Raw genomic sequence first — 60,948 nt, forward strand, 5'->3', positions numbered from 1 at the left:
TGTATGTAAAATAAAACATTATTTATATGTAAAATAATAAATGTTTTTTATAATTCTTAATTTTTTGTATGTAAAATAAAAAAAATATTTTTATATTTATACTTTTTATTTAAAAAAAAAAAACTTGGCTTACAGTCAAGTTTGAAGTTGCAAGCTTTGAACTGAGTCGAGCTCGAGCTTAAATCTTTAGCTCGAATCGAACTTGAGCCTAATATAGTTTTAGTAAGTTGAGGTCAAATAGCCAAGTATTCGGCTCGGCTCGAATCCACCCCCTACAGATAGTTAATTAGTTAGTTATTGAGAGAGAGAGAGAGAGAGAGAGAGAGAGAGAGAACTAATGTTGGGTTTTGCCTCTTTATTAACAGAACATGTTTAGGCTTGAGCCTGAGTCCAACCCAACTATCAGGCCTAAATCTTGAACCCAAGCATGGCCTTCATATAAAACCCGAATTTTAGCTCTAAGCCATAAGCTCAACTTAAAAATTGATCAAGATGAAAATTTTATTTTTTACTTGAAAAATTGAATTATTTATATTAAACTGCCTTAAAACCTAAAAAAAAAAATCTCACTATGGCGTAAGAAAAAAGAAAAAAGTATAAAATACTATCGGACCTGCCTTTTTTAAGACCGTGTGCCTTAAAATCCGTTGGACCACCCAGGCAATGAACAAGTCTACTCGTCAATAATATTCCAAAGTCTGACTCATTCAGCGTGTGACCAGGTTAATCAAGATATATCAATCAATAGAAAAAAAATTCTTGGGATTCCAAAAAAATAGAATCTCGAGGATTCTCCTAATAGAGAAAAACCCTGAAAAATGGATATACGGGGTTGTATGGTTCAAATTCAAATAAATTAAAATGCACAGATATTGTCCGATCTCTGGATCCATGGTCGGTATATAAAAATATCAAAACATAGAAAAAAGGAAAGAAACAGTAGCATTGGTAATCCATGGAAAAATCCAAACACCTGCTGACCTGCAGCTGGAGTCTTCGAATGAATGACATTTGCTTTTCTTTTCAAGACCGTGATGACCTATTTATTTGAATCAAATTACTTAATTAAGATGAAATATAAAATTAAGATGCATTGTTTGATCAATCACGAATTAGATTTTATAATTTAGTAGTGCTTTATTATTATTTTGTTAAGCAAACTTTGTTGCATATACTATTTGAATGGTGGGGTTTTATATAAAATGGATGGATATAATATATATAGCTAGAATTGGTATAAAGATATGCACAAGACAAGCATAATGTGCGTGTACACAATTTTATAGTGGCCTTGCCCGCCATTAATAAAAGGTGAATGTGACCAACTCATCTCCATCGGTCATCACAGTTGGCTTGTTTCTATTTGATTGATAGAAATGCATGCATACACATTAAATGAAAATAATTGGAACCATATTTTAGTTTTTAGGGGCCAAAATATTGTGTAAACATGCAACGAGGAGACCAAAAAGCCATAAAAGGAAAATGAGAAGACCATGTTTCGTCGTCCTTTTCCGATCAAAAAATACATTTATTTTTAATATAAGAAATGGGGATAGCTACGTTCGGTTTTGTGAGAATTATTTTAGGTGGGCTAGCTACATATTCTTTTTTGAAAGATCCATTTATGACCTTCTCCATTATTTCAGCCACTCAGAGATCTAGGGTGGCTATGACTATGACTCAATTTTTACAAATGTCAAATTATTAATTATTTGGGATTCTCTACATGTTTTTTTTTTTTTTTTCTTTTTCTTCCAGCTGTTTTCTGGAATACGTAAGAACTAAGAATGATGCTACTTGCGACAGTGTTAGCAACTCGGAAGGAATCCTTGGATGATCCTCACAACCTGATGGATTATGATATCGACAATTAATTCATAGCATTAATTTACAGTCTCATAGTCCTAGTCCTAGACCTAACAAAAAAAAAAAACCCTTGAATATGGATCTGATCTAAAACGACCGACCGATGCATCGAAAATAATATATACCAGATTTTGAAGTCGCATTTCTTGGTAATTAACTAAAAATGGTTTCAATTCCTTGGAGTTGGAGGCTTGGACTGAGTTTAATTTGATGAAGTGAGTTTATCTTCTTCGTTCGATCTTTCCAGGAAGGACCTCCCCGTGCGTATGCAATTTAGAGAAAACAAGAAATTACACGCATGCCCATTTAATTCGGGTTGTCTAGCTTGCGTGAAATTTTGTTATGTGACTAAGGGGAATTCACCCCTAAAAGCTAATTGCATATATACCCCACAATAATAATATCTCATACTATTTCTTCTTGTTATATTCAGATATCTGAGAAAATAGCTAGCATTTCTCGTTTTTGCTGTCAACTCTTGAAACTCTAACTGTTATTGACTATGTTAATGGTACTCTTTCTGGTTTTTCCTCTCAAACCTTTGGTTGGTTCTGCTTTCTTACTTCATTTTCATTGTTTGTTTCTTTCCTTTCCGTTCCTCCTTCGATCTAATGGGGATCAGTTAAAAAAAAAGACAAAGCAGACAAGAAGCTAACAGGAGGGAGAATAATACATGAAGACGCCTAATAGAACAAATATAACGAAACAAAAGTGGAGATATCAGTGGACGCTTGACAGCATCGGGTATTACCATTTTCAGTTGGACATGGAAAGCCTAGCTGCGAAGAAGAAGGCGGATTACGAGGGACGGGACCGGGAGGGAGAAGATCAAGCTGAATAGGCGGATCGGCAGAATCCTTTTTCTCCTCCTCCATTTCATCTGCATCCCTTAAAGCAGAATCCCGTTCGTCAGCTTCTATTTCTCGCCCTCTCTACTGTTAACAATCCCAACACCTAAGCCCATCAAAACCCTAGACTTTTGGCGCTAACCTAATGACTCTTGTCCGCAAAAGCGAAGGTGTTGGAGGTGTCTCCCAATCTCAAACCCAACTCCATCTCTCTCGTACAGACCAAGAAGAAACCCTCCGCCACCATTCTTCATCTATTAGTTATTTCAGTACTCATTTTATAATAGGGTAAAATGGGTATTTGGAAAAAAAAATTATGCATTGGTAAATGTTTTCCGTTTAAGTCAGTAACGAAAGGGAGATTTTTGTCAATTTTTTTAAGAATTCAGGGGAGATTTTTGCTGAAGTAAATGTAGAGAAGAGGTTTTTATGATTGTCACAAACTTCAAAGTACATTTTTATATTTTACCCTATTACTTATTAAACGATCCATTGAGACCCATTACCCACGTTTAGTATAACGTGTAAAGATTCCTGCTCCTGGGGTTTTAACTAGTTTACGGAACAGAGAAGTTACGTGTCAATTGTCATGCAGAGAAGAGAATTGTTTAGGTATGCGGACCACCGACCACGTATCGTCTCGCTGTTGCCTAAGAGACTGACTTTGAATTTGAATTTGAACGTAGGCTGCATTAGCAAGTAACATGCATTTGAATTTTAGTGTGTAGAAGAATTATCGAAGTAAAGCTAGGGACGGTTTTCACCCTTGGGAAATGAAATGACCACTCCCATTCATCCATCTGAGGCCGAGCTTCCAGCCCATGCATGCATGAAGCGACTGGTCTCTTCCGATCCCATCTTCACCAGCGGTAAGCCATTGATCGAGTTCGAGCCAATAAGTAGTACAACAACGTATGACTCAGACTCAAAAAGAAGCTAGCTAGCTAGCTAGCTAGGGAACGAGCACTAGGATCGTCTTTGTCAACCCCCACCCACCGGTCACGAACACATCACACATGCGGAGACGTGGAAGCCCAGGCCCAGCCATATATGATGAATATGGTCGGACGGACTTAGGAACCAGATGTTCAATCAAGTTCAAGTTCCACTCAAAAACCAACAAAGCCAAGCTAACCCGGAAAAAACAAAAAGCTTGCGATGGAAACAGCCATTTTAGATTTTACTACGGGAGACCAGTCACACAAGGTGCTATGCTACCGCCATCTGATCGAATTAAAGCTACTGGAGTGGATTTCTTATTTCTACCCCACCATCACCAGCACCAAAGCCCAAAGCTTAATTTGCTGGTTAAAGGAGTTGGTTCAAGACAGACAGCTGGTTATCCCCTGGGGGCACCTGATCAAATAGCTATTTGATGTTCTATCTCCTCCACCCAGCTGGCCGCCTTTCTTCTCATAGCGGAAAACAAAATTTTGACTGTAAGAAGAAAAAAGACATAACTGACTCATAATACGTATAATGATCGGATTGAAAAACAAAAACTTTTCCGCCTGCTAGTGCTACAAACACCAAAAGGGTGTGAACAGTAAGTAACAGTAGGACGTAGTGGAAAGTGACATCCATAAATCACAAACTCCTTTTGATTTGTGGGATGGGGATGAGAAAAAGAGAAGTAGAGGGATTGAGATGAGAAAAATGTGGGATACAAGGTCTCAAAATCGTGGAATCGGGATCACACCAAAACAGTGCAATCCCAATAGAAAAACTCGAGAAATCACTATTACCATCAACAACGAACAATAGAGGGATGGGCTTAGAAAAACGAACCAGTGACAACGAACAGAGGAGGGAGATAACCAGTGTCTTCCCCATTACCATGGAATTGGCAAGGAACTACTGTTACTGGCCTTCTTCACCAAATACTTGTGATCTGCTTTCTCAGCAGATCTGCTTTCCGTCTTCCTCCCTTTCTCAGTGATCTCTCTTCTCCCTCACCTTCTTCTTCCTATTCTTTCCGTCTTCCTCCCTTTCTAGTGATCTACTTTCTCAGCACTCCTATCTCATTCTTATTCCCTCATTTTCCCTCTCTCTCTCTCTCTCTCTTTCTCTCAGATCGCCACTGCAGTTATGGAACTCTTTTCTTCATCTTACATGAATCCAGTGGAGAACCAGCTCATGACAGTGTTTTTCCTATTATTTTTTCATATATAAAACAAAACAATGGAAAGGTAAATTTTTGCGCTTCCCCATCCCATCCAATCTTCCCACAAACCAAATGAAGCCTAATGGAGATAGTAGTAGCGGGAACAACAAAAGTTAATTGACGGGAACCATCCCACTCCATGTTTTGTAGGTTTACCAAATCTCAACGTAGAGGTAGAGGCTTAGAGCCGAATTGAAAACTGGACCAGGCAATTCATCAGTTCTAGCATGGTTGAACCTGTAAAGATTCCGGTTTTCATTGACAACTCAATAAAGAATGTGCCCAATTTTGACTGAAAGCAGTTCAACCGATCAAGGCAAGTTTGGTCCATTTTTCAAAACTTTGATAACATATGTATATATCGAAAGAAAAATAACTGGATCCAATAAACAATACTGGAGACATTTGTAATGCCAATCAGTTGAGAAGATAAGCCTAAAGCTAAGGCTAGGCTCCCCTTAATTTCTCCATTCCACTGATCATAGAGAAAGAGCGTTGCTTTAATTTAGGGAAAATTCCACTTTATTACCATGAACTTTGGGGTAGTGTCAAGTTAGTATCTGAATTTTACGTGTTACTGCAGTACCCAAATTTTCAAAAAGTTTCAAGTTGGTCCAAAATCGTTAAGTATCATGTGAAAGGACGAAAATGCCCTTTAACTATCATCTAATTTTCTTAAGATTGGTATTGATATCTGATCTCTAACCAATAACCACCTCCAATATCAAGCTGCTTTTGGATTCCGTTGCTTTGTACCACAACAGTGTCAAGTTAGTATGCCAAAGCAAGGAAGTGTTCCCGCCATTCTCTACATTGTATGCCAAATTGCTTCTCAAGGGACTCGTGTGGCTCCAAGAATTACTCGGTGGGGAAACTGTGAAACAGTGCTTTGATGGGAGCAAAGCCTGAGATCGAATCGAAACTCCTCCAAACAGGAAAATAGTCATCACTAATGACCATGAGCTACTTCTACCATTTTCATTTCATAGTCCTCTGTCACACCCTTCACTTGTGTTCCACTGACCACTGAACCTTCTCACACAAACTTGGGGACTCCCAAGTCTAATACACTATGATTCAACCCTAAACCCCGTAGCCCCAAAATGTCTACCACCACCATCACCATCACCACCCTCCTCTTCATCCTCCTCCTAACCATAACTATCTACCCTATTACAACCACTGCCCTGTCCTTCATTCCAGGACTTGAATCATTTCTCTCCCAACAGTCATGTGTCGACCCACATGCATCCGATGATTCTTCTCTTTCCCTCTCCTCGTCCCTCCAAAAATCCCTCTCCCTTCACACCTTCAGCATCTCCTCCCTCCTCTCCCTCAAAATCTCAATCCCCGTCCACGTGAAACTCGTTGGTTCTTTCTCTAACCACTCCCAATATCTCCTCTCTTCTTTCCTCCACACCAACATCTTCTCTAATCGATTCCATGTCATTGGATCCATTCCTCAACACTTTGCCGTAGAACCCCAAACCCCAAAACACAGTTTCCTTTGTGCGGCCAGAACAAATATGCTCATCGTTCTAGCCTCCATTATCCAATTCTTATTTCTTTCAAATTTGTTATCATCAATAGGAAAAATAGCTTCTCCTCGAACAAGAGAATCCATCTCTTTACTTTGGCCCTCCCTGCAATGATAACGTAGAAGCTCATGGGCCCATGCATGGGCAATACACGAGTTCTAAACAAATGGACTATAGGCCCAGTTCTCTCAAGAGACCAAATCCTGTGGACTCTTCTAGATAGCTTCCTTATCTAGGATAACTCTAATCCTCATCTAAGATAGACTCTATCATAGACAACTCTCATCTAACTTGGATAATGTACAACTTCTCCATTCTTATCTCTTGTAAATCCTATTGTAAACTGGACTTTGCCAATATAAATAGAGTGGCAGTCGGCCATAACCTTCAAGGTTAGCCGATTTATCTTTGACTACTTGTCTCTATTACTTTCGTATTCACTGTTATTATTTTATTTTGGTTGTTGTTCTAACTTGGTATCAGAGCCAATGTCGATCAGAACTGGAACACACGGTAGCAGTCTTGCTCTCTCCAACAATGGTTCGTCATCAATGAGTAGCTCGCTCCCTTCAATCCAAAACGTCACTCTCTACTTACCTATCAAACTCGGTAATGACAACTATTTGTTGTGGCACGCCCAGTTCCTTCCTATTTTGCGACATCACCATCTCATGGATTTTGTAGAAGGGAAGAAGAAGCCCCCGCCTGAAGTTATTCCAAATCCAAACGGTACGAGAACAATCATCAACCCAGAATTTGAAAAGTGGACAGATATAAACCAACTTGTGTTAGCTGGTTGATCTCCTATCTTACAGAAGGAATTATAGCACAAGTGGTAGGCTTATCAACAGCAGCCAAGATATGGACTTCACTTGCTCATAGTTATTCTACTCACTCTCGTTCCAGAATACTGCAGTTGCGACAACAACTACAAAGCCTCAAAAAGGGGTCCCTTTCTATTTCTGCTTATATCAGACATGCTAAGTCCATTACTGATAGTCAATCCATAGTTGTTGAACTTATTTTCAAATTAGAACTTGTTCTTTACATTCTTGCCGGCCTAGGGAGTGAATATGAATCTGTAGTTACTGCACTCACCAACCGATCGGACGCAGTTGATCTTGACATTGCAGACATTATGGAAGCTCTCCTTAATCACGAGAGTTGGCTTGAAGAACTGTCACACGTCTCTGATCCTCGAAATGTAAACCTGGTCGGTGTTACTCCCAAGAAAGATAACTCTCAAAAGCCTCCACAACAATTTTCATCGCTATTCAATAATAATAGAGGCAGGGGACGTGGTTGTGGATCTCCACAGTACAATTATCAATCCTTCCCGAATCAGTCTCAATAGTTTTTTGGAGGTCGGGGAGGTAAGAGTAATATAATCTGCCAAATCTGCCAAAGCGAAATATGCCTTTGTGTTTAACCAACATGCTTTTTTTTTGAAAGATATCTGCCATGTTTTTTCTATCTACAAAAATTTATTATCAGTCAACCAATTTACAAAGGACAATGATTTATTTTTTGAGTTTCATAGTGACTATTGTTATGTGAAAGATTATTCGGGGAGAATCCTGCTTCGATGGGTCAGTAGAAACAACATATACAACTTCCCTTCATCAGTCACCGTAGATCTAGAGGCTCTCAATGGGGAACAAATGTCTATTCATGGATGGCATCTTTGGCTTGGTCATGCAACTCTATGCGTCGTACGACAAGTTATCTCAAAATTTGGTCTTCCTTTTGATAAGTCTAATACTAGTTAGTCGATTTGCGAGTCGTGTCAATTGAGTAAGAATCATAGGTTATCTTTTCATTCTTCTAGCTCTTAGTCCAAGGGTCCTTTAGATTTAGTCTTTTCTGATGTATGGGGACCTACTCCCGTTAATTCAAATAGTGGATTTTCTCATTTTGTTATTTTTATGGATGATTTTTCAAAATTATCTTGGATATACCCTATGGCTCGAAAATCAAATGTATTGATTTATTTCTTAAGTTCAAGAGACATGTTGAAGTTCTCTTTAATACTAAGATAAAAGTTTTTCAATCTAACTGGGGTGGTGAATATCATAATCTATCCAAGTATCTTAACTCTCAAGGAATCACTCTTCAACTAGCCTGTCCTCACACACATGAACAGAACGGTTCTGTTGAACAGAAGCACCGTCATAAATTGAATCTGCCTTGTCTCTATTGGCCACCTACAATCTCCCCTTATCCTTCTAGGCGGATGTGGCTAAAACTGCTATTTTTCTTTATCAATCGGCTACCTATTGCGGTTCTCAATGGTATGTCTCCTTATGAGAAGCTCTTTAACACTACCCTTGATTATTCCTTGCTTCACTATTTTGGATGTGTTTGCTATCCCTTCTTGCGGCCATACAACAGGAAGAAGTTCCAGTTTCACTCTCTCATATGTATATTTATCGGCTATAGTAGCTCACACAAAGGGTACAGATGTCTTCATGTTCCTACAGGGCACAAAGGGTATAGATGTTGTCATGTTCCTATAGGGCGTCTATTTATTGGTCACCATGTTGTATTCAATTAAAGTACTTTTCTGGGGATTGACGAGGCAGCTTCTAGCACCTCCATCACTCTCTCTAGTGTATACATCTTTGTGCCCATCCTACAGCATCTAGAACCGACACCACCATTACAGCAACAATCCTCTACTCCTCCTGTGCTGAGCTCCAGTTCGACTCCAGCCTCTTTGAAACAGACTTCGTCTAATTCACCTCTCAATAACTCCCCCACGCCTCATCGACCATCGCAATATCGCAGCATTTAGGAACTGTTGGATGACACAGACCCAATCTCTCCATCTATACGCTCTCACTCCATGCGTACCAGATCTGTGGATGGTACCCTTCCTCGATCTCACTTTGCCACATGGTATCCTATTCCTTCGGCTCTTCTGACTCTTCTCTCTAACGGAGAATGGGAACCCAAGAATTTTTGTCAAGCAATTAAATCAAAACATTGGTGTCTGGCTATGCAAGACAAATATCAGGCTCTAGTAAATAATGATACCTGGCAATTAGTTCCATATCACCCGTCCATGAACATCGTCGACATTAAGTGGATCTGCAGGATCAAAAAGAAAGTTGATGGCACCATTAACTGATACAAAGCCTGGCTCGTTGCCCAAGGATTTCATCAGGTTCTGGGACTTGATTGTTTTGACACCTTTAGCCCGTTGCCAAACTGGTTATCATTCGTGCAATTCTCTCTATTGCACTCTCTCAGAACTGGCCGGTACACCAATTGGACATAAATAATGTGTTTTTACATAGTTTACTTGATAAAAATATTTATGTTCGTCAACCCAAAGGGTTTGTTGATCCAACACATCCCACTCATGTCTGCAAACTGTGAAAGGCACTTTATGGATTTAAATAGGCTCCTCGAGCATGGTACTCTCGCTTAAGTTCAACCCTCAACCATATGGGTTTTCATAACTCCAAAATTAATCCATCTCTCTTTGTCTTCACCTCCGGTGACACCATGCTGGTGCTTCTTGTGTATGTTGATGATATCATCCTAACCGAAGATTCCTCCCCACAGCTATTAGCGACTTCCTCCAATCTCTATCTTCGGTATTCCCATTGAAGGACTTAGGCCCCATACACTATTTCCTGGGCATTGAAGTAAACCGCTCTCCTAGCGGCCTGTATCTCTCCCAATAGAGATACATCTTGGGTTTGTTACACCGCACCAATTTAGAAGGAGCCAAACCAGCTAGTTCACCCATGACTACCTCTAGCCTTCTTTCTAAGGATTCCGTGACACCCTTACCTAATCCCATGGAGTATTGCAGCATAGTCGGAGCTCTCCAGTATGTCACAATCACTCGGCCAGATATTTCTTTTGCTGCTAATAAGATCTGCCAATTCCTCCACTTTCCAACTAATGAACGCTGGGCAGCAATAAAGAGGATCCTCTAGTACCTCAAAGCTACTTTCTCTCATGGGCTCTCCTTTCGATCTTCTTCATCTTGCCAACTAGTTTCTTACACTGATGCTGACTAGGCTAGTTGTCTGGATGACCGGTGGACGACTAGAAGCTATGCTATATATCTTGGCTCAAATCTCATTGCTTGGAGTTCCAAGAAACAACAAACGATAGCCCGTTCTAGCACCGAATATGAATTTCAAGCCCTTGCAAATGCAGTCATCGAACTCTTATGGATTCAGTCTCTTCTTAAAGATGTTGGTTGCTCAACTCCCCCATCGATCCTTTGGTGTGACAATATAGGAGACAGACACCTGGCTGCCAACCCTATTTTTCATGCCCGCACCAAACATGTGGATGTTGATTTCCATTTTCTTCGGGATCTCACCACTCAAAAGAAGCTTCACATTCGGTACATACCTACTGCAGATCAGATAGCTAATGTCTTCACCAAGCCACTCTTGTCCTCAAGATTTGCTCATCTTCGGTCCAAGCTTCACGTAGGCCCATTCAGCTTGCGGGGGGATGATAACTTAGAAACTCATGGGCCATACACGAGTTCTAAACAAATGGACTCTAGGCCCAGTTCTCTCAAGAGACCAAATCCTGTGGACTCTTCTAGATAGCTTCCTTATCTAAGATAACTCTAATCTTCATCTAAGATAGACTCTATCCTAGATAACTCTCATCTAACCTGGATAATGTACAACTTCTCCATTCTTATCTCTTGTAAATCCTACAGTAAACTGGATTTTGTCAATATAAATAGAGTGGCAATCGGCCATAACCATCAAGGTTAGCCGATTTATCTTTTACTACTTGTCTCTATTATTTTCGTATTCACTGTTATTATTTTATTTTGGTTGTTGTTCTAACTTGCAACAATACCCACTAATGAATCTTCAACTTCAACCACCACCTCGCTTTCCAACAAATCACGAAAGGAAGCCCATTGAGAGTCTGCTGAACGCTTGCTTTGGTTCAGCCTGGATATGAGCTCGAGCAAAGCACAGTGACCCTGTTGAAGCCCTTTGCCCTTACGATGACGCTCCTAAGAAGGGGTTTTGAGATTTTTCAACAAATGGGTATTGATGGAGTTGCTCCAAATGATGCCACATTAGATTGGATGCTACAGTGGAAGACCCAGAGATGGCGTTTGATTTGATTAAGAAGATGGTGAGTTATGACATCTTGCCGAAGTTGAAGTCATACAGGCTGGAGCTATTTGGGTTCTGTAAAAAGGGGGAAACGGATAAGTATTATGAGGTTGATGCCCGCATGGTAGAGTCTGGGGTTTGGGTGGGGGAGACCGAGTTTGTTTCATTGCTACAATTTAGTTCAAGGTAGAAAATAATGAATAGTATCTTCTTTTAAAGGATAGTTTTAATATTTGCAAAAAATTTAAATTGCACATTTCATCACATATTCATTTGATCAGAGTACTAAGTTGATACTTTGTAAAAATTTGACATGTCATCTCAACAGGGACCAAATTGACACTTTTTTAAACTTAGGTAATGCAATTTCACATTTAAAAGTTGGGATAGTAAAATAGAAATTTCCCTTTAATTTATGTACACCTTTATTTAGCACTGGCCAATGAAATGCAGGAAACCAATTTCAGCTACTAGCTAGTCAACTGGAAAATAGACTAAATAATAAGAATAATAATAGGTGATATCATGCCCTTTTCTTTGGAGAATGCATGCACCTATATATGACACATGCATTTGTACTGAAGAGTGATGGTGTTCACTGTTGACTTGTTGAGACTCGAGACAATGCATGCACCTATATATGTACGTACTAACAAACAAGTATTAATTTATTCTTTAATTTAATTTGATATGCATGTTCATGTAGTGATAGAGAAATTAAAGTGCCAAGTGGTCTATTTTCCACCATTGACCGGCCGGTTCAAATATATATATATATTGGCCTAATGGGTAAACCGAAGCCATAAATGTTGAAATTGGGCCATTTTAATTTGTTTAGGAGGGCAGGCACTAAGACACGAATTTTAGAGGGAAAAAATGGTTTGTCACGGCACTCCCACTCATGCATGCTGCCTTTTGCTGTGGTTTATACTTTCCTAATATATGGAATCAATGGCGATGTCGCTGATCAATTGGGTTTTTGTCTTTATCAAAAAAGAATTTGGGTGTTTGTCCATTTAGACCTCACAATTAATTAATGTCGTTAAATACATGAAATGCATATTCTAGGCGATGGGGCCTCATTTTTTTTTTTTATATGAATTTATTTTATTGTTGCCAATGAACCGGTTGAACCAGACAATTGTTGGTCAACCACCGAGCCGGCTGGTTAAACCATAAGAAAAATATACATATGAAATGATAATCAACACAGAAAGAATTAGTAGTGAAACAATGTTAATGTTGAAGTATCGTTGAAATTAACAAGGATCAAATTGAAGGGCCAACCCTGAGCTTACATTGATAAGTTTCCTCTTCCTCTTAGCGATTAATAATCATTGAACCGATCGACCATGCTTGCTTCATTAAGCCTATATATGCTGCTGTGGAGGCGGAGAAGCACACTTGAGAGAGTTGAGAGTCTTGAGACCGACCGACCTACAGGTTTATCTGTACCATTTATAAAAATGAGGATGTTAACAATTGTTTAGTCAAAAATCATGATTTTAGTTTACCTTTTTTAATTTTTACAATTTTTGTTTTTTCAGTATTTAATTATCATGAGGCCGTATGCTGTTTATTAGAGTTTTTTCAAAGATAAAAAATAATAATAATGTAAACTGTTAATATGGTTGTATTTTGATTTTACTTTCCATTTTTACTCACAACAATTTTTTATTTCCAATGTTCTTCTTTGATCGTTCAAGTATTTGATCTATCATAAATGGCCACGTACACTTTCCGACGGTGACCTTATTACTACCTACTATTTTTATTTAACTCATTGCGATTGTCTATAAATTCTCATATTTTTTTTTCTCATCAATTACACAAATGACACATAAGGACTGTTAAATGGTGGTTGGAGATCCCATAACCAATAATTTATCATTATTTATGTTTACACTGAAATCATATATCAATCAATTGTTTAATTATAAATTCACCCTGATATTTAGAATAAAAATTAAAAATTCATGAATCTCACTTAGGATTAACATAGTGCATGTGAAATCATCTAAACACAAAAACTTGAAAAAGAATACAAAAGACACCTCTTTTTGAATTAATATCAATTTTAGTTAGATAATAACAGTCCTATTATGAGCATAATATTAATTTAGGGTTTGTTTGGATGCTTTTTTTAGCTATGGGTGAAAGATAACATTAGACTCAATAAGAAGGATTCAATTATATTGATGTAATCGTTTCTGGTCACGTATCATTTTTTGTGATGTATCAATTTTTTTGGCTAAGTGCCTCGTCATTTGACCTACTCCCATGAGAGGATGGTGGAGCTCCCTGGTGGTGAGCTACTTGGTGACGAACTCCCTACTGGTGAGCTACTTGGTAACGAACTCCCTACTGGTGAGCTACTTGGTGACGAGCTACCTGGTGACGAGCTACTTGGTGGCGAGCTCCCTAGTGGTGAGCTGCCTGGTGACGAGCTCCCTGATGGCTAACTGCTTGGGGGAGAGCTATGCTGAGCCGGGGAGAGCTATGCCGAGCTCCCAGATGGTGAATTGCCCAGGGGAGAGCTATGCTGAGCTCCTTGGTGGTGAGCTACCTTGGTGGACTCGTCATTTGACCTACTCCTAGGCAACCTGTAACTCAGAGGATGGTGAAGTTCCCTGGTGTAGCGCAACCCAACTGCCCTCTGCATGAGGTGATCTCCTCTCTTTTGTAGGCGGCGGGAGCTAAGGGACCTGCGAGAACTGAACCAGGGGGCCCGAAGGTATTTACCTGGCGGGGACTCTCCGATGCCTAAGTTAGCACCCTGATTGTCGAGAGCTTGAAGATGATATTAGAGGAATGAGAGAGCTAGAGAGTAGGGATTACCTCCATTTTTTCCTTCTCTCCCCTGCCTTTGGGGGTTGGAGTCCTTATATAGCGGTGTCCTATCAAATCAGGCGTGACCGCCTCTATCAAGTCAAGCATAACCGCCTCTGTCTCTTTGCCACAGTCGTCGCTATCAGAGCTGAGGTGGCGGGTGCAGGCAACTGTTGCAGAGTACGGCTCTGCCAGGCAAAGCGTCATCTGGCGAGAGACATGGGCGCAGGTCTCCAGATCTATCAGGTACGGTTGTTAGGTAGGAAATCTTCCTGAGATACACCAAACTGCTCTTCTGTACTGAGCTACCCTACAACTGGCGAGCTGCCCGGGGGAGATATGCCAAACTCCTTGGGCTATGCCAAGCTGCTTGTGGCGAGCTCTGCCGAGTTGCCTGGCTCCTTGGTGGTGAGCTCCTTGGAGAGTTGCCTAGCTCCTTGGCGAGCTCCTTGATATCGGTGGGCATGTCTTATGGGTTGCCAGGTCGGCCAGGTTGGGTCGTGTGCCAGACTGATCCAAGCCAGCTAGGTCGGCCAAGTCGGATCATGTGCCAGGCTGATCCAGGTCACGCAGGCCACGCCAAGCCGCGCGCAGGCCGCGCGTCAGGCAGTGCGCAGGCCGGCCAGGCCGGTGCCTATGTGGAACACCAACTTGGTAAGTTGTTGCCTGGGTGTCACCTAGTTGTCACGAGGTGCCACATGTCACAATTTCAATGGAGGGCCAAATCTACCCTCATCATATATATTATAGCCATGTTACGGTTGTCTAGAAAGGGGATTCACATTCAATGGACCATAAGAAATATATCTTCTCCAAAGAAGGAATCATAATTAAAACTATATGAATGTTTAATTTTGATAAAAAGTGAAATATAGAAAAGAAAAGTAGGAAAATGTTTACGAGAAGAAACTTTCATATGCCTTTGAAAGAAAATAAAATAACTTTTTAATCATTTTATTAAACTGATGATATCCTAGAAGATGAATACTATGCCTAATCAGTGGCATAAATTGGAAAGACATACCTCATTTCATCACCTAAACCCAAAAGGTCTAAGTTATAATATGTTAAGAACATTCACCATTAACATGTTGGTCTTGAAGATAGAAACAAACTAATTAAAGGCATTTTCGCTTGAGTGAGGGAAAGAGATAAATAGAGAAGTGAATTTGAAAGTGAAGTTCATAACTAATCTTTGGAAGGAGAAAAACGGTGATGAGGGTTTTGACAAAGATATTCCGAAGATCATAGCTAGTACACTTCAATAGCTTAGACATTATATTAACTATTAAAGTTGGATTTTTTTCAAATTGACATATAAATTTATTACATATTTATAAGTCGAATACTAAAAAGGGAACTCCCATAACAATATTATAAGGTAAAAAGTTCAATAGTGCCCAATCAAATGTGAAAATATTGTATTCACCAAAAAAGTCAAAATATTATTATACTATAGTGTCTTGATCTTGTTACCAACACTATTGTTAAAAAGTTTTCATTCATTTTTTATTTTGGTTTCTTTTTTTTTTTTTGTTAACTTTCTTGAAGAGGCAAAGACTTAAGACTATTCATTTTTTGTCAAGTTATGCATATATATTCACAACTGGACTTAAATCTGTCCCGGGTTTGAAGGAACAAAACACCACGCATCAACTTATAGTTTTTGGTAAGTTGGTATGCAGTCTTTATTTGAAGATGCTGCCAAGTATTAAGTGCCAACCCCAATTAATAATTTAATAATAAAAATAAATATAAAAAGTACGTACAACATGACACTGAAGGAATGAGAGATCCATCGTATGGACGCCCAAATCTTGTGGAATAAAGGGGCGAATTTTAAAAATTTTTCTCTCCCTTCGACTAGGAATCGCATTCCCTATTTAGAAAGTCACATTTTCAATGATCATTCTTGAACCATAAACTAAATCAGATCTGAACCAAAAGGAGTAGGAGAGGATTATACCTGATACGTAGAAGTAGTATCCCCCAACGAAAGTGTTCACGCCCAAGGAAGGATCCAAAGACTACTCCCACTGAAGATGGCGCAGTGCAAGATGGAGCAGAATCAGCAGTATTATTCTCCAAGAACGCAAGAAACAACAAAATAGCACATGAGCACAACTTCCTATCAATTCTTTCTCAAAAAACTGATGTCAAAATCAAATCTTGACTTCTCCCACAATTGGAGATCGAAATGGATGTATGGCGGTTGTAGGAAGGAGGCGGCAAGAAAGATCTTTGCAAGGATTGCAGAAATCTTTCTTCTCTAATTTCAACTCTGAAAATGATCTGATTATGTGTCTTCTAAAGGATGTTGCCCCTTTATTCTTTTGTAAACCTAAGAGATCAGCTCCTAATCCCATTAGGAGTTGCTGATCCAAATCATATTTGGATCAGACATTTCTTTAGGTGATAAGGATAAACCCTTATCTTATCTGCAGATTAGATACGCCTTCTCCTAATCTCATTAGGAGGTTTCTAGATCTGAATCATATTCAAATCTGGACTCTTTGAGTGGATAGGGTTATGACCTTATCTCATCTGCTGATCCATCTCAAAATTCGTCTATATTTAACTTATTAAATAAGTCCAATTCGAAATGGGTTTTAGGCCCATTAAGCTTATGTGCTCACTTAACCTTCCTAACTGCTGCCCTGTTGGGCTTCCTTGTATGGCATGGGACCCAAGCATTGATCTACACATCAGCCACATGGGTTCGGCCCAGCCTTTGTTACAAGGCCTGGCCGAATACACTGTTATAGACAGTGCACCCCCTAAAACCCATCAAATGGGCTCTATGGGCCCAACACTTACCCTAAGTGGTCCCTGGGACAAACCACCTTGTAACACCTAGGGACTGTGGGCAGATGCAAGATTAGCCCATCAGGTATTATCCTCAATGGTCTTACACTTAACCTCTCAGCCCATAATGATCATACACTGCCCGACAAGAGAGGACATCTCCCTCGGCTGCAAGGAACAATGCTGCACTCTCTACTTATATGGATCCCGGGAATTAAAATCTTCTTGCAAACATTTTAGAAATCATAATATATACACTTTTATATCTCATATAAAATATACTTTGCAAAACAAATCTCAACGATTGAAATCGGTTGCCGGCAGTCTTGGTTTCCATCAGTGAGAGCGCATCTCTGATCATTACCTTTGTCCGACAAAGGGGCTGATCCTGTCACTATGATCACCCACTCAGATGAATTCTCAGACTGTCCCAACATACCCAGGTTTTGACCCTCGCTAAGGATCTCACTGATTGGTACATCAAAGACAACCCAATCCAACACCTAGTGTAGTATCATAATCGAGTTTAGGGGTCGAGTGTAACTTTCCAGTTTTGCCCATCAATCTCCAAGGTCTAGGGCAATACTGGAAATCTAGTCCAGTTCATAGATTCAATTGATCCTACACTGTATGTGCCTACGGTCTCATCCTGGCAACTGAGACAGACCACCCCAACCGACTTGGTGGCACCACAGTGTGAGCCTTATCAGGATAGGTCTCCCCAGACCGACCCACTGGCTGTGAACATTATAAACTAACACGAGTCTCATTAAGTGTCCAGTTTAAGGGTATTACACAGAAACATACCAAGAGAACATGAATCAAATATGCACTTTTTTTTGTTTTTTTTTGTTTTTTTTTTCTTAGAAAATTGTTATTACAGTGTTTTGATTGATTGTAAAACATAATACTTAATTGCACACAAGTAATGTGATATTCACCTTAAGGGCCTTTTAACTCATAATAGTTAGTTTAAAATATTTTAATAACATTATATAATATCAATATTTGTCAAGTAATTATACAAATAATTCAATTTATGAATTCATTCACTCAATTGTGGCAGCTAACCAAGTACAAAAAATTCCTTAACATTTGAATGTCTTTTTCATCTTTTTATTCTTTTATTTTTAATTGCACAGTACATGACACGTGTTTTTTTATCCTTTTAAAATTTTGCGTTTTTTTATTTTAAAATAAAACTTAAAAATAGAGCTATTTAAGTTCACCCACGATCATTTCAATTGAAATAAAAATAATGTAATATGGACACGTTTCTAACTCCAGGCTGCACGCGTCTCATTTAGTTTTTATCATAAAATTAAGACTAATGGAGTTTAATTTGCATCTGGACTGGCTCATGAGTCGTGAACAAATCATCACTAGAGAGGGTCAAGAAGCCAACAACGTTGATAACTTTCAAAACCGTTGCCTTGTGCTAGATTTGAGGTCGTCTTAAATTTCACTCTTTTCAGGCAATTCTTTGCTAATATTTGGTCTTTGACCACCGTAATAAATTATAAATGCTGGGATCAAATAAATCTTTCAAGCGAAAATAAGAGAGAAAAAAAAAATCAACAGATCACAGTTTCATTCTGCTTGGTTCCAAACCTGAAATCAAAAGTTCAATCGTCAATATCTCTTACTTAATAACGACGAACGGCCTTAATGATGTATTGATAATTGCGGCAGAAAATCTACCACGCTCTACTCCCCATAATTGCGGCAGAAAATCTCCCTCCGGCCTTAATGATGCATTGAGTTCAAATCAGCCCCCCCCCCCCCCCAACTTTCCGCGTGTATTGTGAATCCCTATAATAACATCATCATTTCTGATGTCATCATAGGGATATGTTTTCAATACACGGTTTAAATGTACTGTGTAAAGTTGTGGGGGACAATCTTGTGGAATTGTCTTATTACGGTGTTAGTAACGATTGATTATTCCATTTATCATTTAATTGATGCTTAGAATAGGGTGGCTTCATTTGATTAAAAAAAAAGGTAGAACGATAATAGCGGCACATTCAGCTCGAACGACAATAGCGAGTAGCCGACTGCCGAGTAGATAGGTGTCATCGTTTGGGAAGCGTTGGAAAATATGGTGGTGGTGGTGGTGGGATTAGGTTGAAGGAGACTGCAGTGGAGAGTTATTTGGGAAATGGGGAAGGCAATATTTTATTCATAGGAACAGGAACTCATGGAGGGTTTTTTCTTATTTTTTACTTCAAACTCATAGTAGGTTTTTGACGCTCATTATTTACTTCAGCACATTTGGTGTCTCACATTACTGTAGACCGTACACGGTAGAGCCATTTTAAAAGGGTGTCTACTCTTTCCTCACATTACAAAGTGTAGACCATAACGCCTGAGAAATGCTGCTGCTATTGTGTTCATGTGTGGTGATTTTAATGTCTACTTTTTCTATTTCTTGCGGTTGCAGGTACACTTCTGATTGAGTAGGCAAAATCATGTAAGATGGAAGCACCTTTATCCATTTTAAAATCACAACGCTTGGCACTGAAGTTGAACTAATACAGAACCCAACATTACCGGACCAAGATCATTCTCGTTCACTCTATTTTACTCATCCAGTAATGATAACATCAAATAAAAATCCACTTTCCCTCCTCCCATATCAAATACATTAATCTCTTGCTCTTCCGTGAGTTCAACTCTCTTTTTTTTATTTGATTGATTGATTAAGTTCACCTGTTGTTAAAAGCGCCATAATCATTCTAGGTCACCAAACTAGAGTAATAGGCAGCATCTAATCTAGCATTCGTGTTTTGCATTAGCAATCAATTTGAAGGACTAATTAATAATCTTTTCAAGGGATACCATTTGACATTCCTGTTAATGTAACGTCAAGAAATATTATAACATCATTGGCAAAAATGACGATTTGTACAATAAGTTCATCTCCCCAGGAGATCATGGTAAAAATAAAATAAAATAACAATCCCTTGCATATACTATGTAGGCACAACCTCTGGTTCAAGTGGTGATGACCCATCATCCCCCATAGTCCCAACATCTGTGGCCTCTCTACTCTTCTCATCTACCTCTCGGAATCCTTCTTTAAACCTATCATAGTTTGTGGGCTCAGCTGACTTGAAAGGGCGCTCCCCCAATATTCGAACCAAGTCTTCTTGATGTAGGACCTCCTTCTCAAGCAAAACCTCAGCAATCTGAGCAACTTGCTCCTTGTGCTCCTCTATCAGGTTTACTGTACGTTCATAGGCCTTGGCAACCCATTCTCTCACCTCATTGTCAATAATTGCCCCCGTCTTGCTACTGAAAGGTTTTGCCATCTCAAACGTATCATCCCTCTGCGGGAAAGAAAGGAGACCTACCTTGTCACTGAAACCATAGACTGCTACTTGGGCATAAGTCATTTTGGTTACTTTCTCTAAGTCATTCTGGGCACCTGTTGAGATCTTTCCCAACAAAACCTGTACAAAAAGAAAGTGGTCACCATAACAAATAAATGTTTTGGAGCACATCTCGCATCAACAACAACAGCTTTCTGCAATACACCAGATAGAAGCGAAGAAACTGCAGTCATGGTCCCATTACAACAAGTTTAGATTCTCTTGGGCATTTTACCCTATTCATGAACCTTGAAAAGCATGAAAGTAGCAAAATTTTGAAATTCTTTATTGCTGCTAAAAGATTGCAATTCATGGATCAAAAGCTATAGAAATAGAAACATTTCAAGTACCTGCTCTGAAGCTCGGCCACCTAGTGTCATACATGTCATATCAAATAGCTGCTCTTTGGTCATTAGAAGGTTTTCATTTGGAACATATTGAGCAAACCCAAGTGCTGCAGTACCACGAGGAACAATTGTCACTTTAAGCAAGGGCTCTGCATGCTCCAGGAACCACCCAGCGACAGCATGACCTGATTCATGGTAAGCAACAGTCCGGCGTTCCTGCTTGCTTATTACCTGCTTAACCAAGCAGGATCAGACTCTTTTAGGAGCAAATAAAAAACTGATTCATTTCTATTTGATTTATGATACCAATAGGAGTTATGTGGTTTAAGAGGAACAAAGAAAGGTACAAGGGAAAGTCTAACAGACACGATGAAATTTAGTATTAAAAATTCCTATCATCCCTTAGGGTGGGGTGGGGGAATATCTTTCTCCTCTCATAAGTAATGTATATCATAGGGAACATCTTCAAAGCATTAACCAGTCGAAAGTATTTCTTGTAGTATTGTCATCCAGCAAGAGGATTCTTTTTTTTATTTGAAAAAAAAATTTAAATCTATATTAAGAGGAACAAAAAAAACATTATCTTGTCTCTGCTATCATCCCTTGAGTATCCATTGAAACATATAAAAAAGAAAAGAAAAAGAAACTCTTCGTATTCCTCTGGCAAGGCCATCTGCAAAATTCACCTATCTGGGCATCCATTAGAACATGTTCACTCAGAAATACCTCAAAACATTAAACAGAAGAAAATTCCTCGAAGTTCATATATGCCTTGAATCACAATGTCTCCTCTAAGAGAATGTTTTGGTTTGAAGCAAAAGGTAGGGAAACCTATACAAGGTTTGTAAAAGAAACCATCCAATCCAGAAAAACCTGATACAAGAATCAGCAAATTCCAACTTTTACAAGGATTACCAGTGAGAAGTTACTGGGAACAATGTTATGAAAGAAACACAGGATAATAGTAAGGCCACAAACGAATGGAATGGCCACAAATGGATGGGAAGGATTTGGAGAATACTTTTTCAAACAGATGTTGTCATGAACAAATGGAATGGCTACACAGAAATATTGTACCAACCCTGATGCACATCAGAAAATGAAGAAGAAACTCTGCAGAGGGAAAACCAATTTAGGAAACTTGCTTTTGTGGAGCCCACAACCCCAGCTGCCACTTTGGCACATTTCTATAGTAATCTATGGTTGAATTAGCTCAGCTGGAATCTCAAATCTTAAATAGAAGACTCAAATCAAAACTACAGGAGTACTTTTTAGGTCATAGTTAAACTATCTAGTTTGGGATACTAGTGTTGATGTTATTATGATTAATACTGTAATATTTATACCAAATTTTATTAAACATTATTTCACCATGCAGAAATCTCTGAGGTGACAAGCAGGTGATGAGGCATAATATCAGCTGGTTACAAATGGAGGTGATCAACAAGTGATGAGGTGTCAAATGTCAAAGTCTATATATGTTGATGTCTTGTACGTTTTTATCATTAAATAAAAGAAACTTTGCTAATAAAAGAAACAAATAAGAAACCCTTATGCTGGAAGGTAACTAAAGAGAAGGAACACACACACAGCATGCAGCTGACTCAAACTCACAATATAAGAAATCAAATGAAGAACAAATGCACCTATCATATTGGGTTAAACTCCAGTTCCCGGTGCCTCCCTCATACTAAAGAAGTCCTACCCACCTCTTTTCCTGCAACAGAATCAACAAGGTCATTAGCTGACCTAGGGACCCACCTTCATGATTCATTGAACCTAAAACCCAATGCCTTGGCTTTTTGAATCTGATGCCTTAGGATCCATGGACCTTCAGTGTTTGTTTTCACCCACTCAATAGTCCTCTTCAACAATTTGTCCATTTCAGGCTGAAGAAAAGGCTAATTTAGGTTGTACATGTAAAAGCCAACAAACAAATCCAGATGGTCCAGGTTCCCAACAGAACCATCAAATGTCAGCTTAAAACTTCATATGAATGGAATGGAAGTTCAGTTGGAAGGCGGTATACCAGGTTGGGAGCTCTCCTCTTCTATTCTTCATGCTTTTGTTTTGACTATTCACACACTCTGACATGAGTCGGAAGCTCAATTAAGACATTTGAGGCCTGAAAATAGGCTAGAAAGTGGAAACTCAAGCATTTAAATTTCAAGTTCTTCCTCAAATCAATCCTAGTTTTACTGTAGTTTTACATCAAAATCCACACCTCTAACATCTGAACAGCTCCATAACCCCCACTATTCTTTTTCTTTTCATTTGTAACAGTCAAAATCTTATCAATCAATATAAAGAATAACCAATGTTCAAGAGAAACATGCCCTTCTTCCCAAGGAAGGCCAAAACGCCTCCACTTAGCTTTATTTTTAGTCTTACAGCTAGTCTCCCAATGGATTTTCCCCGAAAAACAGACTAGCCCTATTGGCTCCATGCCTGACCAATACATCAGCCATACTCTTGGAATCCCTAGCTGTAACTCCTATTCTGCCCACCACATATCTAAACTTCAGAGGATCTCCACTCATCCTATATCACAACCACAGGTAGTGAGAACAAGGCTTAGACAATGATAAATGACAACAGTCCTTGATGTAAAGAAGTACTCAAAAGATTTCATGTTGTTGGCAAGTTGAAGCTGAGATATACAATTAAGGACATTAGAACAGAATCAGTAGTAGGACAACAAGTCTTCCAAACCAAGGAATAAATTCATTGATGAAAACCCATAAGACTATATACAAGTTTCAATAGAGAAACATGAAAAACTTAATTGAAGACTTGAACATTTATCTGGAACAAATAGCAACAAGTCCTGACACAAGGACTAATGAATGAATGAATATAAAAAAGTGTGGTCCAGATAAAAACCAATATTCTTTCTTGAGATAATCTCTTTTCTACCTTATTTTACAGTCACAAAGAGTATTAATATCTAAATTGTTTAAACCAACAAAGAGCTTCACAAACAATCTAGACATGGATTGTGTGAGTTCTGGTCAAAATGTAGGGTGAAGACTTATTACAAAGCCCTTTGTTTTCACAAAATAGTCCATGTGAAAAGCATGGGATTTATAGATTTGTCTCTTGTTATTTTCATAAGTCTGATCAGACTAAAAACTATGATTTTGGAAGAACCTAGCTACACGTGAAGGGTGTTGCTATTAAAGCCTTTTCAAAATCCAGAAATACTAGAAGTCTTTCAGTAGCTGTCAGTTGGTTTAAGGTTGCAATATGTGTATTACTTTGAGCACTAGTTTAATTAGGATTGCTTTTGGATTATTATTAAGATGCAATATTTACTATTTTTAAGTTATATTGTAACTTGGAGTCTTAAAGAAGTCTAACTTGTTGTTCATATTTCACTTGGATTAGGATTATAAAAGAATATGGGTCTATTACTATAAAAAGTAGGACTAGAAGTCTAAAAATAGTCTTAACTAGATCTTATGTGCTTGTTCCTCTGTTCTGGTTCTTAGTAAATCTAACTTGTACCCACTTTTCTGAACCTCAGAAGATTTGCTCCTATACTTGATTTGTTTCAGGATTGATTTGCTTCCATACCTGAGTCACAGCAGTTCATACATTCAGTTTGGTCCATGTAGCTTAGATTTAGAAAATCCTCCCGGTTCAAATTAAGTTTAGTATTTTAATCAAGATAAACAAATAGATTCCACACGCCTAAATCCTTTCTAAAGCTTACTCTGCAACTCTCCAGAAATTTATGTTCTATTAAATATTAATACAAGTAAAAGTAATTTTCTGGTAAACAATCAACAAAAATAGCTGGTTTTAGTATGTAGCATTGTAGCTTACATCAGCAAGCCACTGCACCGTTCTGAGTATTTTTTAATTGACAGTCCAGGAACAAAAGATGCTGCATAATAATCCTATGGAAAGGAAACATATATATTATCTTTGAACAATTAATTGTCAACTGTGGTACAAATATGCTCCTTGCCGTTGTAAGACAAATGCTAAATTATGACAGTGGAAAAAGAATCTAGAATATCAAATCATGCAACAAAAGGAGAAGACTATGCAGTAAGTTATAAAAAGCTACCTTGTTTTTCTTCTCCAGACCACCTATTATCCTATCTATAGCTGCCTCGAAGTGTTCCATAGCAATCTGTGATACCTCATTTCTTGCAGCAATTAAAGCAGCTTCATTACAAACATTTGCAATATCAGCTCCAGCAAATCCAGGAGTGAGAGCTGCAAGTCTCTGAGAATAATATGATGGTTCTTGGTCAAGCTTGAGTTTTTTCAGATAAACCTGAAATATTTGTTCACGGCCTTTAATGTCAGGTTTATCAATGGTAATTTGGCGATCAAACCGACCAGGCCTCAGCAAAGCTTTATCTAAAATGTCAGGTCTGTTAGTTCCAGCAAGTACTACAACTCCAGATGTTGTTCCAAATCCATCCATTTCTACAAGCAATTGGTTGAGAGTACTTTCACGTTCATCATTGGCTCCTGTGAAGCCTCCACGACCCCTTGCTCTACCAATTGCATCAATTTCATCAATGAAAATTATACTAGGTGCACACTGCCTGGCTTCCGCAAACAAGTTCCTTACCCTGGATGGTCCAACCCCAACAAACATCTCCATAAAATCGGAACCAGATATTGATAGAAAGGGCACACCAGATTCACCAGCAGTTGCTTTTGCAAGAAGTGTCTTTCCTGTACCAGGAGGGCCCACAAGAAGAGCACCTTTTGGAATCTTAGCTCCTAACTCCTCATATTTCTTGGGGTTATTGAGGAAGTGCACAAACTCCATGATTTCTTGCTTTGCTTCATCACAGCCAGCAACATCCTTGAAAAAAACCTAGACCACCAAGAAGAAAAATAAAACAAAATACATGGAAAAATATGAGGCTAAAGGATTTCTTCTGAATTCTGATTAGTTTGCCATTATTAGTTAAGGGAGAAGGAATGGGAATGAACCAATGGGTAATGTATATATTATGAAAAAATAAAGAGTAGCTCTCAAGAAAATATAAAGAGTAGCTCTCATATATTAGAAGCAAGGGGAATAAAGAGATAAGCATTCTCATTCAGATCGTTTAGAAAAATTAGCAAATCCAAAAAGTAGGAAAAAAAAGAAATTCCTAACCTTGTTTTTGGCATTCTTATCCAGTTTTGTGACATGGGCTTTTCCAATATTAAATATTCCACGGCTACCCCTTCCACCACTACCACCAATGCCAAATCCACCCTGCATTCTTCGCCCCATGTACAACAGAGACCCCAGAACCAAGGCTGTTGGTAAAAACCTCATCAACTCTTGATACCAAACCATTTCGGAAACATATGTTACAGGAACATAATCATGAGGATCTATTCCTAATGCATCCTGGGCTTCCTCCAATTTCTCCTCAAACGATTCAACACTGCCAATGTTGAAATAGTATTTATACTGGCTCCCATTTCCTCTAGCAGGAGTATCATCAATGGGTCCCTGGACAACATCATCATTGGTTTGATCAGTAATGCGAGGCGACCTCCTGACATAAACCTTTGCAACTGATTTATTTGAAACTATAATGTGATCCACCAGACCAGGTTCCAGAAGTTTGTTCTTGAATTCTTGGAAACTTATCTGTACAAAATAAATTCCAAAGTAGATTAGATCGCATCAGAAGTGAAAGTACCAACTTCTCCATGCACATTTGAAAAGTAAGACAAGATAAAGCAGTTACACAACTGCACATGGCCATCATATGATCATGACTTGATTCACAAATAAAGTTTCTGAACAGAAGCACAAAAAAAATAAAATAAAAACCTCACACTCTGATAACAAAAACAAGTAAACATTCTGTGCATGTGACAAGGTGAAGCTGAAAATAACAATGATATAAGTAGATTTAAGAGTAAGGTAATTTCTTTAAGTATAATATACCAAGGTTACAATGATGCAAATAATTAGTGTTAGAACTTGGAATCCACCATAACATGGCATTCCACTAGGAGAGTCCCAAAATGGAGCAGAACTTAAGCCTGTGTCTAATTTAATATTATGCAAAGACAACCTGGCAAGGATATGCCAGGAGACTCCATAAATAACCAATAGGAAAGTGGAATTCAGCACATGTTAACATTAGCAATTAACATGTTTTTTTAATAAAAAAAACATATTCAGAAAATTCCAACTAAGAAATTGTTCACCAATATGCATGATTTTGTTGTAAAAAAAAGAGCCAAGCATATTGGTGAACAACCTCTAAGAAAACAGCATACAATTGAACAATGTTTAAAAAATTAGCAATCCAAATAACTCTCCACACTAGATTCCAGAGGAGATCCAACCAACTAATTTAGGGTATTGAAACCTTTTTTCATACTTCATTGTTTACAACAGTGTGTGAAAACCCGGAAACTGGATAAAATGGATTGTTGAACTGTTGGGACTATCAAAAAACTTCCAAAGTAGTTTGGGGCCTTTTGGCTAACATCAGACCATCATTTCCCCCAAAAGACACTGACTCGATCCAGAAACACTTCAACCACCAGCTTAAACAAATTGAAGATAAAAAAGGTATGAAATCATTAAAAGATAATTTCAATAGGGTAAATGGAATTTATTTTCACATTAACTATTCACCACCTATTCAATTGTTAACACCTTCCCTACTTTTGTTTGATATTCTTATTATAATACATATGACATCAAGGGATAGTGAAAACCATATAAGTGGAATTGAACCATGAAACCCTGTTTCACTTCACACAATTGACTAACTCTCTCCACAGTACCAATATTTTATGTAATGTTAGATAACTGATGAAATAGGCACTGAGATTAGAACCCATAAGAGATGCCAAACTTAAAAACAGCTTAAATCCAGAACTGTTATTGGTATATGATAGAAGGAAAAATTATCACCTCAATTCATATGCTTTATCATTCAGCAAGACAGCAACTAGGTAGGTAACAAGTTACTGATATGCTGAATGAGGTGTTCTTAAATTTGGAATATTTTCCTCATTCCTCTTTCAGCACCTATTTCAGCAGATATCAAGCATCACCGTAGTACAATAAACCATAAATCAGCTAGAAGTCCAACTTACCATTAGGGCAGTAAATCGGGCCGTATCCAGATTAAATCCAGCCACATCTGAATCCAATCCAATTATTGAAAATTTAAATCCAAATCTGATCCAGAATCCAAAATATCTTATTCGAATTTAATCTGAATCCACTTTATTGTCATTAAAATAAAGAAAGATTTAAAAAGTTAAAAAAAAATAACTACATATTAACTTATGCATATTAACTTATCCAGAATCCAAAATAACTTATGCATATAATATACCATAATATTATATGCATATAGATAAAATAAATTTTCATCAGATTGAATGTCAGATCAATTTTCCGGACTTCCAGAGTCCATTGACAACCCTATTTGGCATGCACTTAACTCTAGGAGGTATTAAAGAGAATTCAAATGCAATTAGTTGCTGATAGTGAGCAACCATGGTCTGCCTCTTTATATGACTGAACTGCATGGTAAAAAACTAACCAATACCATGATGTACTCCAACACCAAATCTGATAAAAATGGTTTTTGACAGATGCAGAATAGGAAATCCACGTCTCTTCAGAGTTTGAGGATCTTTTGGAAACGTAAAGGAAATTCACTAGATCTCTACTCAGGGCCGGCTGGGTATGGTGTTTTAATAAAAGCAGAAATTTGGACTGCTCTACAAGCATCAAGGATGGCTAAATCACCGAGTTTCAGAGATATTTTGGTTGAAGAGATTCTCATGTGGCTGTGGGGTGGATAAGAAGGAACTATGGAGGATATTAGAAATATAAGCATATTCTAAGGGAAATCTAAATGTTGGCTGCAGAACTGAAAAAAAAAATAAAAGAGAGATGGATTCCAATGTCGGCCAACAGCATAGCTGACAGACTGCCAAAACAAGGGTTAACAGAAATCAAATATATTGAGGTTTAGTCAAACAAGGTAGGAACATGCAAACAGAAAAATGAGTAAGATAGACCACTAGCCAAGGCTATATATCTATTTTGCAGTGCTTGGAACATTGCTGTGTATTTTATGTTATTTTCGTTTTAATAAAGTTTCTGTTATTGATCAAATAAAATAAAAGTGTCCACTCCTGTAGTCTCACAAAAGACAAACCATAAGAGAATACTGATCCATGGATCATTAATGTATGATTATATCCCTGACCTTTAATCTAAAAGTGTAAATGTTTGAGAGATTTTCCTGCTCAGTGTCTTACCGTGCAGGTATCCTGTAATTTCTTCTCTTCTTTAATGAAATACTTTACCTTTTCTAAAAAAAAAATATTAGTAAAATTGTATCATTCAAGAAATTGAAATGAACTAAACTTGAAAAGCAAATTTAATAGCCTGTGTGAAACAAAACTACAATCTGAACATCAGGCTGTAATGGGAAGAGTGCAAATGCCGGTCTATTATATATAATTAAAAAAAAAAAGAGGAAAAAATCATGTTTCACCATAAGTTGTGCATAAGCAGATAATACGGCATTTATTACACTGAAACAAAAAACACCAAATGGGCAGCTAAAGATTTTTTTATACCCTAGTTTTTTTACATGCTTCTATGCCCTAGTTGTTTGATAATAAAGAGTTTGTTAATATCTTACCAAAATAAATAAATAAATAAAGAGTTTGTTAATATTTTGTTTTCATTAAGTGACAAGGAAAAAAACTTACCAGAGGTCCAGAACACCTAAGGTGAACTATCAGAGTCAATTAAGTCAAATGACCTAGGTTTTACTTCTGATGGATAAAACCAAAAAGTAAGCAGCAAATGAGATGTTCATAACATGACAAGGGAGAAAATGAAAAAGGGTGGGAAATTGGACCTGCTTCTGGTCATGAGAACCAAAAGAGAATGACGAAAGCACCAATGCAATAAGCATTAGAGGGGTCAAATAGTTCTGCAACTGCTTCATGAAATTTTCCTGGAAATTCCCCTGATTTTCGGTGTTTGACTCCTCTGAAAAATAGTGAAAGAACCATCACATGGTAGAAATTTATATAGCCTGTTCACTACAAGGAATAAACAGATGAAAATCGCATATATATTGCATCATCCACCATGCAATTTCATTTCTGAAATAGCCAAGAAACTGGAGACATGATAGCACTAAAACACTCCATAATTATACCTAGAAAGAGTTATCCATTAAAAGAATTATACCTATAGAGAGAACAAACCCATACAACAATATGTGATCTTAGGATCATATGGAATAAATTTTATATAGCCTGTTCACGATTGACCAGTGGCACCATACTCATTTTGTTTTAAAAGCAGTGCAGCAAAGATGGCAAGGCTAACTATTAGTTGGTTTGATCTCGCTAAGTAAAGTTTCCACCAATTCCTGCCTAAGCAATGACCAGTCAACAAGAAAAATGGCGTCTAAACTTAAAAAGATAAATAACACCTCCATGTGGAGATCCTATCTATATATTTTGTTTATTGGTTGGCTGGTTGCTGTTTCTGTGTGTTTGTTCTTTTGCTTGGTTGTTATACTTTCTATTTCTTGGTGGCTGTTTGTCCAGTTTGAAAGTTGTGTTATTTGCAGAGTTGATCGTGTAGAAATTTAAATGCACCAGCACCATCTGTATAGGGCTGGGGTTGGCGGGGTGTGGCTCTATTTGTTCCATTGTTGATTGACCTTTTGTTTTTGTTTGGGTTGTTTTTGCTTTTCTTGGACCACAGAGCCCATATACACCCCATTTATTTTCTTTTCTTTTATGTTCTTCTAAGAAATTTTACTTTAACCATAAAAGAGATTAAATACGCAATAAACTTGTGGAATGAAATGCAAAAATGTTAATACCAGAATGAAAGCATTGCCTGATGTGTTGTAATGCTGAAGCCTAAAATGTCTAGTTGGCTGACTTGAGAGGTGTGTCCTAAATGCTTAGTCAGCCAGCTAATTGACAATGGTTCTAAAAGGCTAAAACTAGGTCAAATGACTAGTCAATGTTCTGACTAACTGGTACAAAACACGTGCAAAGCCAATAAAAGTTGTGATGACTGCACTTTACAATTTATTGCCTCTCTTTCTCTTGCACCTCCGACCTCTAGGCAAAATCTTGACACCTAACTTATTTACAAACATACTAATCCTTCCTCCTCCATCCAATGTATTCATGGAATTTGTAGATTCTAGTGTCATCCTTAAATGGCATATAAATGTTAAAGGCGGGGTTTTTATTTAAACACCACAAAAAGTAGCACCAGAGAATTAATTGCACCTGAATTCTCAAAGACAATTTTTCCCATCCATTTTGCTAGTATTACTATTTATTCATCTCAAAAATTTTCCCCTGGCATAAATAATACATAATATGGTATACATCTTGTTTTTGTCATTGTCATTAAATATCATCCTATTTATTAGTACCACAATTTATTTTCCTCATAAATCTATTTGAAATTTGTTCTCAAGCTAAATAGCACATCATAGGTTTTTTGTAATGAATGAAGAAATTTATTAATGACAGAAAATAGGAGTTACAAGCATCCCAAGAAGAGGCAAGAGGACGACCTCTTCAGGGAAACCTAAAGAAAATTCTTAAATACAATTTGAATAAGTTACAAGTTAATTCAAAACAGACAGTTCTGAGAAACCCCTTGTTTGGCTAATGAATCAGCTATAGAATTTGCCTCTCACCCACTGAACACTAATTGTCATGTTGCTAGTCAGCCACTTCAATTTTTTAAAAAGATCCCTATAGCTCCAAATGGCAGAATCCGGGTTCAGGAGCCATCCCACCACCACCTGTGAGTCACCTTGAATTAATAAATGCCCCACCCCAATCTGGTTTGCAATCTCAATCCCTTGTACGGTAGCTAGTATCTCTGCTCTTGTGGAGTCACCCACTCTGACTGTTCCTGAAAATAAAGAAATAATATTGCTATCCTTATTTCTTAGGACCCCTCCTATACCCGAAGGTCCTGTATTACCCTGACTACTCCCACCAAAGTTTAGCTTAATGACACCCTCTGAAGGCGGTGTCCATTCTATCACTCTTCTAATCCTCCTAGTAGAAGTATTAGCCACAGCTAGCCAATTTCTCCAAAGATCATCAAAGGAAAAATCAGCAAAGCAGTCTGATGTTTTCAGCAAAGAAGCACATCAAATGCTATTGTTCATAACTTTATTCATATTCTGAAACACTGCCTATTTTCTTAACATTTTATAATGATAAGAGGGATATAATGTATAAATTTTCAAAAAAAAAAAAAAACTATATGGCCTTTCACATAAGCTTTGAAATTCTGTTGAACTTCTTGTCATTTGAGATTTCACAGAAAGCGTATCACTGTCAGGAAGCAGAGTTGCATATAAAGATGATATATCTCTATCAAGGTGGTAAAAAGCAAATGGTGGCGGTTTCAGATTCATGCAGTCTCTATATCAGGAGGTTTAATGATATATATCCATAATTCTACATGGTTTATTTTTCATAATCAATACCTAGAAAATGCAAATCCATACAGATTACCTTGGATTTGGACTCCATTAGTTGGTTGATTTTGCTGTATTTTTTGTAAGAAACAGGCTCAATGACAACCAGTAATACCATCTTGTATAGTGTCCCACTTTTCATCAACAATGTTGGGAACAGAAAGATGTTCCACATTCCTATTTTAGTATTTACAAATGGCTCAACTAGATCCAGACCAACCCAAAATTGCTCATATAGGATCAAACCTAACATCCATCTGAAAGATTTTCTGGTTTTTTTATTAGTCTAAAACTCACTTCTTGCAATAAAATGGCAAAACAAGGCATCTAAATTTCCAGGTGACAGATATCAAGATTGCTCCAATCTCCCCCTCCCAAAGTAAAAACCAAAAATATAGGAGTTTGAGAGTCTGCAGCTCCTTCAAAAGTCAAGGTCTTCGCATGGGTGGCATCCTAGGAAAAATGCCTCACTAAAGACATGCTCTTCTGAAAAAGGGTTTCAACTTTTCAGATCTGACGTGTTCACTTTGTAATGTGGAAAAAGAGACCTCAAGCCATCTATTTTTGCACTGTAACTTCAGTACAGAAGTGTTGAATCATTTTCCGAAGGCAGTAAATCTGAACCGATGCTTTCCCAATTCAGTGAGCACTTTTTGGAGGGGTGGCAGGTCTCTGGAATGACTAAATCCTTTGGGCTGTATGGCCTGAGAGGTTCCAGAATTTTTTTAACAGAAAGCTACATCAGAAGCAGAAGCTACCAATGTGGTGGCGCAACTTATTGGAGATTGGCTGTCTATTCATAATGTATATAAGGAGGATACTTTTGCAGTTTCTTTTTTGAGGGTGGATTTCTTTTGAGGTCCTAATTTGACTTATACTTGCACAGCAACTCATTATTCAGAGGACCATATACTTTTTGAATTAATACATTATGCCTTACCTTTCTTCAAAAACAAATAAAAAATAAAGGTTTCTTTTGCTATGCGGAAGCTGAGTACAAGATATAATGTAAAAAAACGCAAATGATAACAACAATATCTGACAATTGCATTCCTTCAGTAAAATAACCCAGCAACAAACAAGCCCCAAAACAGGTACCACTTACCTTTTGACTCGGTTTTTTGATTGTTCCCTTTGGGAATTTCCTTCTTATTCTTTGGATAGAAGTTCTCGTAGTCTGTAAAATCACAAAAGTAAGTCACGAACAATAAGAATCAGATGTGGAAACAACACGAGAACCACATAAACCACACGAATGTAGAAATTAAAAAGCCAAAAAGAATTTCTCACTTTTCTTTTTGGGAGCTTCATTGGAGAAAAACCGATGGAGTCTAGGACTCGCAAGAAGGGCATTGAAATCCAAAGAGTATCTTTTGGAAGCAAATTCCTTGTTGGTTCCTATAGAAATCAAGTAACACCTCAGAGACCCTAATCTGCTATGCTCGCCCCCAGGAAAGGCGTCTCCATGGGGAGACCGAAGAAGCGATTCGTTCAGAAACGCAGATCTTCTGCCATAAGCACCCAAGAGTCCATTCTGCAAAACGGAACTCGACCGATTTACCACAGAGAAATAAAACTCTGGAATATGATTACTTTCATTGGAGGGAATTAAAATAGGATAGAAAAATGTATGGAATATCTTACTCTTGAAGCTGCGGAGCGCGACAAGGAACGTCCAAGCTTCGAAAAGATCATTCTTTTATCGACTGGAGCATGAATCAGTGGGTAGTTTAGAAACGAAGATGCCCTGGATTTTTTAGAGATCAAACAACCTTCACCTGGAGTACAAAACAGATAACAAGCAACAATGGAAAGCGCTCGGTTTCTAGGGCTTCCGGTCCGATCGAAGTTCGGAGTTTCTCGCTGAAACGATCAATGGCGTGGCTACGGTACGCACACACCTTCTCGTCTATGAGAAAAAATAAAAGAAAGTAGGAAGATGAAATATCACGGTTTTCGAAACGGGGTTTTCATTTGGATTTTGGAGGCGTTTGGGCCCAATATTAAAGTGGGACCGCCGATGTGTGGTGTCAGATATCTTGATAGGGTGTTGGACCCTATTTTGTATAAGACTCATGGGATGAGTATTATAGGATACGTGTGGGGAGCCTATCAAAGTTTTGTGGGGGAGATATTCTTAATGCAAGGCTGCGCAAACGGTATAAACACTAAAGCCAACTTCGGTCCTATTACCGTACCTAGCTCTGATTGTTGCAGATCTGGGCTCCCATTTGTGGTTATGGGTGCACCTGTACAACGAGCCTACAGGGATGAATGGGCGTAGCCAACGTCTAATTGTCTGAATACCCCTACATCGAAGCCAAAAAAATAAAAAAAAAACGGTGTCAGTCAGGTTACCCAATGGATGATATCTCAACCCGGGTTGTTTGTTGAAGTTTAAAGCAGTGTTTAAAAAAAACGACTCAGAATTGTAATTATTTTGACTATTGGTTTTTGGGTCGATGGTTTACTGTTTGATTGGAATGATGACTTATTCCAGCAAAACAATAATTAAAATAAAAAGCAACCAAAAAACATTAAACAGGTAAAACAGGTCGACAATTTGGTTGATTGAGTCATGAATAATTGACCGATTCAAAGATTTTTAGCCAAAAACCGAGTTTAAGATAAAATAGAACCAAACAAATGAACTATTCCCAAATCAAACGATTCCACCATCTAAGTCAGTCAAACAGTCACAAATAGATGAAATGACCATAGACATGAATGATGCAATTCCACATTGATTTTGGCGTTCGAGTTCTCAGATTAGAATTTTGCACCAAACCGTGTAAATAAGAGTTTGAATCATATATTATCGGCTGCCACTTGCCAGGTCTAGAAAACAAGGCCGCCATAGAATATTGAGTGGCCTTGGAAGGAAGAATGTGAGAAAGGGTGAAATCCATGGACTACCTTCTTTCACTTGTCAACCTCTATACATTTTCTCTTACATAGCATGCATTTGAGAGCACTTTGAATGGCTCAGTTTGGAAGAAGTATAAATGCAAAACCTTGTTTTTTTATTATTTTGCATATATCTATATATTTGTATTCCTTTTAAACTAAGCATAAAGAAATAATTTCTTTAAAAAGTGTTATTGTAATGGTGTTGGTTGAATGTGAAATGGCTGTAAAAGATAATAAAGCAAGTACTCGTTGCAGTTTATGAATTCCTTCATTTTATTTTATAAGTTATATTTATTTTCTGACCAAATTTGATTCATATATTGCAATATTCATGTATTACTCAACCATTTTAAATTGTATGAAGTACCACAAAAAATTAGAAATACAAATAATCATTTTTCTATTGAATATTATTTTTCAAGTAAATGATCATTGATCTTCTTTCACGCACAATGCGTGTGCAACCAAACACATCCATAATTGAATTTACGATTTAGATTAAAAATAGTTTTTTCCCCATTGCATGAGATGTTTATATTGTATATCCATATAGCTGTACAATATATAGTCTAATAATGAATATATCATCAACTTGTTTCACTCGGTCTAGCTAGGCATGACTTGGGGACCAAGTTTGCTTTCAAATATATAAATCGTGCAAAATTGCGGTCAATGTAAGATGGAATCATTTCACATTTGTTTAATTTCCATACCACTCATGACATGTGAAGAATGAAAACGATACTTGCAGAGTCTAGTTGCGACATCACCTCGGTTCTTTTATCCTTGAATAATTATTGATGATAAGGGAGAAATTTTTTTTTTTGCATAGATGCACAAATTTTGCTTAAGTATTAATGAACCAATGATGGCTCATTCATTAGTGTGTAAGTTGATTTGTTTTAGTGTTGACACAGAATCAAATCCCGCAACTAGTATTTAAAAAAAAAAAGGTTTAAGGGAAATTATTAATAGTGCATAACACCAAATATCAAAAAAAAAAGTATTACCTAACATGAAGGCTTTAGCTCTTTCCGATTATTGATGCTTCGTTGAATTTATTATCAATGTAAGCCCTAATCCATCCTTCATTGTAAATGAGCCGGTCAATGAATCCATGACTTCACTTAATCACTTATCGATGGTAAAACCCTAATCCATATGAATGAATTTGCTTGGAGCGCACCCCCTCAAAAAAATATATATATTAGATGAAGATTTGGCCCACGTCACTGTTTTGCATGCAAATTAATGAGTTATTTGCAATATTGCAATGCAGTTTGGATTTCCTGTTAATTTCTTCCTCTTCTCCTCCTTACTAACCCATTCAAATTACGCCGTCTGTCCCTATCTATCTAACTTCCCAACAAATGTCCAACAAACGTTAACCCTTCGATTAACTAAATTATTTTTTAGTTCCCTAATTATTACAATTGTAGAGAAGGTTTAATGCGCGCTAATTATTACAAAAACAAATTGCCAGCTCCAATATCTCACCCTTGTCAAATACTACCAGTCTAGAATAACTCAGCCAGAAACCACACTTAAATGCAACTTTATTTGCAGAGGACGGCAAGGATGAAACAGCAAACCGTTTCGCCATTGTTTCGTTAAGGTTTGTAGAAAGATAGGAAGAAGAGGAAAAAGACTCCTTTTTTCCTGCTCGACTGCCTATAAATATATTATACCCTCACTTTAAATTTATAGTCGCCTCCCTACAAGAAGCTACACACAGTGGAGAGAGAGAGAGAGGAAGAGGAAGCCAAGTGTTTGTAACAAAAACGAAACCCAGTTTCATTCCGATTCGATTCGGGGTTCATTTTTTGGGAGAATCAAGATCTGTTGAAAGGACGTCGTTCTGATCAGTATAAAGAGAAATGTAAAACCTAGAGCTGTTTTTATAGGCCAAGACCGCTTCAAACGGTTCCGACAAAATTTAATGAAGGATTTAAAATCTCTCCCTTTCTTTTGTTAGTCTCTGTAATTTTTGTATATATATTTGATTTGTAACAGTGGCAACCAAAGATCTTTAACTACTAAGTCACTCACTCTCTTCTCTTCTTCATGTCTCTGTCTCTCTAACTCCATAGCATCCTTTTAAAAAGCAACACTCCGATCCAAATCTCACTCAAATTTTAATTTTAATTTCACAAATTAATTGTCGTGGATTTAAAATAAAAATTAAAAAACCACTTGTATATCTGCATTATATGTTCCTCATAAAATGAATTTTAATTGAATCGAGGCTCCATCAACCTCCCAGCTATCGCCATGTCTAGAATCCAGTCCCAGTTGAGACTCGAGAGAGGAAGAGGTGATGGGTCGTGCATCATGGGCCGCCTAACCCAGTTTCGGATTTCCTGTTAATCTTTTCTTAAGAGATTAATCCATAAAAAATTAAAGTTAACGGAGGGTTAACCTTTGTTGGACATTTATTGGGGAGTTGGACAGAAGGGGACATTTTGTTGTAGGGAACACTTGGGATCAAATTTTGCCTTCACTTAGGTTGGGAGATGGGCTACCCCATTGTGCATGTAGTCCTTCAAAAAGTAATAAAAAGCATGGTTTTCAAAACTGGACTGGACTGGATGGTGGGACCGGAAAAACCAGGAACCAGTCACTTGAACGGTTTTGTTTTGACCTTTTTTTTTTTGTCAAAACGGATCAGCTATTCGGGTCAAATGGTTAGATCGTTCAAACCAATAACTAGACCCCTGACTGATTCGGTTTTAAAAACCATGATAAAAAGAATATAAAATTGGACAAACCCCAACTTCCAAGGAATTTGGAGTCAGTCATCATGCCGTCTTCGTAGCTTTTTATATGCTTTTTTATTGAAAACATTTTTATATGTTTTTATTGTTTGTCTGCTTTTTATTTATAGAGATATTCTAAATTCATAGTTGCAAGTGTCTGTGAGGACATTGCAAAGATGGTTTTGTGAGGATTAAATTCTAATTCAACCTCAAGTCCCCTTGCAGACATCTTGGCCGATGAGTGCTATTGGACCGGTGAATTGTTGTCGTTCTCTCATCTCAATTAGTTGAAAGAATCCGCCATAGGGTTGCAACCACAGCCTAGCTTGATGTGTTGACAGATTCATAGCACTTTCCCATCCCAATAGAATTGGGATCTGCTCCTCACACGAACTTCACATGTACATAATGTATAAGTACAGAAGATGTTCCTATGCATGGTCGAATATGCCTGTGAAATCAGTGTGAGATGCCCTATGTGAGGATCAGATCCGTTCTCAACCCAATCATAAAATCAGCTTGGAGTGCAATTTGGATGAACTCTGATTGGGAATTTGTTAAAACTTGAATGAGCCTGGCCCAAAAGCCCAAATCTGATACTGTGTAAATTCTTGAACTCGGGTATCCAACTTGCATCCATTGAGAGTTGGATTGGGTTGGGATAGATATAATGATCACACTCAAAGCACATATAACATCTCTACCTCCTGCGTAGAAATGTTATATGTGCAATGATACATAAACATCAGTTTATACTATTGCTGTTTGTATGCATACATGTACCAATTGGGTCTCATGTCATGCACGGATGTTGTTAAAAGATTATGGTACGAGCCTTATGACAATATCAATTGGGTAATTAAAGTAGTTTCAAGTCCAACCCAAACCAGTTTTTGGTTACATGTAAAATAAAATTGTGTTGTTTTTATTATTTATCTTTAGGAGTCTTGGAACATTTCTAATTGGGCCAAGCCCAACCCTATCAATTTTAATATTATTCTTGGGTTATGTATTGTCTAATGAATTCAAAAACTAAGATCTTGAAGGGATTAGGGAAAAGGAGACTTGCTTTTTTATTAGGATATATATATATATATATATATATATATATATATATATCAATTTTATTTAAATTATGTTTCTTAGCAATTTGTATCAATTTTAACTAATAAAATAATTTTTGCTAAGTTTGTTAACAAGTTTCTATTGTTTTAGTTATGTTAATTTTCATTAATCATGTAGGTTTTATTTTTTTATAAAATTAATTATACTAATTTTATAATAAGTTGATAAAACTAAGTTATCTAATTTATTTCAATTAATAAGTTAATTGTATAATTTACTTTTCTCTTATTAATATTTTTTGCTACTTTCTAATTTTAATATTTCATTAATAAATATTTATTGTAAAATATTAATTTTTCTATTATTTTTAGTGAATTTTTATCTTATTTTACCAATTAATTAAAAATTAAGCTTCTATTTTTTTGTTATTTTTTATTTTTCCAAAAAAGGGGTTCCCTTATTTTATAAAGTTTTCCATTAATTAACAAAATTCTTAATAATTTTTTCTACTATCTTCCCTTATTTCTTTTATTTTTTCTGATATTTTATAAATAAAAAAAATTATTTTTGAACACAAATACAATTATTTTCTCTTTTTATTTTCAAAATTGCATAATCAAATCAAACTGATCAACCCAAACCGGTCCACTTTAGTATGACAAGTAATTGAGGCTAGCGAGTCGAATGGTTTTAGATATTTAAATAATCTAGCCCATAAACTTCATCTTCTTGATGCGTAGTGAATTTTAGGCCCCTAGTTCATTTCTTCTTTTGTTTTTTTTCTTTTCATAAGAAATTAGCAAAGTTGAGGAAACAACTTAATCTAAAACTTAAGTTCAATGCAATGGAGCTATAAAACAAAGGAGACAATTCATGTTCATAGAAAACTATTTTTAGAAAATTAGTAGTGAACTTTTCACATAATTTATAGAAAACAATAATGAATTCTTAGTAAAAACTCTTGAAAATATAATGAAAAAATTATACAAAATTTAATTTATAACAACATTAATATTTTAATAAGATATATGCTTATTAATACTGTTTTTAATATTTGTTTTTAGAACATATTTTCTAAAAATTTATCTAGTAGATTTGGTAGACCAAACCAAATAAATCAAGATTTGCTCAAATTGGTAACTAAAAATTTATCTTTTCTAGACCCATCTTCTTGCTATAGTGTTCGCCAAATTTTGGAATCATACAAATAGTGAAGTATGGGGCCCAAAACATCCCATTGGAGAGATAGATTTTATATTGACAATATTAAAATATTGTTTATAATTATAATAATATTTTTTAATTAATTATTAAATTTTATTGATTTACTTTTATTATTTCTATTATTTTATCATCTATTTTCTCTTATTAGTATTTTAAATATTTTTCTATTACTCAGTAATTTTTAATATTTTCTCGATAAATAATACGTCTAATATATATATATATATATATATATATATATATATATATATATATATATTAAAAATTCCATTATTTTGAGTGAAACTTTCTCTTATTTTACTTGTTAATTAAAAAAATTAAGTTTACAATTTCTTGTTATTTTTGATTTTTAAAAATCCTTATTTTATCAATATTTTCTATTAATTAACAAAACTGCTAATATTTTTTTGTTCTTTTCCTGTTTTTTTTTTTATATTTTCCATGTAGTAAAACTATTTTTAGTGAAATTTTCTCTTATTTGTTCTTTTATTTCCAAAATTGCATAACGTAGTTAATTCATTTCTTCTTATGATTTCTTCTTCTTTTGGGAAATTGGCAATTATATGAAAACAACCTAATAAAAAACAATTTAATGTAATGGAGCTATAAGACAAATGAGACAAATCTTGTTCATAGAAAAATATTTTTATAAAATTATCAATGAAATTTTCACATAATCTAAAAAATAGTTATATTTTAACAAAAAAAATAAAAAATAGTAGAAAATTAATTTATTCAAAGTTTAATTAATATTAAATTTAATATTTTAACAAAAAAATATGTTAATTAATAGTGTTTGTATTATTTAGTCTTCATGACATATTTTCTAAAAACTTATATAGCAAATTTGGTAGACCAAAATGGTTCAATCAAGATCTATTCAAATTAGTAAAGAATAATTTATATTTTCTCAACCCATCTTGATATAGTGTTCGCCAAATTTCATCATCAATACAAATAGTTATATATGGTGCCTAAAACATCCTATGGAGAGAAAGATATATAGCTTTTATAGTGTTAATATTAAATATTATTTATAATAATAATAATAATAATTAATAAGTTCTATTGTTTTGCTTTCATTGTTTCTCTTATTTATTATTTTTTTACTCATCTTATTTCAATATTTTAGATTTGAATTAAATTGTTTCAAAAAAGCTTTAACTTAAACATAAATATTTTAATACATTTTATGAAAAATTAAATGCATGTGTTTGGAAGTCTAGGAAAAATAGAGAGATGATGAAAAGATATGTTAGAATTAGATGGTTTTATTGGGCATGTGATATAAAATAGAAAATGTTAGGAGATAGAGAGAGAGAGAGAGATGTTGAGAGGAATAATAACTTGGTCCAAATGGAAAAAAATGAAGGAAAAAAAAGAGTAAAGTAGGAAGCATGAAATGAAAGGAGGAAGGTAATGTAGACAATCTTACTATATAAATAGTGTAGATAATAGTTAATATACAAATAAAAATTTAATAAATTGGTTGCACCAACCCAACTCATCTTATAATGGTTTGGATCAGGTTTTGTTTTTCGAGCCTAGCTGCACAAGGGGAAGGGAAGTGTTCGAGGGAGGCAACTTTATTATCGTAATGGGTGGTGGTAAATTTTAGCAAATTAGTAATGACTATTGACTAATGAGCTTGTTTGTTTGGGTGATCAGCGTCTGAGCAGTAGAGTTATAGGCCGCGTTGGAGGCTATTTGTCCAGACGAGCGAGGATTAACTGAACGCAATGGATGTTTAATGTGTTATGAAACCAATAACAATGTTCTATGCCACTAATAAAATTGTTCCACAGCCCACTTAACATCCATCACATTTAATTAATCCCAATTCCTCCAAACTTGATAACTTTTATTTTAGGCCGTGTTTGATTTTAGGCTATGTTTGGTTTGAAGGAAAACGTGAGGAAAGACTCTACCTTTCCTTTCCTTTTCTACAATTTTCCTTCAAACCAAACACAGTCTTAAGTTAAAGTAGGGAAATCTTTACCGAATAAAGTCTCCTTTCGCTTTAATTGGAATTGGTCCGAGCCATCATTGTCATTCTCATTCGTCGTTCATCAAAGCCTTTGTCCCCAAAGATATGGGGCCGGTCACATGAATGATGAATCCCGTTCCTTTCTGGTCCGAGCTAGGGTGACGTTGATGATATCAGAAATTCTACGATCAGGAAGCATATCAGAAATCCGTTCTGGTTTTTTAGTGTCAAAAAGGAAATCGAATCGAGCTATCGAAGAGAAGAATAGTTTCAGTTTAGGAGAAGATGAGCGGGCTAGGAACAGCGGACTTCTTCTACAGAGAAGCTCATCGTCTGGGCTATGTCGCACGGTCTGCATTCAAGGTTGTTGAGTTTATTCTTCTTCTCTTTTCCTGGTTTTATTCCCTTGGTTATTTTCATACCTTTACTTTGAAAAGAAAATTTTCATTTATCTTCCGTTTTCAACGATTCCCTTTCACGAGCAGCTGCTGGCTGTTGCAGATGCAGAAGCAATACAAACTGATAAAACCCGGCGCATCCGTTCTCGACCTCGGATGCGCTCCTGGTGCTTGGCTGCAGGTACCGATTTCGTCTTATATAGATTCTTCTGTTTTTTTTTTTTTTTTCTTCTTATAATTTTCACATCTATTCCAGTTGATCCCATGTTCTGTTTATTTTAATCCAGGTAGCCTGTCAGAATTTGGGGCCTATGAAAAATGGTGGCGTGGTTGTGGGTGTTGATCTGAAGGTAAAAACCATAATGATTGTAACCAAATAAATTTCTAGATGTTGTACATTGTGCAGCTTATTTTACTGAGTTCCTATTTCTTGAGTCAGTAATCCTGGTGTCTGTGATTTGGAGTTGCAGAGCAGAAGGTGAAAGTTCCTTCTCTTCATTGCGATACGAGAGTGCGAACAGTTTGTGCTGACGTTATGAATCTTCCAAAAGAACAAGTTAGGTTTCTCTCACCTAAGGTATTAAATCGTTCATTGTCTTTCTTCTCCCGACCTTCATTTTTTTGAATTTAGATTTTTTGCAAAATATTGTACAGAAAACCAGGATAGAAAATAAGCATTTCTAGCATTTGTATTGAGCATTGACGGTTCCGACAATGAAAGTTGGAGTTGCTGATGCCTACAATACTCATGCTTGATGCCATAGCTTACCAATGATAAGTTCTTCCTTGGGTGATTTACTTTGTGCACTCCATCAAATTATAGGATTATGATGTCAGTATATTTTTTCTGCATAGAGATTGTTAGGAACTAATGTGACTTACCACAGGGAACCTAACTGTAGTTACTAAATGTGCATTCTCAAAAAAGTATGATAAGAGCAACTTCATGTACCATTCATCAAAAAAAAAAAAAACTTCATGTACAATTTGGTTTCAAGAATGGAAAATATGACTAAAAATCCAATCTAACATACAAAGACTGGTAAAAGATGGATGTGTTATCTTTTAAAAAAGTATGGAACGAACAATTTATATGTAAATATATGCATGATCTATTGAAATATGCATTTTTTTACAAATATAACCATACTTTGTATTATAAAAATATATTAAAAATAAAGCATTTTAAAATCTAAGCTATTTTTATCAACATTTTAAAAATTATTGTATTTTAGATAATCTAAAGGGAAAATTCCGGATAGGTACCTTGTACTTTAGGCTGAGTGCCAATTTAGTACCCGTACTTTAAAACACGACAATCTAGTACCCGAACTTTCGAAATGCGACAATCTAGTACCTGCCGTTAATCAACTGTTAAGTGTCATGGGAAAAGACACAAATGCCCTTCAACTATCATCTAATTTTCTTTATCAACCATCTGCAATCTGCGAATCTGCAACAATTATAGAGAGGGAGACCAAACACCCCTCCATTATCATTCCATGAACAACAACGCCAAACCATCATCCCGGAAACGACCGAAGACCAATGACGAAGACAACTGTTTGGTGTCCTGCAACAAATGCCGGCCCACCTCCCATGAGAAAATCTCTGTCATTCCTATTGATATCAACGGCTTCAATAAGCATTCGAACGCAAGCCCCAATGGACTCTTCAGAGCGATACATCCTGGTAGCATATTCCCTTCTTCAAAAATTTCCATAATAGCTAGAGCTTAAGTCATCACATCAAATCTCCCAAAACAGAACTCTAGGAAATCATCACAGAAGGACCTTTTAAAAACTGAAACAAAAAGAGGCATTCTCATTAAGACTAACAAGTTATTATAGAAATGTTATCTTCAAGTATGAAAGTAAAGATAAAATTACCAATCAATTCTTACGTGCTTTTCTAGAGACTTTCTTGTCTGGTTTATATCCATCTGGAACAAAATTAACAATATCAGCAAGCAATCCATTTAGATCAAGAATAAGAAGTTTTCTCTTATTTGTACTCTTTTTGAAGGCAATATCTCCATAGAACTTTCTTCTGTGTTGATACCATCAACCAGAACAAGATGTTCTACAACATCAACATTATATGAAGAAGGAATTGTTTGTTCCATGATGCATTCAGTTGTTGATGCCTCTAAATTTGCCTCATTGAAGATGTGATATGTTTCCATTGCCTTTTCCAATTCATTTGCAGCCTCTTCATTTTCTTCCATGCATGCATTGTCTAGTTCGTTGGAAGAGAGTTCTCCTACTGAACTGTTTTGTACACCATGTATTGTGCTGTTAGGATTCTTCTCCATGGCTTGCTCCATGTTATTGAGTGAGGGATCAAACAGCATTTTGTTCTTCCTCTGATAGGTTCGAAATGTTTTTCTCCTCTTGTAGGTTTTAAGTCTTTTCTGACTCTCATGCTTGTTGTTCTTCCCTGAATTTGTATCAGCAGTGTCTAGCGAAATGGTAAGCTCCTCTGGAAGTAGATCGGTTTTTATATGCAGTTTCTGCTCCTTCTCAAGATGCTTAGTATTAGTTAGATCCTTGCTGCATAGAGCACCATTCTCTTTAAGTGAACTATCGGTTTTTGGTGCACTAGGCTTATTCTTTTTTATCCTCTTTCTCTTCTTTTGTTTTGGATGCACTGCAGGATGCTTCTCTTTTATTTGCACAGCTTCATTGAAGTGTCCAATGGTTGGTGATTTTTCAGTCAAATTCAAGGGTGTGCCCTCTTTCTCAGATATCTCCAAATTCTCATATTGGGTTTGTTTTCGCTTCCTTTCCTTTTCTGTGTCAATCTCCATATCCTTCATCTCCTTATAGTCCTCTTCATTGTTGGTAGAAGAAGCCATTCCACAACTTCTTTCCCTTCTTTAGCTTACCCTGCTTTCGGTTTGTTCCGGCAATATTACAAAAGCTAATTAATGTTTCGGGTTCCATGTAAGAAAGAACACCAATTCACATCTCTTTTGTTCGGACAGGTTGTGAGTACAACAAAAACAAGAAACTAGTATTGAGAAAACTAAAGCAGGTGCACCAGCATCTCAACATTTCTATAAACGGGATCATAAATGCTTGCATATATATGACAACAGATTTGGTACTCGGATTATTTCAGCAAATAAGACTGAACAATTAAGGAATCTTCCATGTAAAAATTTGATTTGGGGCTCAAAATTGTCTAACAAGTTCCTCCTACTGACTCTATTAATGGGCCTAATCTATTTCCCATAGCCCTTGCCCCATGGTCAGCAAGTTTAACATTAAGATATTACCTTCAACAGTCAGTATTGCTTGTGAAAAACACAAATAAAAGGTGGGGTACAGGGCTGATACAGCTTGGAGAATTAAATAAGTGGCGAATCCAGGGCTGATACAAAACGGTCTATGGGCGCCCAAACCAAAAACCGTTCAACAGAGGGTCTCCTGTTCAGGAGAAGCACTCCTGAACCGAGCATTCTACGAAGACTTCGAATCCATCGGATTTCAGAAATGTGGATCCAAGCGAATCCTCAACCCAATACAAAAATGCAAAGCGAACTACGCTTCCTTCACTCTTCTCAGGGGACTCACCTCCATCAAGAGCTTTCGGTTCCTGGAACCTGATCTTCATTTTCTTGAGAAAGAAGATAATGAACAGTGTGTTTGGGCTCTTTCATTTTCTTGAGAAAGAAGATGATGAACAGTGTCTAAGGGTAATTTTAACATTTTTAAAAGTCTTAAACGGCACATGAGGTCACGTGACATACATAACTGATGGTCCATTAGCGGTAGGTTTGTCGCATTTCGAAAATTCAAGTACTAGATTGTCGCATTTTAAAGTTTGGGTACTAAATTGACACTCAGCCTAAAATACAGGGTACCTATTGGGAATTTTTCCCTAATCTAAACTATCCATGCATTTAATTTTTATGAAAAATTACTGTATTTTCCATATCTTTAGATAGTTAGTGTCTAATATGCTTAGTCAAAATTTTGAATGTGTTTAATACACGCATCATACATGTATTATGCACCTAACCCTATTTTTAGTGGGAGTCAACTTTAACTTGACTGTTGGGATTTTGCTGGATGAGAAACACTCTTTTCATTTTCTTGTCACTCCCAAGAGCATTGAGCGTGGCATTCTCTTGCACTTATTGACGTGGGCATCATGGCAGTCCTAGAATCAGCGTAGGAATATTCTTATGCTTTTTTAAATTTTTTTCTATTTCTTGAGTGTTTTCTGTTTTAGGAATATTTTGATAATTTTACTCAATGTCAGTGGAGCTCCATTTGGCCAAGGAGGGTAATTTACAAACGAGATAAAAGCTGTTTTGTTAAAAAAATGCACTCTGCTAATTTATTCTCAAGTTTTAATTGATCTTTCAAAAAACGCACCCTGTTTAAAGCACATGCATGTTTCATAGTCTTGGGAGCATGTGATGCACATTTATATGTTCCTGTTAATATGTTTATTTTTTTATTTTTTCTAGGCTGTCTTGGTTTTGATCACCATATTGATTGAGGTCTGTTCCAGTGTACATGATGGCAAAAAAAAACCTCTGTTTCATTGGGATGTCTTTGGACTTTGGATTGGGGCAGAAAGGGAAACAAGGATGCAAAAGGAAAAATGAATTTTCTAAATTTTAGGACTCGCAATTTGGCTCTGAAAAAATTGCACTCCAGAATCCAAAGAGCTGTAGACTTCTCAGTGCCTTACCTCATTTAGGTGGAGAATCGAATCCTTTGGATATTTATACAGGAACCCTCTGAATGTTTACATCTTTCCTACTTTCTTCCACTTCTGCTACTTCCTAGTTCCTCCTTCACCGCATGCCGCATAAAAAAATTTATCCACTTTAAATTGAACTTTTTGACGTTGTTGAAACCGATTTTTATCACTATGAACCTTTTTTTCTTTTTCTGACTTCTGTCGATGGAATGCTTGAAACCCACTTGAGAAAGATACATTCATGTTAGTAAGGATTCATTGCTGACTTCTCTGTATCCTGAGAATCAATGTCACAAACATGAACTTGTTTTTTTAATAACATAATCTGCTTGTGTAGTCCCATGAAGCAGTTCATGTTTTCCAAAATAAAAAAAAAAAAAAGAGCCCACGATCATTGGTTATACACTTCTATATAAACCCGTAAAAAGAAACCGGCCAAGGTATGGGTTCCGTTTTAATACTGAACTGTTGTTTTACTAAAAACCGTTGAATTGGTCAATGAATCATTGGCTCAGACGGTTTGACTGTTGAACTGTTTGACTTAGACAATGGTTTATGAGTTAATATAATTTATTTAAAATTTTCAAAAAATTAAAATAATAAAACAGAGAAAAAGAGAACGATTCTCAGATCTGAGAGATGTGAAAGAGAAGGAGATCTGAGAGATTTGAGAAGTTGTTGCAGATTTTATACAACTCCAAGATCTTTGGTGAAGGGGGGACAAAAGGAAATGGCTGTTTGAGAAGTCGGTCTCTTTCTCAGTGAAATCCTTCTTTAATGGTCCATCAAGGGAATAAAAGGATTCCTCTCTCTTTCCGAGTAAAAGGATCTGGGTCAGGTCTGTATCAACAAAGCTAGCCTTCTTTGTTTGAACCGCAGTACTTGATAAGATTCCAACCAAGGAAAACTTGGGCCCTGTTTGGATAAATTTATATAAAGTACTTCCATATACAAAAGTACGATATAGTGTTTGTAGTGTATACTTTGTGCTTCTGCTTTTATAATTTTTAAAAGTATAAAAACCCCCCAAAGCACAAAGTTTGGTGAAATAGTACTTTCGTTTTTGTGTGAACGGGTGGTCACACCACTTTCTGATACAACTCTCGACCCTACCTCCATTTGTTGCTACTGGAGTAACGCCACCGTTGCCGGACTCAGCCACCAAACCACCAGAAACCATCACCGAAAGTATGGACGAATGTGATCTTACCAAATAGGAAATGGTTCTTTCAAAAAGCATACTTTACAAAATTTTTTACCCAAACGGTTTTCGAAACAAAAACACCAAAGTAAAAACATTTTTTATGCTTAATACTTTGATGCTGTTAAAAGTACAAAGTAGAAGTTTACCCAAATAACACCTTAGTTAAAAGAAGCCTAGAGGTGGTGGATCTGAACTGCACCTTATGTAGGGATGGCCATGAGTCAAGCTCTTCACGAGCTACTCGAACTCGGCTCGACTCGGTTTCAACTGAGTTTCGAGTTGAGCTCAAGCTTAATTTATAGGCTCGTTTATTAATCGAGTCGAGCTTGAGCCTAATAAAGCTTGATTCATGAGCCAAGCTCGAATAGCTACATACATATAATAATAATAATAATAATAATATATAAAAATACTATATATAATATTTTTATTTTTATATATAATAACTGATTATTATAATTTTTAAATATCAAATAAAAATATTTTTTATTTTTATGAAACATTTTTCTCAAATTAAGCTCGAGCTTATGAGCTTTTGACTCAAACCGAACTCAAACTCAAGATTCTAGCTCGAATTAAGATTGAGCCTCGTACTATCTTAACGAACCAAACTCAAAGAGTAACTAATTATTCGGCTTGACTCGGCTCGACCTTATGTAATAGAAATGTAGAGACTGCTCTGCTGGATTTGGGTAAGGTTGCTGGAGCTTTTGGAGTTAAAATGTGCTTCCGGATGATGTGAAGGGCTCATAGGCTTGGTTCTTAGGAGGACTCCGCAAGACGGGTAGAGTAGCTTGGAGCATTATCCCAGAAATAAACAGACTTTATAAAGGGAGGCAGAAGTCAAACGAAGAGGTGCTCAACAGGATCTTGGAAATGGTGTTTTCCTGGTTGACAAACCACTCACTTCTTAAAATTAGACACAATTGTTCTTTTTTTGAGCTTGATTTCAGTTTTGTAAGAAACATATAGTCATTTTTGGATTGATTGGAAGTTGACTTTGTTGAGTTTTATTGTCTTTAGATATTAATGAAATGATTTTACATTACAATTTCCAAAAAAATGTTTAATATTTTTATATTTTTTACTTTTGCACCTTGCTTTGAAAAGGTGGGCTACTGTACGTCTCACCTCGCTCCTCGGGCAGAAATTTCCCCTTACATTTTTTTTTTATTTTTTTGAGAGTTGCACTTTTAAGATTAAGGCCACATCTGATTGCACGTAAAATCCATAGGATTTAATCTCTTATTAGATTAAAATCCAAAAAGAATGTTGTTCGATTCCCTTTTTACTGTTTAATCAGGTCATTCAACCGTTGAGATTTACTATTAAGGCTCAGTTTGGAAAGAGTATAAATGCAAATATGTACAGTGCAAATACATACAAAATAATACAAAACATAAGGTTTTGCACTCTACATATTTGCAGTTGTACTCCTTCCAAGGCTTAGTTTGGAAAGAGTATAAATGCAAAAATGTATAATATAAATACATACAAAATAATATATAAAATACAAGGTTATGCATTCTACATATTTGTATTTGTATTCATTCCAAACTGAGCCTAAGAGATTAAGTAGGTGTTTGGCATTGGGTATGTGGAGTTGTAAGCACCGTTTTTTCAGAATATTTATCTTTTGTTTAGAATCGATGCTGCCATATAGGTGCTTTTTGGAAAAACAGCACTGGTTTTATTTGATACTAGTGATGGCAGTAGCGTTTTTAACATTGATCTATATTATCCAATATCCAAGATGATGTCATATTGATACTACGTCATTACATCATTGGCAGCAATGCATCTTTCCCAGGAAACATTGCTGCATAGAGCACCATTCTAAAACATATTCTTACATATTCCTCAAAACTTCACATCTAACCATATCTCTGACATCACTGAAATCTTTCCCCAAACCTACAAGTGTGAAAATGCCCAGTTCAGCAATTGCTTGTGCTAATTATTTTTGGCTCGTCTGATGAAAATTTCATACTTAGTTCTTTTATTTCCTATCCCAATTTCTATGACAAATTCAAATGTAATGACAAGAACTTGGCTTGTGGCATGAAATTTAAGAAGAAAACGTAAAGCTTGAATATACTATTATTATTATCATTATCTGCGTTATTACATCTTATAATTCCATTTCTGCTGATTGATTTTATTTCATTCCTAATAAGTAATAACAACTTGGCGGTATTGGTTTCCAGCCAAATATAATATATATACAGCCCGGATATGGGTCATCTCATACTTGAAATAATGCCAGCATCAACAAAAGAAGAATAATTAGGGGACCAAGAATGGGTAGAAGAGGAAGAAGAAAGTGGTGAAGATGGGTAACATGAAGAAGTTGAGAGGGCATTTTTGTTGCATGGGTTCCTTATCATCAATGGCACCATATCTTCTAGCAACCCTTGACGGTCCGCTTCTCCTTGGACCAATTCTTCTTGTTGTTGGTCAGTAGAACTAAATGGGCTTGGTGGTGTAGGACCTGGAGTCGGTGAGCATTCATGAGTTTGGACTTGTAGGGCATGTTGGGTTGGTTGGCCCTGTACTTGTAGGATGTCCTTTTTGGGCTTTTTCACAGCCAGGTGGGCCTGGTAAGACGGGGAGGGAAGGAAATGTGAGTAGGCAAAATGGAGGTGGAGTCCTTCATAAGTTATCACAAGTGTCTCTGGATCTGAGCTTGATCTCTCCACCTGCTTCTTTGCACTGCACCTTGGGTTCGTGCATCTGTAATAACTCCTGCTCTCCATCAACAATATCAAAACAAGAAAAAGAAAACAGCTTTAGAATGTGTGCAATAATGAACAAATAGTGGAGATAGGTTAAGTTTTCTATGTGTGGACAGAACAGGGTTCAACCGTGTTACATGTGAATGTTATAGATGGGGCTGCGTGTTTATTTAACTTGCCATCCGGTTACTATCAGCTCAAAAGCCCTTTGCCACGTGGCAAGAAGTCTTATTTTGTACTATGTGAATGTTATAGATGGGGCTGCGTGTTTATTTAACTTGCCATCCGGTTACTATCAGCTCAAAAGCCCTTTGCCACGTGGCAAGAAGTCTTATTTTGTACCTAGTACCTACGCATAACCTCAGCCATAAGAGACGGGCTCATTGCACACGTGGCTAACCTAGCGGGAGACAGCATGGGGAGAAGAAGCACAACTATGGACGCATATCATGCAACTTGGAGGCTTGCAGTCGTTGCCTACAATTGGTCTAAATCTCCAGTGGTTTCTACCTCTACCTAAGTCAAATTCTCCAGTACCAATTATAGGATGTTACGCAATGATGCAGAAAAAACTAATTTTTTTTAATTAAGGAACCATTAGACTATCTTTGGTTTGAAGGAAAAAACAGGGAAAGAAAGGGAAAGATAGAAAACCTTCCTTTTTCTATTTTTCTCTTCAAACCAAACACAGCCTTAGGGGTACACATGCATATTACAAAATCAATTTCAAAAGAAAAATGTCAAATATGTATTCTCCTATGCCTTGCATATCCTTCTTATATAAAACATTTGGAATATCACATGTGCCTATTCTAACTATTCGGAGATTCACTTAGGCTCAATTTGGAAAGAATACAAATACAAATATATACAGTGCAAATACATACAAAATAATGCAAAAACAAGAGTTTACACTCTACAAATTTATATTTGTACTCTTTCCAAACTCAGCCATAATGACAAAAATGTTCTCTATAGTGGTAGATGGTAATATATTTACAAAGCGTGCAAGAAATCGAATATAAATGCTCTTATTTGTTGAGGGTTCTTTGTAAATGGCAAGTCAGTACAAAGTCCTAGACTGATATGATCATATATATATATATACAGAGAGAGAGAGAGAGAGCATCGCCATTTTGGGAGTGGCAATGCGTAAATTAGGGAGCAAAATCCCTTAAAAAAATCTTAAGTTTTAGTATGGTGATAAATAAATCTATTCATCTTTATCATATGCCTTATACCGGCTTAATTAGAATTGCATCGAGTCAATTTGGTTATTTGAAACCTAATTTGCACTATCGGTTTTCTGGTTGCATTTATCATTAATTTGAGCATAAATGGGAGGACAGACCTGAAAAAGAATAAAAAGAACAAAGGCGTGAATAGGCATCCAGAGTATTGAATGTATCTATCTATCCTGTGGCTGTTTTTTCCCCGGCTTTCATGGATATTACTTTGTTCAGTTTTCATGGATTTTGAGACACAAAAACCTCAAAAGCAAAAGTTTGTGAAATACATGGGGTGACTGTCCATCATCCTGTCGATGGGCTCTCAACTCAGGCTCCTTTTGTACTTAAGCTCGCTCTCTCTCTCTCTCTCTCTAATTCTCTTTTTAGGACTTGTTATATGAAAAATGAAAAATGATAGTTTTTCTCTTATTTTTATTCAATTTGGTTCATTTAGGCTGACCAAAAGTACCCAAATGCACACAAAGTTTGGTTGTTGTTAAGAATTAAGAGGCTGGGCTTAACTTGAGGGTAGGTCCGTAGGTATGAATAGGATAGGGATAGTAGGAATATATTAGATTAGATAATGGAGTGGTTAGGAGCACGGGAATGGTCTTAAATGCCTCCAAATTCAGTGGTTTAATGGACAAGAGCTGCCGGTTCACCAGAAATTTCAGGCACTCGGTCGCTATCCTACTTTATTCAACTTCCCCATAAATGTTAATTATCTTGAATTCTTATTGCTAATGGCTTCTCACCGATGACTTGGTCATGAGCCGGATAGCCCGATGGCCCGGCCTGGCCCACACTTCGGTCGGGCTTAGTCATGTAATTAGGCCCGTGGGCCTAATACAGTATGCCCAACTGTGTTACAGGCTGGGTTCGAGATTTGTCAAAAAAGCCCGATCTGAGCCTGGCCTGGCCTGATTCAACACTATGTATTTTATAAAACACGTAATATGTATTTTATATATTATATAAAATATATAAATAATATAATATAATTTAATATATATTTTTTTTATTTTTTTATAATTTTTCTCTCTCTCTCTATTCAGCCGCTTCAACAGTAGGAACAACATGGGATAAATTTTGGGTTTGGGCCCAGGCCCAGGCTTTAAACTTTTTATGAGGACTGCGCTCAGGCTTGGGCCTTAGAAAAATCTGTTAATACAGAGTGAAAGCCTAACCCGAACCCGGCCCATGAACAAGTCTAGTTATGTAATTATGTAGTGGCAAACTCTCTCATATGAAATGGGTGGCAAAATCCTAAAGTGGGCCGGGTTACGTAGCACAAGTGATTAGCTTCGGAGAGACGGAGAGAAGCCGATCGATCGAGGATATGGCCCAATAACTGCCCTGTTGTCTGCTCACGAGATTTTTTTTTTTTCTTGGGGCCGAGACCACCAAGTTGGCAATATAACGATCAGTATATCATTCTGATCGATCACCATGAAGCATTAAAATAATTCAAAGACACCATCCGCAGAAAAATACTGTTTGGTTAAGGGCCGAAAAGTCTAAGAGAGGCATTATTAGCTAGAAAAGCAGAAAAGTCTAAGAGAGGCAGCTGTAAGTAACTTCCCAAGAAAGAGCGAATGCTTTTGTAGTGATATATGTTTTAAAAGTTTTCACAACGAAAGCAGAAAATTAATGAAAATCTTAGAGAAGAAATCGAAAAAATGGTCTCGAGCCACAAGACGATTATAAGACCTCCTCATGAACTTAATTTGAAGTATTCAAAGGACTGTCGGAAGCAGCAGCACACAGCAGGGCGGAAAACAAGTTATCTTCGTGGATTTATGAATCTCTTTGAAAATGAAACGAATAGACAAATGAGAAACGATCGATCGAATTACCTTGGATTTGGGTTGTTCTTAATGGATTTCTGCCCATACTTCCTCCATTTGTAACCGTCATCGGCCAATCCATTTCCGGTGAACTTAACTTTCATAGTATATTTATTATCAATCTTACTCAACCCCTTCTCCAATATCGAGATTCTGCAAATAAACGTAAATGAATAGCAAATGAAATGGAACTCGTCAACACATTAATTATCGAAAAAGAGGCACCACCAGCAGAGAGCAAACCCAGAAAACTACCTCGCTTGCGACATGCTACGGTGATCGTCAGATTCATTGTTCCGATTTGTTGTGGACAGTGCACTCTCGATGTCTTCAATAGTAGGTCCGGAGTAGGCAGCCGAGATGAGCCGGTTAATTAAAGGCTCTGGTGAAAGACATGGTTTGGGTTCAATGGTTTCAGGTAAGACAAGGAAAGGAGATTCATTATCAAGAAGCTCCCTCACAAGCTCGTCCTCCGACCCATTTGACAGATTTGCAGTTAATTGCATCAATCTTTCCATGAAGAAACAATTCAGTTGTGCATTAGACGAGAGAATAAACCAAGGCAGAAGGAAACAAAGTTTGAAGAAGAGACGGAACTAGGTTCGCAAATTGGTTATCATAGAAGACGGAAGAAGAGAAGATTAGAGTGGAGCAGATAGAGAGGAGGCTAGGGGTCGTCCGTCGTTGATGGTTACGTGCTTATCCCCAACTTTTAAAGGAAGAGTTGCTGAGAGTAAGGAAGATGAGAATTTAATGCACTTTGTACATAGCTTCGTCCTCTGCCTGAGAGTAACAAAGGTTATTTCATACCACACAGATTTACTTTGTTACAACACAATAGTCGAAGCAGGAAGCGCCCAATCATCCATGCATGTTTATTTTATCCTTTTTTTTTCTGTTCTCTTTGGATGTTAAGGTGGACCAAAACCACCTGAAATTTGATCCCCATTTCAATGAGTCAACCAGTACCAATAATGCATTTCATTTGTTTCTCACTCTTTTAGTATTTTTTTTTTTCAACGCTTAGCTTTGGCCCTATCTAATTGTCATTCTTTTCAGGAAACTGTCCGGGCAATTGAGATTAAATTATCCGCTATAGCCTGAGAAATTAGGTTGATCTCAAACCAAATATGTTTTGACCATCTTTGATGGCTATTGGGGCTTAAAATTTTGGAGATGTTGCAACAAACCCATGACCCGTGTGATAAATCAACCACTACCCAAATTAATAATTTTTTTTTAGGGTAAACTAGAGATAGCCACCCTGTCGTGTTGTAATAGGGGACAATGACACTTAGACCACTGGATTTCTGGATTTATGTTGCAAGGTAATAATTGGCTGGTTGTAGCTAAGCAGAGATTTGGGATCGAATTCCACCTGCACCAGGGTTGGGGAGGAGGGTTATGGGTTTGATGGATGGGCTACCCCTGTTGTGTTCTGTATAGCCCCATTTCACTGCCAAACCCATTTGTGGGTTAAAGGGGGCATAATGCTGAAATCCAATTTCACTTGAGATTAAAGAAAATTAATGAATGATTTTCTTGGGCTCATAAGGAAAGTGAATCGTATTATTTACTTAGAAAACAAATTTAGATGACTGAAAATTATACAAGCGTTGTAGGATATGAATAGTGAATTAGAAAGAATGTCATTTTCCTATAGTTTATACTAATTTTTAACAACATTCATTTAGTTTCATGAACATTTAACCACTCATTTTTCTCATTCGGATTTCTATTTTCATTTATTTCGGTTGGAGTTCAAAATTACTTCTTCTCTTAGTATGATGTGTATGCATGGTGTGTGTATGTGTGTGAAAGAGAGAGAAGGACTGAAGGAGAGAGGTTGCCCTCAAGAGGGATTTCTCCATCTGAATTTATCCATTGGCAGAAAACAACACATATGATTTATTGATTATCATTTCTGCTCAATGATCATGAGACCTATATACTTTCGAATGGTCCTTAGATGCAACCCGTCACAACAATGCGTGGTTGTGGTATTAAAGAGGCAAATGGATAAAGAAACTAAAAAAAAAACATGGGATTAAATAAAGAGAAATAGGACTCATGTATCTGACCCCACATGGTTAGTATAAGCCTTGGATGATGATGATAATGATTTATCTTATTAATGAATCAGTGAGTTACAATCTAGTCTAAAGGTCCGTTTGGTTTGTAGTTGGAATCGGAATCGGAATAAGAATCAAAATCCTCTAGAATCTAACTCAGAATTAGAATCGGAATCCTCTGGAATCTGAATCAGAATGACCCATTCCCTGTTTGATTCTGACAGGAATGAAAATGGGAATTAAAATCAACAGGAATGGGATTTCATTCTCAAGGGAGGAGCAAGGAATGGTCATTCCTTAAATGGGGGAATGTCATTCTAGTAAGAATGGGAATAGGATTTCGATACCGCCCAACTAAACAGTTGGAATCGGCCAATTCCAGACCTCTATTCCTGCAAACCAAATGGACTCTAAGTATGTAGATAGTACATTATACATAGGGTTGCAAATGGATTAGATGGGATTCGGATATATAAAGAAATGGTGATCCAAATTCGAACCGGATAAGGATATCGTATATCTGAATTTGATCTGATCCCATTCGAATTAAAAAAAAAGTTAATAAATTAGTAAAATAAAAAACATAAAACTTTATATAAAGATGACTCCTCTATTATTGAATGTTGATTGATTCCTCTAAGGTCCCTGCATTCACATTCATGGATCTCTAGTCAGGACCCGGTGCCACACAACCATTTGTTTGCATTTTTTTATGTATACCTCCCTCATAGTTGAATATAAAAAACGTGTTGGAATTCATAATTCTATCACTCCAACTTGCTCCCAAAGAAAAAAAGGACCTTCTCCAACTGAGGAAAGAAAGCAATTGAATAAATAAGAATTATATTAATAATAAGGTCAAGATCATTCAATAACGCATTGCCTTGAATAGAATCGCCATTTAAGGTCATTTACATTGAGTAGTCAGCCCTCATAAATGTATATCGACTCTGATTAGGCAAAGTTTTGATTTTCAAGGTTCAAAATTTCATCATGTATCAGGGACTATTGTGTCATCTTTGCGTTGTCCGATATGTTAAATATTAACTATATTATGTTTTTAATATTTTCAAGGGATATGCCTTATTGAGATCTGATGAGGGCAGATTTGGCCCTCCAGTGGAATTGTGACATATGGCACCTCATGCCAATTAAGTGTGGCTTCTTAGCAGCTCGCCATAAGCAGCTTGCCACAGGCAGCTCGCCATAGGTAGCTTGCCACAGGCAGCTCGCTACGGGCAGCTCCCCATAGGCAGCTCGCCATAAGCAGCTTGCCATAGGCAGCTCGCCATAGGCAACTCGCCACATGCAGCTCCCCACAGGCAGTTTTCCACAGGCAGGCAGCTCACCACAAGCAGCTCACCCTCATAGCCTGACAACTTTGACAACTCAGCATTGCATAGGCAACTCACCACTTGTAGGGTAGCTCGGTACAGGAGTAGTTTGACGTATCGTAGGAAGATCTCTTGCCTGACGACCTAGCCTAGACACTGACCCGCCGACTGACACAGGTGCCGACTTGACAACCTGGCCCAGACACCGACCCGTCGACTAACACAGGCGCCGCCCTGACAACCTGGCCCAAACACCGACCCGTCGACTGATGCAGGCGCCACCCTGACAACCTGGCCCAGGCGCCGACCTGGCCGCTTGACACAAGCGCCAGCCTGACGACCTCGAGGAGTTCACCACCATACCCCGGTTCTGACGGGATGTGACGAGTCTTACCGTTTGGAGGTTTTTCACCCACCTAACCCGCGAGGACTCCAGTATATAAAGACCTCACCCCCCAAAGGGGAGGGAGATGGAAAAAATGGAGGTAATCCCTGCTCTTTATCTCTCTCATTTCTCCAATATCATTTTTAAATCTCTCTACAATCAGGTCCCTCAGCTCCCGTCGTCTACAAAGAGGAGGGAAAAAAGGATGTTCTCGCAGGTGCCTCAGCTCCTACCGCCTACAAAGGAGAGGAAATCACCTCATGCAAAGGGTAGTCGGGTTGCGCTGCACCAAGGAGCTCCACCGTCCTCTGAGTTACAGGCCACCTAGGAACAGGTCAAATGATGAGTCCACCAGGCAGTTCGTCATCAGGCAGTTCGTCATCAGGCAGTTCACCACCAGGCAGTTCGTCACTAAGTAGCTCTCCACCAGGGAGCCCGCCACCAAGCAGTTCTCCACTAGGGAGTTCGCCACCAAGTAGCTCATTACCAAGGCACATCACCACCGGGCCAAATAACGAGGTACTTAGCCAAAAAAAATTTATACATCACAAAAAATGGTATGTGACTAGAAATGGTTACATCAAGATCAACCCCTTGTAAAACTAAAAAAAAAAGTGTGTGGGCAAAATCCCTGATACATATCGAGTGCATGGATAATTTGAAATTTGAACAATGCTCTCAACCAACGATTAAAAACAAAAAATAATTAGTGAAAAAAGAATAAAAAAAATTATTAGAGTGAGTGAGGAAGAGTTTTTTTAGGGAAATTGTCTAAACTTCACCATGAGTTTTCAGCATTTCTCTTAAACTCACCCCAACTTTTCAAAATGTCTAAAACTCAACATATCACTAACTTGACGTTAAACATACTAATGGGTGTTAATATATTACCATTTTAACCTTCATAGAAAAATATAAAAATATATACAAAATAAATTAATGGGTGTTAATATATTACCATTTTAATATTTAGACATGAAAAAATGGAAAAAGTTCAAAAAATATTTTTCAAATATAAAATACATAAAATATCTAGTGATGGTGGCTCAGTTTTTCAAGGATAATTTGATTATAAAAATTGTTATTTGTGCTGACATGAACACCTATTTTAAAAGCATTAAGGATGCATTAATAGAAAGTGAGTTTTAAAACATAAAAATTTACTTAAATAGTGATAGACATTTTAAAAAGTTATGAAAATTTGAAAAGAAATGCTGAAAATTCATAGCGACAATTTTCTTTCTTTTAAGTGAAAAATGAATGACATGTGCTCTGAGCTCATACCAGGCTACTGCAATTAATAGTCAGCCGCAGCAAGGGTTTTGTCTTCTTGTGGTTTGACTTGGGAATCCAAACAAGCGCGAGCGAGGCCACCCAGACTCAGAAAAGAAAAGGACGAGAGGGGGTTGACTGGACAGAGTGGTTTAGGTTAGCACAGCGCGTAGGTAGTCCGGTCCGGATAGTTGGCAAAAGCAGGTTAAACGATGACGAGGACGGCAAGTACCAAGGGACAAAAGTCAATGCCATTGTGGGACCCATCTGAGAGCATGTAGACAAATGACATGTGTGGAGACGTAGACACACCTATTGTCTCCGAGTACTCACGTGCACTGTCTGTCTCTGATTCCAATCCCACTGTCCTCGTCCTTCCCTTTCTTACTCCTTACCCTACCTACATCCAAGTGAAGTGACGGATTAACTAACGAGTAGGGATCATCTGCCAACAAAATATTTAGAGGATGCACTTGCGAGCAAGCGTCCTTCGGATGGATTGAAGATGAAATCATGTGAGAACACATCAGAAAGGTTCAAAGTATTTACATCGATACATCATAGCCCCACATGAATTTGATGAAAATTCGTCAGATATGTTTAGTTATAAGTTTTATGACATCATAATCAAATTCTTTTTATATTAGATAATTTATATATAATTATAATTGAACCTAAAATTTATAAAAAAAAAAAACTTAAAAAAGAAACGTACCGTTAAAGTACGGATCCACAGAGGTAAGTATATGTATAATTTTGAACATGCACGCCGGTTCCATGGGCCACCACTGGCATATTCTAAGTATTTCCCTTTATGTTGTTTAGATTAGATCGATGCATATATTAATGTAATTGCCGAGAAAAACAAACCCACCAGAATCTGGGTGGCAACTTGGGGAATATGCATTGAGCAGTAGGCTGAGGGCTACGTCCTGCCTGCTCTTCCTCTTGAGTCCGGATTGCTCTTCATGAGAGATCTTTCCATGGTCAGTGTCAGGAGCGTTTTATGAAAAAAATCCCAATTCCTTCCTTTATTCTCCGGGGCCTATAGGCTGCGTTTGGAAACGATGCAAATAAGTATGTATGTAGAATATAAAATGGTCTATATAAATTGCATAGTTAGATTAATTTTGCACTGACAAATTTATCTTCTTATCAAGTAGATTTTTAGTTATAATAGATGCAAATATAAATTTCAATAAAGCATATACATTTTTTTTTATCAAAAGGCCACTTGAATGTAAACTTACTTCTTTTTTATTGATATACTTTTACATCTTATTATCAATATAAATATGCATTAATCTGTCATTTGTCAATGCATAAACATAATATTGTCAAACACAAGCAAAAATAGTAAACCAGAATGCAAATTTATCCTAATCAATGCATCATTTCCAAACGCAGTCTTAGGAATTA

General features: G+C 36.9%; 3 protein-coding genes across 16 annotated transcripts; 1 reads left to right on the plus strand and 2 right to left on the minus strand.

Moving 5' to 3' along the window:
* Positions 1-20,023: 20,023 nt before the first annotated feature.
* Positions 20,024-34,368, minus strand: LOC148868706 (ATP-dependent zinc metalloprotease FTSH 10, mitochondrial-like). The gene is made up of 8 exons (XM_088970671.1): positions 34,037-34,368; positions 33,683-33,926; positions 33,498-33,569; positions 29,771-29,904; positions 26,020-26,505; positions 24,964-25,731; positions 20,892-21,119; positions 20,024-20,622 (listed from the first exon to the last, which is right to left on the minus strand). The coding sequence occupies exons 1-8, from the start codon at positions 34,085-34,087 to the stop codon at positions 20,143-20,145; spliced, it is 2,463 nt and encodes an 820-aa protein (XP_088826797.1). The 5' UTR covers positions 34,088-34,368; the 3' UTR covers positions 20,024-20,142.
* A 7,986-nt stretch (positions 34,369-42,354) lies between these two features.
* On the plus strand, positions 42,355-49,675 carry LOC148868707 (uncharacterized). 14 transcript variants are annotated; one of them, XR_016107918.1, is made up of 6 exons: positions 42,379-42,697; positions 42,836-42,913; positions 43,020-43,082; positions 43,203-43,309; positions 45,132-45,203; positions 45,388-45,859. XR_016107918.1 is itself a non-coding variant. In XM_088972863.1 (5 exons), exons 1-5 carry the CDS (start codon positions 42,620-42,622, stop codon positions 47,351-47,353), a joined length of 462 nt encoding a protein of 153 aa, XP_088828989.1. In that variant the 5' UTR covers positions 42,355-42,619; the 3' UTR covers positions 47,354-47,726. The 14 variants fall into 14 exon arrangements, 8 of the variants coding, with proteins under 8 accessions (XP_088828989.1, XP_088828991.1, XP_088828993.1 ...); XR_016107916.1 differs by having other exon boundaries at positions 43,208-43,309; XM_088972863.1 differs by lacking the exons at positions 45,132-45,203; positions 45,388-45,859 and adding an exon at positions 47,213-47,726 and having other exon boundaries at positions 42,355-42,697; positions 43,208-43,309.
* A 1,047-nt stretch (positions 49,676-50,722) lies between these two features.
* On the minus strand, positions 50,723-55,384 carry LOC148868708 (putative WRKY transcription factor 49). Its single transcript, XM_088968627.1, has 3 exons — positions 54,722-55,384; positions 54,476-54,619; positions 50,723-51,400 (listed from the first exon to the last, which is right to left on the minus strand). The coding sequence occupies exons 1-3, from the start codon at positions 54,982-54,984 to the stop codon at positions 50,896-50,898; spliced, it is 912 nt and encodes a 303-aa protein (XP_088824753.1). The 5' UTR covers positions 54,985-55,384; the 3' UTR covers positions 50,723-50,895.
* Positions 55,385-60,948: the final 5,564 nt, after the last annotated feature.

This window comes from Nelumbo lutea, chromosome 2 (assembly GCF_056320005.1).
Source record: "Nelumbo lutea isolate HS-2025 chromosome 2, American lotus-T2T, whole genome shotgun sequence".
Classification (NCBI taxonomy): domain Eukaryota; kingdom Viridiplantae; phylum Streptophyta; class Magnoliopsida; order Proteales; family Nelumbonaceae; genus Nelumbo; species Nelumbo lutea.

Coding starts and splice junctions, on each gene's coding strand:
- LOC148868706 (XM_088970671.1), bottom strand. CDS start 34,087: ATGATCTTTTCGAAGCTTGGACGTTCCTTGTCGCGCTCCGCAGCTTCA. Junction 33,927..34,036: donor CGCGCTCCGCAGCTTCAAGA/GTAAGATATTCC, acceptor TCCGTTTTGCAG/AATGGACTCTTGGGTGCTTA. Junction 29,905..33,497: donor TCAAAAAACCGAGTCAAAAG/GTAAGTGGTACC, acceptor ACTATTTTTCAG/AGGAGTCAAACACCGAAAAT.
- LOC148868707 (XM_088972863.1), top strand. CDS start 42,620: ATGAGCGGGCTAGGAACAGCGGACTTCTTCTACAGAGAAGCTCATCGT. Junction 42,914..43,019: donor CTCCTGGTGCTTGGCTGCAG/GTACCGATTTCG, acceptor ATTTTAATCCAG/GTAGCCTGTCAGAATTTGGG. Junction 43,083..43,207: donor TTGTGGGTGTTGATCTGAAG/GTAAAAACCATA, acceptor GTTGCAGAGCAG/AAGGTGAAAGTTCCTTCTCT.
- LOC148868708 (XM_088968627.1), bottom strand. CDS start 54,984: ATGGAAAGATTGATGCAATTAACTGCAAATCTGTCAAATGGGTCGGAG. Junction 54,620..54,721: donor CGTAGCATGTCGCAAGCGAG/GTAGTTTTCTGG, acceptor GTTTATTTGCAG/AATCTCGATATTGGAGAAGG. Junction 51,401..54,475: donor AAGAACAACCCAAATCCAAG/GTAATTCGATCG, acceptor GATGGAGAGCAG/GAGTTATTACAGATGCACGA.